This window comes from Hoplias malabaricus, chromosome 2, assembly GCF_029633855.1.
Source record: "Hoplias malabaricus isolate fHopMal1 chromosome 2, fHopMal1.hap1, whole genome shotgun sequence".
Taxonomy (NCBI): Eukaryota; Metazoa; Chordata; class Actinopteri; order Characiformes; family Erythrinidae; genus Hoplias; species Hoplias malabaricus.
Window position 1 is genome coordinate 37,821,436 of NC_089801.1, and position 72,089 is coordinate 37,893,524.

The 72,089-nt window shown below is 38.8% G+C and overlaps 4 protein-coding genes across 6 annotated transcripts in view; 1 reads left to right on the forward strand and 3 right to left on the reverse strand.

Moving 5' to 3' along the window:
* Window positions 1-218: 218 nt before the first annotated feature.
* Window positions 219-30,327, reverse strand: LOC136684183 (transmembrane protease serine 13-like). Its single transcript, XM_066659113.1, has 13 exons — window positions 30,192-30,327; window positions 25,889-26,075; window positions 25,516-25,632; window positions 25,160-25,276; window positions 24,826-24,952; window positions 23,490-23,585; window positions 19,863-19,906; window positions 4,977-5,139; window positions 4,090-4,268; window positions 1,990-2,088; window positions 1,457-1,599; window positions 952-1,107; window positions 219-770 (listed from the first exon to the last, which is right to left on the reverse strand). The coding sequence occupies exons 1-13, from the start codon at window positions 30,216-30,218 to the stop codon at window positions 756-758; spliced, it is 1,470 nt and encodes a 489-aa protein (XP_066515210.1). The 5' UTR covers window positions 30,219-30,327; the 3' UTR covers window positions 219-755.
* Window positions 30,328-38,208: 7,881 nt separating this feature from the next.
* Window positions 38,209-44,689, reverse strand: scn4bb (sodium channel, voltage-gated, type IV, beta b). Its single transcript, XM_066662342.1, has 5 exons — window positions 44,564-44,689; window positions 39,637-39,800; window positions 38,942-39,164; window positions 38,464-38,593; window positions 38,209-38,326 (listed from the first exon to the last, which is right to left on the reverse strand). The coding sequence occupies exons 1-5, from the start codon at window positions 44,634-44,636 to the stop codon at window positions 38,230-38,232; spliced, it is 687 nt and encodes a 228-aa protein (XP_066518439.1). The 5' UTR covers window positions 44,637-44,689; the 3' UTR covers window positions 38,209-38,229.
* Window positions 44,690-54,833: 10,144 nt separating this feature from the next.
* Window positions 54,834-68,886, reverse strand: mpzl2b (myelin protein zero-like 2b). 2 transcript variants are annotated; one of them, XM_066659790.1, is made up of 4 exons: window positions 68,629-68,881; window positions 62,993-63,174; window positions 61,610-61,820; window positions 54,834-57,806 (listed from the first exon to the last, which is right to left on the reverse strand). In XM_066659790.1, the coding sequence occupies exons 1-4, from the start codon at window positions 68,681-68,683 to the stop codon at window positions 57,640-57,642; spliced, it is 615 nt and encodes a 204-aa protein (XP_066515887.1). In that variant the 5' UTR covers window positions 68,684-68,881; the 3' UTR covers window positions 54,834-57,639. The 2 variants fall into 2 exon arrangements, with proteins under 2 accessions (XP_066515887.1, XP_066515888.1); XM_066659791.1 differs by lacking the exon at window positions 54,834-57,806 and adding an exon at window positions 59,086-59,251 and having other exon boundaries at window positions 68,629-68,886.
* A 1,226-nt stretch (window positions 68,887-70,112) lies between these two features.
* pafah1b2 (platelet-activating factor acetylhydrolase 1b, catalytic subunit 2) overlaps window positions 70,113-72,089 on the forward strand; it is a 4,458-nt gene continuing 2,481 nt past the window's right edge. Inside the window, exons 1-3 of one of the 2 annotated variants that reach the window (XM_066659125.1) lie at window positions 70,113-70,329; window positions 70,960-71,040; window positions 71,271-71,360. In XM_066659125.1, coding sequence (XP_066515222.1) covers window positions 70,963-71,040; window positions 71,271-71,360 — 168 coding nt within the window. In that variant the 5' untranslated portion in view covers window positions 70,113-70,329; window positions 70,960-70,962. The remainder of the gene's footprint in view (window positions 70,330-70,959; window positions 71,041-71,270; window positions 71,361-72,089) is intronic. The other variant, XM_066659121.1, reaches the window with a different exon arrangement.

Here is a 72,089-nt window from a genome sequence, read left to right on the forward strand (position 1 = left end):
GCTTACAAGTGGTAATGTTTAATTTTTCTGCATGAAATGTGTTCTACACATATGCATCACATGTTTATTTGGAGTTTTCTGTTAAGGATTTGTTGCTGTGCTAACATATGCTACATACATGCTGGTAAGCAAGTTGTCTTTTGCTCAATACTTATTGTTATGTACCTATTTAATGTCACCTAATATCCTGATGTATCACATGAAACATTTTTGGCAGGATACAAATTAGCTTTATTGGGGGTAGCACACACTGATGGTCAAAGCAGGGGTCAAAACACAGGCAGATGTATAAAATACATGTATGCCTTTTCAGAATACAGAAAAGGTGAGGTCAAATCTTAGGTCTGAATATAATAACACAGAGATTTTATACAAATCACAGAAACAGAGGGGCTTGGGCATAAATGAGTCCATGAGTCACTACAGGTGTGTGTGCTTATGTAGCAGCACCTTGTGCAACCTCAATGAGCAAATCTCAGTCAAGTGCATATTGCAAACTTAAAGGATATCTGATAAAATGAAAGAGCAAAAACAAATAACAACAAAAAAAATAAATACAAACATAGAAAGGTTTCCCACACTGGGACTAAAACAATGAGAGTTTGTAGGTGCTGCACAAATACATACTTAATTTTGTTAAACACCAAAGGAACTTTATCCAACACTGGCCAAATCAAATAGAAACTTTTTGTGATGCTGGCTGGCTTTGTGTTTCCCTTGAACATGCAGTAAAGTGTATACACACTGCTGTGTAGTCAGGGTCTCTCTTGCTATTAGGCATAAAAACAGGAGGAGTGGGTCAGGGGAGAAAACAGAGAAAAGAAACAAAAGAAAGTAGTTATTTAAACATTACTACGGTATAATTTTGATCTGCCCACGTGTGCCAGAGTGAGTGTTTGTCTGTTTTACAGTTGCTGAGTTTTTATGTATGTTTCTTTGGTGAGTGTTTACCTCCATTTTGCTGTGTATCCACGTTATCAGGTTCTGAACATTGGTGTAAACTCCAGGACTGTTCTCTTGACCACAGCCCTCCCCCCAGCTGGTCACTCCTGTTAGATACCAGAGTCCATCCTCTTCCTGACACACAAGCGGACCACCGCTGTCCCCCTAAAGAGAGAAGTTTACTGACTGGTTTTTAACTAGCAAATTTCAAAATGAATGTTCCAATTCCAGTATAAAAAATGAAAAAACAAACTTCAGACACAAAGCATGTCTTGGCTGCATTTGACCTATAAAGCTACTTTATTTGAGACTAGATATAAACTCCACAAAAAACTGTAATAGTATTTTCTACCAGCTGTGATTTGTAGATGTTGGAATGCATTGGTGAACAGATATGTTTAGTATATTTCAGTTCTTTTTTATTTAATTTGGCTAGTGTAAAAAAAAAAATTTGGCTTGTACTTAAAAATTATATATATATGTGTGTGTGTGTGTGTGTGTGTGTGTGTGTTACCTGGCAGGAGTCTTTCCCTCCATTTAAATCTCCAGCACAAAGCATGTTCTGAGTGACACGTCCATTATAAACGTTAGGACTGTTACACACTGAAGAGGCCATTATCTCTACAGCCACATCAATCAGCTGACTGGAACCAAACACTTGTCCACACACACACACACACACACACACACACACACACACACACAAACAATTAAAATTCCTAAGTCTTAGAAGCTTCAGTTGAGTGACATCCGGAAGATGAAGATCCCATATTTTCATGCTTTCCTAAGATATATGTGGTAATAAGAGTGTGGTAATAACTGTGAGTCCTAGTTCTATTGAGGGAGTTTAATTGAAGAACAAGTATGTCATTTTACCACCATAGAACAACAAATAATGTTTTAAAATGTATTTATTTTGCCTATTTTTCTGTAAAATACACTTGAAATTGAAAGAATCCAATTAACAGAGTGGGTCCCTTAATACATTATCTCTAATACATCCAGGATATTAGATGTCATTAGTAAACACAAAAATATAGAGTATACCTGCTCCTGCAAGTAAGCTGCCAAAGCCGGATGTCCAGCACAGAGTATCTTCTTGGATGATCTGGTTAAATGTTGGAAGACACACTGGATGGACAGCACCTAAAACAATATTACACACACACACACATGCACGCACACACAGTCAGTAGTGAACAGCAGTCTAAACACATAAATAACTCAGTATAATGCTGTAATAAAGTGTCTGTTATTTGAAGCCCTCGGTCAATAATGAGAAAACATCTTTCACTGAAAAGCAGAGTGCATCAAGTTATTGGCCCCTGGGCACAGCTGTTTGATGGGACCCTGTCTGTTTTGTGGTTGGGAATTTTAAACTGGAAATTTCAATTTGTCAGTATATGTATGTAAATAAATATGTAAACTGTGTTAAGGAGTACTAGCCAATGTTACAGTTTGTAGGGGTTATATTATGAAAAAATCACTTATTCAGTGTATCTTTACATTAACGTGGGAATCCAGAGCGTACCAACCCACACACTGTAAAACAAAGTAGTATTCTTTGGGCTGCCCATGTCAAACAAACATGGCATAAAATGAGTGATTCTGATTTTGTGCTGCATCATCTGAATCAGTCCAATCACAGAGCTGGATCCACAGTTATGTGAGAGCACAAAGACAAGGTTAAATACAGCAAAACAGACGTAATGAGGATGGAGAAATAATAGCACTGAGTAATTACAGAGAAGAAAGAGGACAGAGCTAAACTGGCTAAAACACAGAGCTTATGCTCCTCACTCCTTAATGCTGTACAGTCAGGTCGGGATGAACAGTGAGCCGATCAGTATCGTTTAAAGGAACAGCTTGTGTTTTGTAAAAAGGAGTTGACAGACAATTCATTAAGGCCCTGAACGGTTTTCCCTTGTTGAAAAGGTCAAGAATATGCCTCTTTAAAATCCTTCTGAGCACTCTAACGCATGAATTCTTAAATGAAAATCTCATCATGTTATTAATATTGTTTTTAGTGTCACATTATGTGGCCCTTTAACTAAAAATCTAAATCTTGTTACTTTCTAAATTTTGGATCACAATTTTAGAAAGGATATTTTCTGAATGCATCATATTTAGGCATTTACCATTTTTTTCATTCTTTCATTTAGTTCACTGCATCAGTTAAAACTGTTCTTCAGACTTTACAATTGTTCCTTAATTTTGATTGATTTTAATTAAACAATCGATAGCAAATGATCTCGGAGTCTCTGTTTTTCAGAACTTTTCAGGAAAACACAACATTGAGGTGATGATATACACTTGACCCTTGACTGATCCTTGACCCATGAGTACTTTTTTTCTCTCTGACATCTTCACATTTCATATACTAGTGGTAATTAAAACACCAAAATCACAAAGGCTCAATTTTGTTGATATGAACAGCAGTATTTTCATACTCAGAGGAACTACAGTTGTTTCTGTTACTGTCTGAACCTTGGCTTGAGGTATGAGGTCATTCAACATACCTCCCACATTCCTCTGTATCTTTCATCATCTTCCTCTGAATCTGTCTCACAAAATCTATGTCGAAAACTGAGCCAACACATTTTGCACGCAAAGACTTTTGGAAAACTAAAAATACATTTGGTTTCATACTTTGTCTAAAAGTGTTTTGCTGCTGTAAAGAGCAGACTGAATTATCTAAATGTTTATTATAATTGACAGGTAGAATACACTACATATATGAAATGGAATGAAAGTGCTTAGTTTTACTACTATATCATTCAAATCATACCTGGAATTGCTTCAGTTTAGTAAAAAAGTTAGTAAAAAAGTAACCTTGAAATGTTCTCCTGTGTTTTCATGATGATAGCAACTATTTTGTAATGGTTTGGTAAATGCATGGAAATGCTTCCACTTCATTCATAATTCAGTACAGAGAATATCCTTTATAGGGGTAAGAAGATATTCAGTGATATTGAGAATTTTTTCCTGAGGAGGTCAGTGCAGCAGTTTAGATTTCTGCAAATGGCTCACAGGGGCCCTTTAATGGCCCAGACCTATAAAATCCACCTGATGACCCTGGCCTGTTCATACATATTCTCTAGTGCAGTGTAATGATGAAATGATGTGTTTTTGTGAGAGTGGACTGACTGGACATGTTGACTGGTTGGCTGAGTTTGAGCAGAGCGATATCGTAGTCATTGGTTTGTGAGTTGTAAAGTTCGTGGATGGTGATCTCATCCACTGAATATGGCGAGGGCAGCAGGTTCAGAGACACTACACCCAAATACACTCTCCAGTTACTGGGAAACTGTGCAGAAGTGGAATCTCTGAAGAAACAAAAAGACAAACAGAGTGGACATCAGGCTATCCATTCTCTCATTCATCCATTACGTTCATTAACTCTCTGCGCTTTATGCATGCTTCCATTCATTCCTCTATTTATCCATTAGTCCCTTAACCAGTCAATTCATCCACACATTTATCATCCAACCTTTTATTATTTCCATATTCAAATATTATTCATCAATCCCCTTCAATCTCTGCATCATTCTGTCCATTCACCAGTCAATCCACCCATCCGTTCAACCCTTTATCAATGCATCCACTCAGGTATCCATTTCCATCTATCCATACATACATGCAACCCTCTATACATTCATTTGTCAACATATTCCTTTGTCCATCAGTACATCCCTCTGTACAGTCACTAATATCCATCCATTTCTCCATCAAACAATCAAATTTTTCCTTCGACAAATACTTCCCCATGTTTATACATAGCTTGTGGGTCATCTATCTCCTGCTAAGGACACCCATTCAACTGTTTATCGATTATTCCATTCATCCATCCATCATTCTGTTCATTATTTCCTCTATTCATTCATCCGTTCCTCTATCTTCATCCATTCAGCATTCCATCCATATATTAGAAATACATATACACATTTACACATCTAGAAATACATATATAATGATCTATCCCCATGCCCATTATTCATCCATCCATCTGTCTCCTCCTTTCTGAGTGTTAGTACCTGGGGAAGCAGTGGGCGGCAGTCAGTATGAAGTCCTGAGAGATCAGGGACCCTCCGCAGGTGTGAGAGCCCATGTAGTGCAGACTGGCCTGCCATGGCCACTGCCCTGGACTGGACAAATAACCCCCCAAAATCCGAGAGGTGCTCGAAGGATTGCCACAGTCTGGAAGAAAAGAGGAATAGAGAGAGAGAGACAGGTGGGGAGGAAGGGAGAAAGAGAGTGAGGTATATTTATCAGACAGCCTCATAAGACAGTATTAAGAAATGTTCAGTGTGTTTTTATGCTCAGCCATATGAACATAAGTATGTGCGTTACAGAGAGGGATGTTTAGGATAAGCTGTCAGTGAGGCAGGACACTATTAAATTTACACCCTCCCTTAAGTGCATGCAAATGTAAACTATTCTCTATGTTTGCCTTATTTGGAAAGGAGAGAACAATATAGGCGAAAGGATCCGAGCCAGCAGGGGAGAGGGACAAATAGACACGGGACAGAGATGATCGGAGCGCTCAATTGAACACTACTCTCTCACGGGATCCTTAAGAACCCGTAAGACACTGTTTTGGTAAATAAAGATGTATTTACACTTTTAACCGTGTCTGCGGAGATTCTTTTCCATCACCTGTCTTCACAACACAGCAAAAGTTAACAACAAAGTTTGGCGACGAGGATGGGATATGAGCTGTGACCTGTTTGCTTCAGATGACCCCTGCATCCGAACTACCGCTTAAAAGCCGGCAAATAGAAGGTGAGATTTTCACAAATTTGAGCGCTGGTTGGGTGTTTGGGCTGTCTGATGCAGAAAGGGTTGCACTCATAAATAGACTCAATAGTGTATGTAGTGTTGTGTTGATGGTGTTGGATAAAGTTCTCCGTTCTAAATTTTTAACTATAGTCATTGTAATAAAGAAAGGAAATAAAAGGAATAATTAATAAGAGTAAAAAGGAAAAATAAAAGGAAAGGAAATGTTGAAGTATAAGTGTAGAATAGCTTAATTAGTAACGATAAGGTGAGCTGAAGATGACATGCACGTTTGGGTAAACAGGGCCCTATTTTTGCTTGAAACTGTAAGACATGAATCACAGTCATTGCGTGAAAGTAAGCTTTGAGTTATTGTGGAATTGGATTATATTGAAATAGTGAGAAGCCCTGGGCCCAGTGGCATTTGGTTAAAATTTATTTAAGGTTAAATGGTATTTAAGGTTTTAAGGATAACGAGAAGGAATAAAAGAGAAATATATGGAAAATAGAGGAAAAGAGACTTAAATAAAGAAAGGAAGCCGCTGATTTGAATAAGCCCTCTTTTTAGAGGCGGGAATAGCCCGGCCGCAAATCCTGAAAAATTCACTAGGCGATTTTTTGGGTCAGTTTGATGAGAAACTGGAGGTGTGATGCAGAGATTTAATTAGGGGTGCCCACTCGAAACACTGTTGACGAACACTGTATTGATGCTGCCTCTTTTTGAATTATTACACCTCATAAGGTAGCATAAATTAAAAATAAGGAATAAAGGAATAAGGAAATAAGGTAAGGGCGGCAATAAAAAGCATGCTGTTAATGTGTGAATGGGTCGACTATGAGAAATTGTGTTGAAAATGATGAGTGTGTGTAAGCGCTGTTTGGAGGATGTTGGAGTATGTGTGTGTGCCTAGTGAGTTAAGAAAAAAAGAGTGTCTTGCTGTGCATGTGTGTGTGTGCCTCACCCCCTCCCTTTTCCCTTTTCAACGTTGTCCCTTATAAGTAACTATGTGTGTGTGTGTGTCAGCTGAAAGAATTTTTTGGGAGAAAAAGGGGGAGTGATCAACCCCCTCCCTTCTGTGGTTGCATATTGAGTGTGTGTGGGGGAAAACTAGTTTCTCCCTTGCGCTGTAAAAAGCCATGAATTTTCTGTGGGTGTTTTTTTTTTTTTAGAGAAAGGGGGAAATGTGATAAATGAGAGATTTAGAAATTAATAGGGAAAGAAAATTGTAATGGTAAAAATTATGAGCTTCGTTCAAGGACAGTTATTTAAATGAATATGAACCTCAATAAAATGAGGGGTTTGTTTATTTATGACAATGAGCCTGAACGGAAGACGTTTTAAAATAAAAATATATAAAGTAAAAATAAATGAGCTTTCTGGGAGACAGTAAATTAAGAAAAACAGTAGAAAATGAGCTCCAGAGAGACGATTTTATGAGCTTTCTTGGAGACTATACATTAAGAAAAAATAGACAATGAGCTCCAGAAAGACGTTTTTAGATGTTGAGAATAGGAGAAAGGAGAGCAAGGTGTAAAGCTGAGTAATTAATAGAGTACATTGGGGAAACTGTAAGGTTTAATTATGGGAACTAAAGGGAAAATTGTTATTGAAGAAAAAGGAGAAAAATTTTGAAATCTCCATATGATGGCTTTTATTGGGAGAAAAAATTGTTCATGGGTCTGGTTCCTCTTATTTTGTTGAATTTTTGAGATCTTATGCTTTGCGGAGGGGTCTCTTTCTGCAAGTGTGTAAGGCCTAGAATTCACTCTTGAAAAAGAGAAAAATGGCAGGACTTTGATTTGTGACGTACTGATAAAAGCCACGTTGATTTGATTTAAATAGAAACTAATAGTTACTGGGCAAATCAGAAAATATTGATGTATAGTGCTGTGCAGGGGTTTGGAGCTCCTGAGATTGGGTGCGTTTGAACTGAATTTTTTCTATGGGTGTGGTGCTTGTGTTGTGCTTATGATCTAAAATAAAAGGGAATAGAGGATTAATTTAACATATTGGGTGAGAGTGAATTGGGGGAGCAGTAATTTGTTTGTGTTCTCTTTGAATGCAATAGTTTGATGAAATTGAAATACATTGAATGGGGTAATTGTTTTAGGCCAGTGGAACTGAGGAATGGCCTTATATGGAGAGAGCTGCTACAAGATGGAAATTAGAATTGAATTAATAAAGTGTGTTGGAATGGTGTTATTTCAGTTGCTCAGAAAAAGGGGGTGAATTTTATAGTCTATGGTGTTGAGATCTCTGTGAAGCACTGTTACTTTATATGAGAAAAATAATAATTTTTAGCTGCCAACTGATAATTGAAAAATACTGCCAATGTGTGAATATTGGAAAACTCTGAGTGTTTGACATTGGTGCTTTCTGGGGTTTAAACATACCACTGCAATGTTTATATGTGAAGAGTACAACATAGTACATTAATCTTATCTTAGTATATAAGTTTGAAGAACCAAGATGCAGGGTTGGAAATTTACTATCATGTGGTCATAGAATAGTATGTGAAATGTTTATGTTAAACTGGTTAAGCCGAACCAGATGTTAAAGGGAGCTGCATTAAGGATGAACTTATTGCCATCAATCACTTTAGACCCTTTTTAGGGGGGTTGAGATTAAGGTCGTTTGGGCTTCAAGCCAATGAAGAGATTTGTTGGAGGTGTTTACAATATTGAATGAAGGGTAAAAATGTTATGAATGAACTAAATGTTGGTAAATAAAATACAAATAAGCATATTGAATGTTTAATTACTAAGAAGTAAGCTGAATGTATTAAATTTCTATTTGTCTTTTTATCCTGTGGGGTGTGTGTGTGTGTGAGTTCTCAAATTTTAAAGGAGACGGTGAGAAGAGGACCGAGAGGAAAAAAGGGGGGTCAAATTTGCCCAGAGCAGAGCAGACTGCACAAAGGCTAGTCGTTTTATCCACAAACTTCTTTCACAAACACCTGCATTGATACATTTAGATTAAATCATTAATAAGTCTCATTATTAAAAAGTAATAATTGGAAATTCATTGATTTGTTTATCTATTTGCATTTAGTTCATTAGAGGTGCTATAGTACATGACATAGACTTCTTCAAAGAAAGCTTGGCAACAGGTTGTTCACTTTTAAGGTAATAATTGGATTATAAAGAATTAACAACGTGGTTTATGAAGAAAAATTATTATTTAAAAAGGGATTTCTGATCTAAGCTTTGCTATAAGTGTATGGGGTTGCAAATATTTAGTGGTAATCATATTTAGAAGTGCTTGTTGAGTCTTATATAAGTTTGTATATTCTTTAATTACAAGGTAGTTACTGAATGTTTAATAAATCTAGGTTTATGGTGCACTTAGTAGTTATATCACTTAATAAAGGGGATTTAGTGGTGTGAATTGTATTGCATATTAAGGTTTGATTTCTCTGAAGTTGGCAAATTCAATTGGAGATTGATTTTTATTAATTGTGGTAATATAGTGGCATATAAACAGAAAAAAAAAAAAAAAGTGTAAGTTGGGAACATATTTAGTCATTATTATGCCAAAAATGGGCACTAATGTTTCAAAAGGGGTTACTCCTGTTGATATAGTTAAGAAAAATAATCCTCTAATAAAAGGCATTGCAAGAATATCAGAAAAATTTTATAAGCGATGGCCTGACATAGACCAACCATGGCCGGTAGAGGGGACACTTAACCCAGATGTAATTAAAACAATAGAGGTACTTGTAGCAACATATAAAGCAGGACAGAAGAAAGGGCGTCAAGGAGAAAAGCGAAAGGAAAAAAGAGAAATAGAGCTTGGCATTCTCCAGTTATTTGAACAAGAGAGTCAGAAACTGATGAAGGCAGCGAAGGACAAGAGGGAGAAGAGTGTAGACGCGATTAACCAACTTACGAAAAAAAACCGAAAGACAAATGGCCGAAGTTAATGTGTCTTTTTCACATGTGGACTCAGTTAAGACACCACCACCTTATGAGAAGGAAGTGAAAAGTGAAAAAGCCTATCCTCAGCTTCCAGTGATTAGTCAAGGAGGAAATTATCATATTGAAGATGAAGATGAATGCATCATTGAAACAGGACAAGCAGAGACAACGATAAAGCTGTATCCGAGTTCCAAAAGCAAGAAGAAAACTCGACGTCTGCAGACTAGAGGTGAACTGAGAATGAGAAGGAGGACCATTGGAGATGAGGATCTGAGTGACCAGGAGGAGGCCATGGGTGGATACGACCCAGCCATCAGACGAATGCTAGCTAAAGCAGAAAAAAGAGGAGATGTGAGTAGAAGGAAAGAGGACTCAAGAGATGGAAGTTCTGATGAAACAGAGAATGAAGAAAGTGATGATGGATGGAAGAGTAAGGGATCTTTCTCTGAAAGAGGACTATTTCCTGAAACATCCAGCACAAAAGGAGAAGACAGACGAAGAACTTTGAGAGAAGTAGAAAAAAGTATAGACCAATGTTTATTGAACTTAGATAATGCTTCTAGCTCACTGGAGACACAACTGAAAGAGTTGCAGACATATGAGGAGGATCTGAAAAATGAAGACACTAAAAAATCTGAAAGACAATACACTTTGCGTCCAAGGAAAGGGAAATCACTTGAAAAGATATGTCCAGTGATAGTCCGAGGACGGAATTTGGAATACAAGCCTTGGCAAAATACAGATATGTCAGATATCATGGAAAAGTTGCCTACTTTGCAAGAAGGAGCACATCCTTGGATTTCAAAATTAGAAGAGCTTCTGGTGGGAACGCAGCCAGCAATAGGTGACATAAAGAGACTTTTAGCAAATCTCCTGGGAGTTCCAGCCATGGAAGAAATTCTACAGAAAGCGGGCCTAGAACGATATGTAAGAACTGCTGTTAATGATCCAGAGCTGTTTGCTGCAATCAGAGGTCGAATGTGGAGAGCATTGAAAGATTCATTTCCAACCAATGTGCATCCTGACAATATCCTGATTGAGCCTTTGGGAGAAGATGAGAACCCAAGAGCCTATGTGTCAAGAGTCCATCAGGTATGGAGAAATGTCACAGGAAATGATCCAGATTTAAATCAGATGGAACAGTCAATTTTGCGAGCCAAATTACAGAAGGGACTACCCTTACCAGTGAGAAGTAAACTGGCAGAAGTAGTGGGTCTTGGAAGCATGGCAAAGAGTGTCTATACAGATCATATAGCCCATCAAGTGGAGCTATATAGAAAGAAGGAACATGATCAGAAAATACAGGATGAAGAGACCCTCAGAAAGCTGAACCAAATACAACTGGTGGACAACAAGAAAAAAGAAAAGAAACAAGCTGTAGTCATACAAAGTCAGCCTCCTAATCAGCCAGGACCACATCTGGATCAGACTCAACCTCAAGTGAGCCAGTCAGCATCAGTTGCTCCAGTGACTCCCTGGCCACAGCCAGTGTTTGGTCAGGTGCAGACATGGAGAGGAAGAAGTCAGGGAAATCTAGGAAGAGGAAGACCAGGAAGATTCAGTCTGAACTTTCAACAGCCTCCTGAAGTGTGCTATAATTGTGGACAGTTTGGTCATTTTGCTCGTGAATGCAACCGGCCAGGAGGAAACTTCAGGGGATACTTTAGAGGAAGATTCAGAGGAGGATTCAGAGGACAACAAAGGTCAATCAAGGGACCTGTGAACCCTTATAGGCGCCCGGAACCAGGATTCTAGGGATGCCCGGAGAACTCGTGTGGGAGGTGTCAGCTGGTAGCAATAGGGCCGGAGAGAGATCCAACAATAGAGGTGAAAATAAATAATCGACCATTGACAATGATGGCAGATAGTGGAGCTGCTTTCACCTGTATTCGGCCTGAAGATGCTATACACCTCCCCAGGTCTGGTCAGATGATTCGGACAATCGGGTTAGAGGGAGTAAAACAGCTGATTCCTCTCACAGAACCAATTGAGCTCTGCTATAAACATCTGAAGACTACAATACCCATACTGGTATCAGAACATACACCTATTGCACTTTTGGGAAGAGATGCTTTGTGCAGACTGAACTGTACAATAAAATGCACACCGGACGGCTGCCTGGTGGAAGTGCCGAGTGAAATGATTGATCAACTGATGATGAAAACAGAGACTGATGCTTCTTCAGTATTTTGGATTGGAAATCTTAGCGAAGAATTCTTGGAACCAGCCAAGATGTGGGAGAAGTTTATTGTAGCAAACATGCCTGATGCAAAGACTCCAGAGTATCCATTTCATTGTACACTGAAATACTTTAAGGATGCTGAACAATCAGATGGAGAACAATGGCTGAATCATCAACCAAAGCAAGTTGAATTACGTTCATGTTGCATAATTTTAGGACCACAAGGAGCTGCTATGAAGATAGACAAAAATGATTACTTGCATAAAGAGTTTGAGATGGGAAAAAGTGTACCACATGTGACTTTGCTGGTGTCTGAAGATTGTGAGCAGAAACAAATAGGTGAAATGATGGCAGAAGCAGAAGAAGTTGTCTTTAAACCGCTTAAAGAGAATCTTTCCATCTGGAGGAGTGAAGATCAGCGATTTATTAAGATTATGATTACTGCTCAAGGACAAGGACAGCCACAAGTCGTCAGGATGACACATGAATCACTTTACAATGAGAAGATGGATTCAAACTCTTTGAAAGAGGAAATGCTGCGATGTGTTCCAAAATGTTTATGGTCACAACATAGCACTGACATTGGATTTGTGAAGTCAGCTCAACCAGTGAAAGTTGAACTCCGACCAGGAACAAAACCTCCATGGAAGCCTCAGTATCCTTTGAATGAAGAAGCAATCAAAGAGATCGAACCACAAATTGAAGGTCTTGTGAAGGCAGATGTTCTGAAGATAACACAGAATCCGCAGAGTAATACACCTTTGTTGCCTGTGAAGAAGCCAGATAACTCTTATCCTTTAGTACATGATTTGAGAGCAGTAAATGAAGTAGTCGCAGACTTTCCAGCAGAAGTGCCAGATCCACATGTTTTGTTGGCCCAAATTCCTCCGGATGCAAAGTATTTCACAGTATTAGATTTATGTGGTGCATTTTTTAGCGTTCCACTAAGTGTAGAAAGTCAGGGTTTATTTGGGTTTACTTACAAGGGACAATTCTATGAGTATAAGAGATTACCACAGGGATATAAACATAGTCCTCACATTTTCAATAAAGTATTGAAAGATGATTTAGTTGGGGTAGATCAGAAGTTAAAAAGTACTGTCATTCAATACATGGATGATATTCTTCTCTGTGCACCAGATGAGGAAACATGTCATAAGGATTCAATTACTTTGTTACGGGTGCTGGCAGAGAAGGGGCACAAAGTCTCTCAGAAAAAATTGCAGTATTGTCAGGAAAGGGTAGTTTATTTAGGGCAGACCATAACACAGGGACACAGATGTATTTCTGATAAGCAGTTAGAAGCTATTTGCAAAGCTCCCAAACCCAGAACAGTTAGAGAAATGATGACGTTTTTGGGTATTGCAGGGTATTCCTCAGCATGGGTAGAGGACTATGCTAGTTTAACAAGACCTTTGAGAGCTATGATTAAAGAAACAGGGAATGCTCAACTTTATTGTAATCTTTCCTGGACACAGGATGGCCTTTTAGCGTTTGAGACAATAAAACAGAGGTTACAAGAGGCTCCAACATTAGCTCTGCCAGATTATTCTAAGAATTTTTTGTTATACGTGTCCACTTCTACTGGAGGAAAATATGCATGTGCAGTTCTTTGTCAGCCAACAGGTACGGGAACCAATCCCCAACCAATTGCTTATTATTCAACTGCTTTTTCAGAAGTGGAATTGGGGTTACCAAGTTGCTACAGAGCAATGGTGGGAGTGTATTTAATGTATGAGAAAGCATCATCTGTCACGATGGGTTATCCAGTGACAATTCTTACACATCATAGTCTTAGAAATCTTTTAAATTTTGGTAAATATACTCTAACTATGCCTAGAATTAGAGATTATCATAGGCTCTTAGAACAAGAAGATGTCACCCTAGCAAGGTGTGTAACAGTAAATCCAGCTGAGAACTTGCCAACTCCAGAGGATGGTGAACCACATGACTGTGTACGAGACGTAGAGAGGTATTCGAGACTTAGATCTGATTTGCAAGCTATTCCGTTGAGTGAGGCTGAAGTGGAGTATTGGACTGATGGGTCCTGTTATCGTGTAGGAGATAAATTGAGGGCTGGCTATGCAATAGTAAGAGCACAGGGGACCGAATTTATTGTTGAAAAGGCTGAAGTGATTCCACAGCCTGCATCTGCACAACTTGCTGAACTTGTGGGGTTAACAGAAGCATGTATGTTGGCTGAAGGTAAGCGAGTGAACATATACATAGATTCGGCGTATGCCCATAATGTGTGTCATTTGTTTGGATCAGTGTGGAAAAACAGGGGGTTTAAGAAAACTGATGGGTCACCAATACAGCATCATGCTCAAATAATGAAACTGTTGCATGCTATGATGAAACCTAAAGAAATAGCAATAGCTAAATGTGCAGCTCATAAAATGGATGCATCAAGGGTCTCTCAAGGGAATAGAGCAGCTGATGGAGCTGCCAAAGCCATTACAGGAGCGGACAAACTCGGGGAAGTGTTTTTGGTAACTCATGAAGTGGACTTCGAAGAGAAGGTGACACTTAATGATGTACTTTTAATGCAGGAAGCTGTTCCTGAAATAGATAAACAATTGTGGTTAGATCGAGGTGCCAGCAGGGATTCTACTGGTCTTTGGAGAAACCATGAGGGGCTGATAGTAGCACCCCCGGACTTGTTAGGTCTGATGATTCAAGAGGCACATGGGTTAGCTCATGTGGCTAGGGGAGAAGTTAGGAGGAAGATTACAAAGGAGTATGGTTTTTGGGCACCATATTTGCTTGAACAGATTGATTACGTAATTGGCAGATGTATAATTTGTTTGAAAAATAATGTTCGCAGGGGGTTGATGGTTCCGCCTGGTTACATTCCAACACCAAGGGGTCCTATGCGTGAGTTAGTTGTGGACTTTGTTGACATGATAAAACCAGTTGAAGGTAAGAGGTATATGCTGGTTGTTGTGGACAGGTTTTCACGATGGCCTGAGGCATGTCCAACCAAGCGTAAGGATGCTCAGTCGGTTGCCAAGTTTTTGTGTAGAGAAGTCATAAGCAGGTGAGGACTTCCAGATCGAATATCCTCCGATAATGGGAGAGAGTTTGTGGATAAAACGGTGAAATTAATTTTGCAAAAATTAGGAATTAAACAGCGTCTGGGAGCTGTGTACCATCCGCAAAGTCAAGGGATTTGTGAAAAAATGAATGGTGTCTTGAAAAATCGGATTGTTAAAATCTGTCAGCACACGGGGTTAAATTGGATAGCAGCACTTCCATTAGCATTAATGGTTTGTCGCTCAAGTGAGCTGCGTGATTTACACATGACTCCTCATGAGTTGATGACAGGCAGACGAATGCCAACGCCATGTTTGCGTACAAGTGGGAAAGGTCCAAGTTTAGCTCTTTTAGAAGATGACATGAGAGCATATGTTTCATACTTAGCTAATTTACATAAAAGAATATCCACATACGTTTCAGAAAAGCAAAGAAAAGAGGAGGAGCAGGAGAGACTGGATGAGCAAAGGAAGAATACAGTGCAGCCTGGAGACAAGGTGTTTGTAAAGGTATTTAGAAGAAAATGGTATAACGAACGCAGAGAAGGACCTTTTGAAGTTGTTCGCAGTACTGGAACGGCAGTTCAAGTCAAGGGGTCTCCAACGTGGTATCATTTATCTCACTGTGTTAAAGCACCAAGTGAAGAGGAGCCTTTCTCAAAGGGAGGAGAGGTTGCAGGTTCAGGAGAACCAAAAGAACATGAGAGAGAAGAGGTTGAAAATAACATGCAAGAAACAAATCAGAGTAGATCTCCTGGAGAGGAGATTGTCCCTGGTTTGGATGATGCTGATGACTCTGTGTATATTTCTAATGATGCCAGACATGACACAGCAGATTGTAAACGAGACAAAAGGTTTGGAGAAATTGAATTTCAATATGTCCCAGAAACAGCAGGTCCTATTCCAGAAAGCAGTAATTCCATTTCAAAACAGTTCAGAGACTTGGATCAAGAGAAGAGTCCAAGACCAGTTCGGAAAAAGGTTAGACCTAAACGGTATGAGAACTAAAGAGAATGAAACTTTAAAGAATTTTACTTTTTCAGTGTCGAAAGTTAGTGAGGGGGTAAATGGATCACATCTAACTACACTAGTGCCTTTGATAATTTCAACAACGTCATCACCTTTCAAGACAGTGGTTAAAGCTAAATTAGGTAAAGCAGTTCATCTTCCCTGTAAATGTGGAAGATTTAATACAGGGGGTAATAGTCCTCCTGAGTGGAAAAATAGTCGTGGTGAAAAAGTGGTGTTAACAGGACCTGAAGTTGATCATTTGCCTCATGACCAGAGAAAGTATCTTTTGTTTAATGCCTTTAGGTGGTTCAGAGTTAGAGATGATTGTTCAATTCTTTTACGTAATGTTACATGGGAAGATCAAGGGGAATACACTTGTACTTATTTGGAACCAGAGCTTAAGTTTGTGCCATTTCAAAATGTGTGGAGAGAAGGGTACATAACTCGTACAGTGATAGTGATGATAAAGGACCAGAGTCCTATTGAAGTTTTTACATCTATTAAAAGAGTTCAGGACCAAACCACTATGGCAATAACTTTAAAGGTTACTAAAGAACAAATTAAGCCAATTACTTTAGCTCCAGAAATAAGTAAAGGAAATAATGTAACTAATCGGTATACTACTTTAGATATGCCATTAAAGAAGATGAATAGCACTACACTGCCAATGATGACTTCTGCTTCGGGTACATCTGAATCTAGCACAACTGTTGAAAATGGAAAAATAACAAGATCACATAATGTTGTAAAAGTAACCCAGACTCCAGAACTAATGTCCTTTCCATTGCAGAAGGAAGTAAACATAACACAGGGTCCAGAGTTAAATATGGAGCATGAAGTGAATATCAGTCAAGTGACTTTTGAAGCTAGAAACCCAATGGAAGACATGGATTCAAAGGGTTTAGTAACCACTGAGAAAATCATTTTAGAAGGGCAGAGAGAGTTTTTTGATTCTGACTGGACATCTGAAGAAATGACTGACCATTACCATGCATTACAGAAAAGAGAAGCAAAATGGAAAGCATATGGATTTGATTCTTCAGTGTTACAAATCACAGACCCATGGGCATCTAGAAATTTATGGTTTCAGCAAATAACCCATTCCGTAAGAATGAGTACGATGTTGACTGGTCCATGTGTGGTGAAAGTTCCATCACCAAGCACATGGCCATCAATTTTAGAGACAATACCAGAACCACTGCATGCTATGTGTCAATCTTATGCTTTATCGTGGTTAATATATCAGCAAAACTCTGAAGAAGATATAATAATGGCTTTATCAGTGCATTTGTTTAGACCTAGATTAAATTGTACTTGGTTGATGAAGTTGCCATATGTGAATTTCCTTAATCAGCATGAAAATATACTGACAGCACGGCCTGATGCGATGGAAGTAAAATCTGTGAAGACTAAAGACTGTTTTTGTTCCAATGATACTCACAATGGACAGGGGATGTTTATGGGAATATCTGATTGTGCTCGTTATAAGATGAATTTTAAAGAGCCTAAACCTAAGGACGTTTTGTTTAAAGTGAATTTTCATACACCAGATAGCAAACAGAGTAGAACATTAATGGTGCAGTATGACATTTTGCCTGTAAATGTGACTATAGGAAATTTTAAGGATATTTGGTGGGTTTGTGGAGATAAAGCATACATATTTCTACCATATGGATGGACAGGCTGTTGTTATATGGCAACATTAAAGCTTCCTTATGAGGTTTATACTCTCCAAAAAGTTGAAGCAACTGATGAAGGGAATTCTGAAGGTAATTCTGTGAGAAGAAAGAAAAGGGAAATGGCTCAGTTTCATAACTTGGAAGCATATCATTGGAGAATCAGTATAGGAGAAAAAATGGGGTATAGGATTATTCCCATGGTATGGTGTGACATTTTTAGCAGATCATATAGATAATATTACGTACACTTTACAAGGGTTTGCTAATGAAACAATAAGAGGGTTTCAGTATTTGTCAAATACTCAAAAAAGTCACAGATTAACTTTGTTGAAACATGACATGGCTCTGGATTACATTTTAGCTAAGCAAGGGGGTTTATGTGTAGCTTTAAATCTGACAGGGGATGCCTGTTATACTTTGATTCCGGATAATTCTGATAATATGACTAGTGTTATAGAAGCATTGAAGCATATAAGGGAGGCGTTTGGTCCATCAAAAGGAGCTGGATGGTCTGTGAATGCTTGGTTATTGGAGAAATTAGGACCACTAGGAGCAATGTTGGCTCAAGTTTTTGGAGCAGCTCTTTTAGCAGTGTGTATAATGTTTTGTTTTTGTACACTGTTGTTAACTTGTGCAAAAGCTATGATTTTGAAATGGGTTGGAGTTGTAATGCCTGGAAATCAAGTACAGATACCATTATTAAGTAGAACCGACTCAGGCAAACATGAGGAGGAAATGTTGGAAAACAACCTGGTAGAAAGATATCCATTTTGAATATCCACTATTATATATTTTTCATTCACTTATGATATTATCTTTTATTTTGTTAGGTTTATTATTTAGTAATCAATTATAAAGATTGTAGGATGAAGTATACACTGTAGCTTATAAAACGTATTAATCCATTAATGTTACTATTATTAAAGTTTAATTTGATGTTTATTTGCATATGTCATTTTTGCAAAAGATACTGGCTGTTGTTTCTTTCTTCCAGAAAGAAAAAGGGGGGAAGATCACTGTAAGGGAGGATGGTTGTTCGAGATTCCTGAAATGCTACAGGGATCCAAAAACTCAAAAGAGGACAATAAAACAGAAGGACTTTGAAAAGAATGGTGAAGACTTGCTGAAGCTCAATATGTCATCAACATCACATCAGAAGACAAAAGTTGCTGAAAAGACAATATTATGTCATATGTTTCTATTGAATTGTTTATTATTAGTAATCTTTGATAGTGATAAACCATTATATGAGTGATATTAAAAATTGTATCAACTGTGTATTATGAAGATTTATAGACTGATGAAATGTAATCTGTGTAAGTGTATTGAAATCTCAGAGTTTTTGTTTGTTTTATCGATATTAGGGCCAAGGGGTATGTCAGGTAGGGACAGGTCCACTGGAAGGTCCGATGGGTCGACCAGCCTGAATTTGGACATTGGTTTGATTTTATTTTCTGAGATTTTTATATACATATACTTAAGTCAACTCCCTACACATATAGAATAAATTTAATTGGATTGGAGTACAATTTTTTGTGATCGCCGGGCAGAGGGATCGTTGAGGGAATTTTTCCTGTCTAAAATGTTTGAAGGATTTTCAAGAAAGATTGCTGCCGGACAGGTTTTTTCGCCCTCACACTCCATGAAATTTTGTTACATCATAATGCAAGTGATGTTAAAATTGTGTGTAGGAAGGTATCACTTATTTGTTATGACATTTACATGTATGGGTTGCTTAAATTTTTACGAGACTTTAACAGTCTCGAAGGGAGGAAATTATGAGGTATATTTATCAGACAGCCTCATAAGACAGTATTAAGAAATGTTCAGTGTGTTTTTATGCTCAGCCATATGAACATAAGTATGTGCGTTACAGAGAGGGATGTTTAGGATAAGCTGTCAGTGAGGCAGGACACTATTAAATTTACACCCTCCCTTAAGTGCATGCAAATGTAAACTATTCTCTATGTTTGCCTTATTTGGAAAGGAGAGAACAATATAGGCGAAAGGATCCGAGCCAGCAGGGGAGAGGGACAAATAGACACGGGACAGAGATGATCGGAGCGCTCAATTGAACACTACTCTCTCACGGGATCCTTAAGAACCCGTAAGACACTGTTTTGGTAAATAAAGATGTATTTACACTTTTAACCGTGTCTGCGGAGATTCTTTTCCATCACCTGTCTTCACAACACAGCAAAAGTTAACAACAAGAGCGTATGAGAAAAGGAGACGGGTTGAGAAGGGAAAGAGATTTTAAAGATGCAGTTTTTTTAATCACAGACACATTAAATCTGGAGTGAAGTAGACGACCCTCACCACTGCAAAGAAGAGATGCTGTCTTCTCACCAGGACATGATGAACTGCAAACACACAATCACTATGAAACTTTTAAAGTAAAAACATAATACTGAACCCACAGCTTTTGCAATGACCTTAAGCCTCATGCTAAATATCTACAGTTTCCAATCACTACAGTTTTTCTCAGTAGCTTTGGAGCATTTCTTGAATCATTATTTATATTTGCATTATGTACATATCTCAAAACATTTCGTCAGCACCCTAGCAGCAGAGTACTGCACATACTGCAGCCTGCTCAAAGCCCAAGCAGGGAGGCCACACAACAGAGCATTGCAGTAGTCGACTCTGGAAGTTACAAATGCATGGGCTATGGTCTCAGCAGCATTGAATGATGTCTAATGATGTCACCAAGAGGAAGGATGTACAAAATAAAAAGCAGGGGCCCAAGAACAGAGCCCTGGAGGACACCATGTGACAAGGAGCATGTGTCAGATCGAAAACTTCCCATTGAAACAAACTGCTGCCTACCAGAAAGATAAGATTGAAACTAAGCTAATGCAGTAGCAGTTATGCCAAACATATTTTTGAGCTGAGTTAGTAAAAGGCTATGACACACTGTATCAAATGCTGCAGTAAGTTCCAATAGAACAAGCAGACTCATCAGTCCTTGATCAGCTGACATCAGTAAATTATTGACAACAAGAGCAGTTTCAGTGCTGTGATTCCTCCTAAATCCTGATTGGAAGACTTCAAACAGATCACATGATTCAATATGTTCTGTTAACTGAGCAGCTACTATTCGCTCCAACAGTTTGGCAAGGAAAGGGAGATTAGAGATGAGCCTATCTCAGGATCTAAACCAGGCTTCTTGAGAACTGGAGTAATAGCTGCCAGTTTCAAAGAAACTGGGACCAATCCTGAGCTAAGTGAAGCATTGATAACCTTGGTAATAAGAGGACAGATATATAGAGAACAGGCTTTCACCTGTTGTGTTGGAAAAGGGTCTAATTGACATGAAGTTGCCCTTGAGAAATTAATAATCTGTGAAACATACTGTTGGTTTACAGTATTGAAGATAGAAAAATAGCTGCTGCTGAACTGAAAACAGTTGTGGAATGTTTAGGCTAGTTGCAGTAGGCTGAAACTCTGAGTAAATTGTATGTATTTTATGATTGAAAAAGTTCATGAACCGAGAGCAGAGTTCAGCCGACTGAACCATAGGGAAACTTTTCCCAGGGCTCAATAGCTTATTGACAGTTGAAAAGAGAGCTCTAGGGTTACCGTGGGCACCATGAATAACATCAGAATAACAGAGCGTTTTAGCTAATTTTTTCCTTATAAACCAAGACATGATCACTGTAAGCAAGGGCATGCACATTCAGGCCAGTTCTGTTTGAAAGACATTCAAGCTGACGACCAAAAGCTTTCAGCTTGCACAGCTCAGCAGTATACCAGGGAGCAGGCTGAGAAAATGTAGCCAAGCGTGTTCTTAGAGGTGCCAGGTGGTTTAAAATATGTGACAATGTTTCATCATAGTGGGTCATTAGCAAATCAGGATCTAAACAATCAGGTACCGGACTGATATTTTTAAGGCTCCGGAATGTAAACTGACGTGATTGATGCTGCCCTCGCTGTTGACATGTTGTTGACAACAAAAGGATGTGCTGTTTGTACAACCCCAATTCCAATAAAGTTGGTTCGTGTAAAACATGAATAAAAACAATACGATGAATTGCAAATCTTTTTCAAACTATATTCAACTGAATACACTACAAAGACAACATATTTAATGTTCAAATGGATAAACTTTATTATTTTTTGTTAATTTTCATTCATTTTTTAATTGATGCCTGCAACACATTCCAAAAGAGTTGGGACAGGGTCAACAAAAGACAGGGAAAGTTGAGGAATGCTCAAAAAACACCTGTTTGGAACATTCCACAGATGAACAGGTTTTGGGAACAGGTGAGTGTCATGATTGGGTATAAAGGGAGCATCCCCGAATGGCTTAATCATTCGCAAGCAAAGATGGGGAGCGTTTCAGCACTTTGCGAACAACTGCCTGAGCAATCATACAACAATTTAAGAACAACATTTCTTAACGTACAATTGCAAGGAATTTAGGGATTTTATCATCTACAGTCCATAATATCTTCAAAAGATTCAGAAAATCTGGAGAAATCTCTGTAACTACGCGGCGAGGCCGAAAACCAACATTGAATGACCTTCGACCCCTCAGACGGCACTGCATTAAAAACCGACATCATTCTGTAACGGATATTACCACATGGGCTCAGTTTGAACACAGTTTGTTGCTCCATCTACAAGTGCAAGTTAAAACTCTACCATGTAAAGCTAAAGTCATATATCAACAACACCCAGAAACACCACCGGCTTCTCAGGGCTTGAGCTCTTCTGAGATGGACTGTTTTTGGAAATCATGGGGCCTGCCTGCAGTCCAGACCTGCCTCTCATTGAAAATGTGTGGCACATTATGAAGCACAATATACAACAGCGTAGATCCTGGACTGTTGAGCAACTGAAGTTGTACATCGACCAAGAATGGGAAAGAATTCAACCTACAAAGCTTCAACAATTGGTGTCCTCAGTTCCCAAATGCTTACTGACTGTTGTTAAAAGGAAAGGTGATGTAACGCAGTAGTAAACGTGTCCCTGTCCCAAATTTTGGAACGTGCTGCAGGCCTCAAATTCAAAATGAGTGAATATTGGCAAAAAAACAAAGTTTATCCATTTGAACATTAAATAGCTTGTCTTTGTAGTGTATTCAATTGAATATAGGTTAAAAAGGATTTGAAAATCATCGTATTCTGTTTTTATTAATGTTTTGTACAATGTCCCAACTTCATTGGAATTGGGGTTGTACAAAATGAAAGAGAAATGGCTTTTATGAGATGCACAAGTTTGAACCAGTAATTTTGAAAAATTAATTTCTGCTCTGAGGAATGCTCCAAAGCAACATTAGAAATATTGTAATAAAAGAAAAGGTTGTAAATGCTTAATGAAATATGTTTTGGAGAAAACATTGTGTGGCCTAATTTCGCTCCTTGTGCTATAATTTGCCCACATGGGGGTGATGTACAACTTACATGGATGAAAGTGTTAGCAACAAATTTATATGGTACTAAATATGGCTTCTAACCAACTCCATATATATTCACTCACACACGGTTAGGAATTGAAACACAAGTGTATTATTTCTCACTTACTAACTCACATTTCATGACTCCTCCACATGGGGGAGCTGTTACGCTTTGAATCAGTGACACGCGTACGTGTTTTATCCATGAGGCTAAATGCTGATAAGACAAACTAATATATTCACTGTTTAAGAGTCCAAGCAGCCTTCAGGAATGGGAATTATGATTACATCTGATTTACAGAGCTACAGTTTATCCTTTGTTAAATACCTTTCTTTTTTCCCCCCCTTTTTTTAATAAAACTGGTTTGCTAATTTCAATACAGCTGGATAAAACTTGTAAAATTATGGTACATGATAAAACTGGTTTAGACTGGTATGAGCTGGTTTATGCTGGTGTGAGCTAGTTTTAGATAGTTTAAGCTGGTTTGTGGGGATTTTAATTGATTCAAGCTGGTTGCAGCTATTGTTATGTCTGTATTCCTCACCTGACTTGAAGTCTCCCCTGGATGTAATCTGCAGACTGGTCACTCACGAAGAGAAACAAAGGCGAACTCGATACAATGGTTTTGTACGGATAACTCCTGAACAACAGACACATTTACTGTAAATATCCATCATTATTTAAAAGTAATAATAACCAATATATGGATATTAAGAACCCAAAATATAATAAGCACACAATGCCCCTGATAGCAAGGAGACAGCGGATGGTCCACTGAGGGCAAAGTTGAAGGTCCACTGGCAATTTGCATAGCATTTTCTGGGCACACCACTGGTGATTAAATGGAATTTTAGACAAAATGCCACATTTTAGCAATTCTCCATTCACAGTCCTATTTATTAATTTTCCTTCATTTTGTTCTTTTGTTATTCTTTATAAATTAGATTAGTAAATAATTTGAATTAGCATAGTGTCAACAGTTTCAGCATAATCATTTTATATCAGGCTTATACTCATTATCTCTCATAGTTGTTGGTAATATTTGTATTAGTTTTTCAGAGTAAAAGTCTCTGAATTTAAAATCTGGTTGAAGAGCTTAAAAATTATTTATGTGCTGTACAGGACAGCGTGGTCCGATGGTGGACGAGCAGTGGTGTCTCAACTTTTTTTTTATTGTGTTTAAGTGTTTTCCTCAAGGGCGGTGGCGCAGCAGGTAGCGTCGCAGTCACACAGCTCCAGGGACCTGGAGGTTGTGGGTTCAATTCCCACTCCGGGTGACTGTCTGTGAGGAGTTAGTGTGTTCTCCCTGTGTCTGCGTGGGTTTCCTCCGGGTGCTCTGGTTTCCTCCCACAGTCCAAAAACACACGTTGGTAGGTGGATTGGTGACTCAAAAGTGTCCGTAGGTGTGAGTGAATGTGTCTGTGTTGCCCTGTGAAGGACTGGCGCCCCCTCCAGGGTGTATTCTTGCCTTGCGCCCAGTGATTCCAGGTAGGCTCTGGACCCCCGTGACCCTGAATTGGATAAGCGGTTACAGATAATGAATGAATGTTTTCCTCAAAGCATGCTGAGATACAATGACATTGTGTTAGGGGCAGTTTGAAACGACACAGTTGATTTTCTCATATCAAGGAGGAAGCATGTGCCTAGCAGACTTTGATCAGGGCTTTAGCCTGGTAGCATGATGTGACCGGGGAGAACCAGCAAGAATTGGCAAATTGGAGATCATGGTGTATTTCTTGTAGTGATTAAATTCATTCATTATCTGTAACAGCTTGTCTAGTTTAGGGGCATATTTTCATGTATCCTAAAACAGTTTAGAAGGTCTATCATGTAGAGGGACTTGATCTTTGCAATTTAATGTGTGATAGTCACTCACTCACCCTCTGAATCCGAGCTGTTGGCAGGTTTGATCTGACAGGCTCTGGCTCCATCCAGCAACACACACAGGAAGAAAGTGACTGGTGTTAGAGGTCAGGACTTGCAGTTCATTTCCTGTCCCAAACCTTACTGCAGAGGAAAGCAGGGGTCATTAGTGCATGTCTGCACCTGGTCTCACAGTGTCAAATATTACTCCAGAGCACACATATAACAACAAAGACAACACACATCTCTGTTTATTAGGGCTCACACGTTCACACAGTTTGAAAGAAATTGTAAAGTGCTGTGATTGTGAAGGTTTTAATTAGTTAGATGATTGTGTTTCTTGTCACTGACCACAGTTATACTCATCACTTCCACTCATGCAGTCCACCTGTCCATCACAGAAAACTGCTGAGGTGGGGCAACTGTCCAACTGCGAACCTTTGGACAATTTTGACATCCCATAACGCACTAAACAGAGATCAGAGGTCAGAATAAAATCACTCACAAAAAGAGAATTGAATTTTCAACTGAAGGCTCTGGCCATTCCCAATGTAAGTGGATGCAGCTGTGGGCAATATAATAGGCAAAGCTAGGGATATTTCATTTTTTTTATGCAATACTCCACAGCCTAACAACTCCTCTAGGTCAAAATATAGCTAATGATGAGGGTTATGTTAATGTATAAACATAAGGAAACATTCTCCCACCTCCCAACCACACGGCAATTGCAATGAGAACCAGGATGAGGACACAACCTCCTGAGCCTCCATAGCAGCGTGCTCTGTGCCTCTGTGTCACCACTAGTCTGGTCTGGGAAGAATCAGCTGAAGCACAGTTGAGATTTTAGTCAGTCTGTCAAAGTGTTTAAAGCAATATTCATGTGACTGAGTGTTTTTTCATTACTTTTAGATTTGTTTCTGTGGGGTGCAACTTACATGAGATGATGAATCACAATAGTGTTGTGTGTTGCCCAGTTGTGTGTAGAATATAGAGCACATGTGTTTGTGTGTAGCACTTGTGTATGGAAGGTGGAGCAGATATGCGTGTGTGTGTGTGTGTGTGTGTGTGTGTGTGTAGTACCTGCTTGGACCTGGTTGTGTATTGAAGGTAGAGTAGGTGTGTGTGGGGCAGGTGTTGGAGGTAGAGGGTGGTGAATGTAGAAGGGGACAAAGGCTGGAGTGCTGGGCATTGTCTGAGCAAAGACATAAGGAGGAGGAGGTTCATTTGGCTTCACCACAGAATAATACGGAGGGGGCCTTTCTTCCCACTGAAATAAACACATACACACTTTAAATGTCTAAAAGTGAATAATGGTGTCTCATTGTACACAAAAAGCTTGTGTAACATTCATAGAAGATCCCAAAATAATGTGGGACAACTGCACAAGTCAAGCAGCAGTTAGTGGTCACAAAACACACGTGGGCCACTTCTGGCAGAGGTATGCCTGTGTAGGCTGTGGCAACCACAGTATGAGACAAACATGGCACAAATCCTGACCTTTGATGACATGTGGCCCTCAATTTGGGTATTTGTGGCCCTTGTGGCAAGCAGGAGTGAGCTGCCCCAGTACTGTCCTTTCATATTGAAAGTGAGCCATGAAAATATGGGATGTGGGCTAGACCAGGCTTAGATTCATTTTATTTGGAGTTTTATTGGTTGAATACCATCAAATAATTACAGCAATGAACTAATTTATAATGCAAAGTATTCGACTAGGGGCTGCTACTACATCAGATGGGTTGGCAGATTCCATCTACATCAGTACAAGCACTGGATTAGAATTTTTAGAATCACTTTATTATCCATAAAGACAAGGATGAAGAGATTAAGAACAGGGACACAGCTTCCCTTGCCTGGAGTAGGGTTACTGGGGCCTCACCCTGGAGCCAGGCCTGGGGGAGGGGCTCCTTGGCGGTTGTCGGTGCCTGTTGTGGTAGCAATCCCCGCACTCGGTGGTGGAGCCCCGGGTGAGGGAGGCTGTCAAGCTGAAGAAAGAGTCCTATCGAGCCTGGTTGGCACGGGGGACTCTGGAGGCAGCTGACAGGTACAGAGGAGCCAAGTGGCTTGCGGCTTCGAGAAGTTTCTGGCAAACTCTGAGAAGTTTCAGGCGACTCAGAAGGGGTGTGATAAAGCTCAGGGATGTAATGGTGGGAGGTGTTCTCTATGGGTAGAGTCAGGCGAGAGGCCTGAGACGACGTAGGGTCGACTCAAAATAATAGAGGGGTTCGATATTTGGTTCCCTTCTTTATTTACACACCAGACTTTACATCACTATTTACAATATATACAAGCGCACTCCATGAATACAGAAATTAGCAAAAAAAACTCTATTAGCAGAGACAAAAAGATATAAAGACGAGAAAGTCAATTGAGTCTTATTATACACTTAAAGTTATGTTATATGTTATATCGCTACGGTCTAGCAGAGTGTTCTCCATCTTTTACCCTTGTGTGGTATATATATATATATATATATATATATATATATATATATATATATATATATATATATATATATATATATATATATATATATAGGTAGCCCTGCTCCCTAGAATATACCATTCCCTAAAGAGGTAAAAGTTATTGTATCTTGGATACACAAGTTTCATAAGCAATAAATATAACAATGAACTAACAACATTCCCAACATCGATTCATTTAGAGCCATGGCATGTTTTACATTTATTAATAATATCAATATTTATTAGTTAATATATTTTCCTTCTTCTAGATGCTAATTCTCCCTTCTCTCTATGGAGAATGGATTCAACCAAGTAAAACTCAGCATCAAGAGATAGTACTCTTTTCCCTCTCACATGACCCATCTGCAGGTGAGTAAGTACAGGTAAGTATACATATAAGGATTTCTCTTGGTGATGTGTCAGAGGTACTGTACATCATCACAAGGGGAAAGCGGCTTTCCACCAACACTGTATATGGTGGTAGTTGTTGACCTCGACTGGGGACGTCACTAGGCAGTGGAAGCAATACTTCGAGGATCTTTTCAATCCCACCAGCATGTCTTCCGCAGAGGAAGTAGAGTTTGGGGACCCCATGGGGGGCTCATCTATCACTGGGGCTGAGGTGGCCGAGGTGGTAGGAAAACTCCTTGGCGCTAGGGGGTGGAGGAAGTTCGCCCTGGGTTCCTCAAGGCTCTGGATGTTGTGGGGCTGTCCTGGTTGACACGTCTTTGCAACATCACGTGGACATCGGGGGCAGTGCCTCTGGACTGGCAGACTGGGGTGGTGGTTCCCCTTTTTAAAAAGGGGCATCGGAGGGTGTGTTCCAACTATAGGGGGATCACACTCCTCAGCCTCCCCAGTAAGGTCCATGCGGGGGTACTGGAGAAGAGAGTCCGACTGATAGTTGAACCTTGGATACAGGAGGAACAATGCAGATTCCGCCCCGGTCATGGAACACAGGACCAGCACTTTACCCTTGCTAGGATCCTGGAGGGTGCGTGGGAGTTTGCTCAACCAGTCTACATGTGTTTTGTGAATCTGGAGAAGGCATTCGACCGTGTCCCTTGGGATATTCTGTGGGGGTGCTCGGGGAGTATGGGGTACTGGACTCTTTGGTACAAGCCATCCAGTCCCTTTATAAACAGAGCAGGAGTCTGGTTCGTATGGCTGGCAGTAAGAGTTGGACTCTGTCAAGGCTGCCCATTGTCATCGGTTCTCTTCATAATTTTTATGGACAGAATTTCTCGGCGTAGCCAAGTAGCGGAAGGTGTCCGGTTTGGTGGTCTCAGGATTCCATGTCTGCTTGTTGGGGATTATGTGGTCTTGTTGGCTTCATCGAGCCAGGACCTCTTGCTGGACCAGTTTGCAGTCGAGTGTGAAGCGGTAGGGATGAGAATCAGCATCTCCAAGTCCGAGCCCATGGTACTCAGTCGGAAAAGCGTGGAGTGCTCTCTCCAGGTTGGAAGTGAGATTCTACCTCAAGTGGAGGAGTTTAAATACCTCGGGGTCTTGTTCACGAGTGAAAGAAAGATGGAGCGGGAGATTGACAGACAGATCTGTGCACCGTCAACAGTAATGCAGGCTCTGTACCGGTTTGTTGTGGTGAAGAGAGAGCTGAGCAGAAAAGCAAAGCTCTCGATTTACCGTTCGATCAACGTCCCAACCCTCACCTATGGCCACAAGCTTTGGGTAGTGACCGAAAGAACAAGATCGCGGGTACAAGCGGCTGAAATGAGTTTTCTCCGCAGGGTGTCTGGACTCTCCCTTAGAGACAGGGTTAGGAACTCGGACATCCGGGAGAGACTGCTCCTCCACGTCTAGAGGAGCCAGTTGAGGTGATTCGGGCATCTGGTCCAGATGCCTCCTGGATGCCTCCCTGGTGAGGTGTTCCCAGCATGTCCAACGGGGAGGAGGCCCGGGGCAGACCAAGAACACGCTGGAGAGACTACATGTCTCGACTGGCCTGGTAACGCCTCGGTATACCCCCGGAGGAGGTGGAGAAGGTGGCTGGGGAGAGGGAGGTCTGGGTTTCTTTGCTCAGACTGCTTCCCCTGCGACTCGGACCCAGATAAGCGGTGGATAATGGATGGATGGATGGATGGATGGATGGACTTTATTGGCCACTGTGTTTGCACACAGGAATTTGTTCTCCACATTTAACCCAATCCGTGCATTGAAACACACATTTACACACACACTAGTTAACACTAGGGGGCAGTGAGCAGTTCTAGCCACAGCGCCCAGAGAGCAGTTGAGGGTTAGGGCACTTCAGTCATGATCTGCTGGTTCTAGGGATCGAACTGTCAACCCTCCGGTTACAAGCTTTTTCACAAGTTTGTAACGCATTCTTAATGTGAAACAGATGTATTTCATCATCTGTAAGCACTTCATCCTTCAATGTGGTTCAAAGTTTCCCCAGTGCAAGGCATAAACACATTTTATCAGGACACATCACACATGCACCCAGACATGCCTGTGGATAATTTTACACACTCACACAGTCACTCACACCTGTAGACACTTTCACACAGTGTATCCACGTACTATGTGTTTGTTGGAACTGATAAAAAAAGGGACCAGAACCATCACATTTATGAAGTAAAAAAAAATTGCAGTGAATCTGTATTTTAAAACTACTAACTACTACAACTAAACTACTATTTTAAACAACCGAAAGTTCTTTTAAAGGAAATATCCACATTACATCCAGAAAAGCATGTTGTGAAATAACTGATGATGATATTGAAAAATTCGTATTGTCCATCTCCATGTCTATGGTAAAGTTTGACACTCAGAGTACAGTAATTTCCCCTGATTTCCAGTGTATAGTTACAGGGTGAATAATTCACAATCTGTAAGCTTTAAACTCTCAATCATTATATAAATGCAGAAAAATAGTAACTCGGAGTGAGCTGTACCTGTATGTTGGTCTGTGTGTCCTCCATCACAAAGTGGGATGATTAGAAATAAAAAATTAAATTTGTGCCGAATGTTTACTGCTTTCTCTCTCTGTTACTTTGCAATGTCACCCAACGCCGTTATCATAACAGCAGACCCACAGCCAACACTTCCTTAATGAGCTTCGTCACCCAGGCTCCTTTTGTGTCGAAGCATCTCTGTGTCCCAGTACTTCTTGTTTGACTGGTTTAACAGCCAGCACTTTGTGATTAATTTGCTTCACTGTGCAAAATAAAAAAAAAAAAAAAAAACAAGAACAACCCACTTTAGGCTGATATTATTTCTGTTATAATATTGCAGGTGATTGTTTAAATAAAACACACTTCAATAAATGATTTATTAATATGAGCAACAAAAAACTCTGAGTTTCTTTTACAATTTAATACATTTCAAAAGTGTGATTAGTAAAAGCAGCAGAAGTCATCACGGCTTTTCTGGTCTAACCCAATTTGGAAAAGTGTCTTAACACTACTTGTTTCCAAACAGAAATCATATAAACAGGTGTAACCTGGGGGCAACAAAACAGTTTAAATGCATCTTAATAACTAATATCTAATAATCTTAATATCTATTATGAGGTGATTAGAGTACATTAAAAAGCAAATACTTAAGCAAATGTACTGCATTTTCTTTGATAATGAATGAACCAATATGTAACATATAAGAAATAATACAAACTCACAATAATGATCTTTTAAAAATTGATATACAACAGTGCGTTTACAATACAGACCTTCAAAATAGATATTTCCAATTTGGCAAAAGTTTATGCTTTGGGACCATGTCTGCATTTTACCTTTTAATACCCTTTTGTTACACATTAATTCTTACATTAAAAGCCAAAACCAAAGGCCCTCCATCTCTTTAAATGAGATATGAAATTTTCTTATATATAAAAAAGTAATAGTTCTTTTCAATGTACAGAAAGCATTTTTGGAAGGCATTTATGTTTTATAATAACAGTGACGTACTTCAAATAAAATATGTAGTTAATCCTTAGCTGCTTTAACCTCATGTAAAATAATCAGCTGACAGAGAAGGAGGCCCAGAATGAGAAAGGGCCCATGAGAGACCTGCATGGATGTGTCGCTCACAAGGCGGCAGATCAGCGATGAAGGAAAATTCCCACAGAGACCTTCAGAATGCCACCAGCTCCGACGGAGTGGTCGCCGTGTCTCCGAAAAGGGGGAGAAAAGGAATGCCAGCGGCTGCAGTGCTACAAGGCCCATTGCTGTAAACAATTTCATTATATGAATGTGTAATCAATATTCATTATTTGATATTGTTTTTTAATAAACCAGTGTGTGATAAAACTAATCCTTGGTTATTTGTTTGTGTGTGCACCTTTCTTGTATAGAATTGTTACTTCTAGTTCAGATTCAATTTCGGAGCCAAAAACCTACAGCGGGTCAATGAGCATAATTAATTAATAATAGTTAATTCTAGCTAATTCTGCTATATAATATGTAAAGTCATCTAACATGATGACCTACTTGTCCAAGCTAAAATTGGACAGGTAAAGACACTACATATTATTTAATGGCTCCCAAACATGGAGCTTAACAAAATTAATTAAATAATTAATTATTAATCAAATAATAATTAATTATCACTGACTTGTAGTATTTATGCCGCCGCAACGTGGGGCATAATTATTTTCACTACACCCGTGTTGTGGTGTTTCATAGGAAAGGTTTGTGGAGTCAAAGCACTGTACTTTATCAAATAGGATTTAAAATAGAAAAAAAAATGTATTCGTCAGCTACACAACTAAATTATAAAATTAATTATAATTGAATAAAATGGTAGGAGAATTAAAAAAATAACTTTTTAAAACAAAATAAACAAAGAAATCAACAGAACAAAGTCATTTGTTATCCAAAACTTTATTCCATATAATTTTTTTCTTTTTACAGTAAATAAAGAATCTTGTTCATAGGCATGACATTACAGATTAAGAGCCAGAACTGGAGGCTGCACATTCACTTAAGGCGACAGGAGGGGACCAACCATGTCTACAGCAAAACATATTACCTTTTATGTGTGTGTTGTTGGTTTACATTCATTTATATCAACTGTGTGGAAGCCGAGAAGAATGTGGAGTCTGTATCTGTGCTAGTACTAATGTTTATTTAGAAAAATGTAATAATATTCATTCTTATTTAGAGCTTCACCTAAATATGCTAACATGGCTAGTCAGCAAGCTGAAGCTTTTAGCAATTTTTGACTTCTGAGGCAAAAAGGCAAAAAAAAAAAAAAACTCAACTGGGAATACTTGGAAAGTTAGTAGATGTTTTAAAATTTTTCGTTGAATATCAAAAATCTGCTCTAAATAACCATTTCTCTACTTTTAAATGTTTTTAAATGTCTGCTTTAGATTTATAAACCTAAGCACACAGTAGACCGTAATATGGGCTACAATTTCTCTATTTTATAAATGCTTGATTTACCCCATAGCATATTAGCTTATTGCTAATACTGGCTCATAGAGGTTCAGAACTTTTTTCTGTCTCACACTCAAGGTCAGAACAGACTCAGTCTAAATGTGAGCTCCTATTTATCTTTTCATGTGTATAACAGGGCATTGCTTATATCCTCAAAGTTTTATTATTGGTTTGCAAAGTCAGCATTGTGATGTACTTCTAAGAAGCTCTAATTGGGTCAAACACTGTGCCCTACCACTGGACCATAAGCTAATTTCATGTAATAGGCTAATTTTTAGTATATTTTTGGAACTGTAAATCCTCATTTCAGAATATCTCCACACACATCAGCAACATTCAAATCCTTAAGTGTTCACTCAATTTACACACAATTTGTCAGTGAAATACAATCATTTCAAGGCAAATAATCAAATGATTGATGGTAGAAGCTCCTCTGCAGTTTTTGGAAATTCTCGCAAAGTAAAGATGTCTTCTACTTGGCATTTATCACCTCTAGCCTTGATAGTTTGCATAGTTCTGAACCTGAACAAAGGTATTTAAGCCAAGCTCTGAAGAACTTTTGAGGACTTCTGTTATATAAAATCCAGATCATTGCTCATAATCATAATAATCAGTGGGGGTAGAATTAGACAACTGATATACTTAACTAATTTTTTTTTGAGAATATTTGTTTTCAATAGCTTTGTAAGGTTCCTCAATTATACACTATACAATGTAATGTATATATGTATATCTATCTATATCTATCTATCTATCTATCTATCTATCTATCTATCTATCTATCTATATGTGAGTATTTATTTAAGCTACTTTACTCAAATCAGACCTTATTAATAGCTAGATAAATACGGACATATTTAAAGTCTCCAGAAAGTGGAATGAATACTTCAGTTCTGAAACTGTCTGATTGCCCTAAATGCCAGGATGTTGAGCCCTTGAATCCACCATTATAGATAAACAGCCAATAAGCAGCTGATTCAGCTGATGTGTGTTGTTGAACTCTTTACATGCCCATCAGTTTCTTACACAACATTAAGCAATTCTGACATATTACAAACAACCAGAAATCAAATGAAATACAGTTTAAGGCAAAATAATGAATTCCTCCCCACAGTGCAGACAATAATTTAAAAAAATATGCAGTTCATCACTCATACAGCTCACATAAAATACACTTGAACATCAGGTTTATATACAATGTGCAATAATATATATATATAATAGTAGCTTCACTATTTTATGGAGCATCCGAGGTGATAGATTTGTTTTAGAACAATGTAAACTGCTTTCATGTGTCTCAGATTTCCATTTGCCAAAATATTATTACAGATACACAATGTCTTTCAATATTTCAAGTCAGGTTATTATTTCACACATAAAGTATAATTTCTACCCTCTTCTCAATCACACTGACAATTTCACAGGCCTACACATTCTTCCTAGAGGTATATTGAACTGCATTTCCTAAAATGCATTTGGTTCAAAGCTACAGTACTGTAGGTTATTGCTAAAATGTTGTCACAGTATGAGCTTATTCTGGAGGCCACATTTGTTTAACATTTGAGAACCGACACCTCCCCTTAACTAGAGCAGACCAAACCAGATAAAAGTTATATGTCTAAAAACTCTCAGATCAATAAAGTCAAGACTAAATTAAAGTGCTGGAGTTGATTACATTTCATCTAAAATAGCATTTTAACACTTTTCTGAAATCAGAAGGCATGAAAGACATTAATGGCTAAGAACCAACTAACACTGAAGCATGTTAAAAGAAATCCCTGAAATTATTTAGATTTTAGGTTAGAAGTATTTGTTGTTCTGAAGTGAGCTCAGTAAGAAAGAGTGATTTCAGAGCAAGCAATTTGCCATAACGATATTTCCTCTGTCACTGTAACTGCATTCAAACACTATGTTAATTGTGGTTGCCTATTATAATGGGCTGGCAGAGGCAACATGCAAAAATGTTTACCTTTACTTTAATTAGCAAATACCAAATAACTGTGTACTCCCTGCGTAGTATACTATTTAGGAAATGAAATAGTTTCTCAGGGAGAAGGGATTCATTTGAAATTCAGGTCTAGTCCACATGTAGACGGGTCTTTTAAAAAAATAGGTGATTTTCTTACTTGTTTTTAAAATCATCCTCTTCACACAAGCACTGTTTTTAAAATATCTGTGTCCACATAAAAACATACAAACAAGGGTTTTCAACAGTATGCCAAAACTAGCAGGTGACAATATATCATTAACCAGAAAGCCATGCTGTCCAATCTGAAACCTTATGAAAACAGCACTAATTTTGTAGCGCCTGCTGTGCACATAATGGTTTACACTACAAGCTCATAACTCAGTTTCTCCCATCTGCTTAACAACACTGAATATCTTAAGAGTTTCTTAATATCCAATAAGTCAGAAGCACACATTGCTACATTTAAAAAAATACCCGTGTACATGTGAACAAAGCCACTGATGTATATTTTGGCTATAGATACATGTGTACATGTAAACAAATGTAGTGGGTTTACTGGGGCATGGTAATTGGCTAATGGAGCATTACACCACCAAACATCCCTATTGTCCCTGTCTTGACTTTCCTTAATCCTAACTAACTTAATGTATAACCTTAATTCTCTCCTTATGAAGCTCCAGACTTGGGTGCAGTAACATTAAAAAAGATTTTTAACATTTGAAAGATTTCCTTCTGAATCTCAAGATGTATAAGGATTGTAAATTTCTATTTCAAATTATTATTACAAATTTTACTATTCCCATGCCATTCTCAGTTAAACTCTGCAAATGTTATGGCCCTCTTTACTTGGCTTTGTTCCTTAAAGGCAGAACCACTGCAATGCTCTTGAAATGGATCCCTGCCAAGAGTCTACAGAAACTGCATTGGGTCCAGACTGAACTGTCACAATCTTGCTGAGAGAGCAAAGGAGAATCAGCTCTCTGCCTCCATCACTGCACCAGTGAATATAAAGCACACAACTTAAAAGGTAGAATTGATTTTAAAATCCGGATGTTGACAGTATAATGAGGCTCCATTGTCCCAGGACAGCCTTGCATACTTGCTTACATCCAACAATCTGCTTTAACCACAAGTGCCCTTAAAAAGTTATACGGTAATGCTGACACTAGGAACTAGTATCATGGATATGGATTAGATCTCGTCTTAGACTGAGGCACAACATCAATCATCTTTCACCAATAAAAATAAAACTTAATCTAGGTTTATAATGTGGCTCAGGGAAACCAGACATAAATGCAATCAACAGTTCTTTAATATAATTCTATATGTTTGTATCTCTGTATATACTATTTTGGAGATATTGTCTGTTAGTTATTTGTAATAAGTTTGAATTTAATATCACTTAAGTGGTGGATCTCTGTGCTTAGTTGTATAAAATCTTTGCTAACGTTTACAAGTTAATCATTCCATTGTTAAAACATTTCATCTTGTGGTCCAAAAACAAAGATGTATGAATTGTTCTTGACCATAAACAGACATTAAACTGACCCTGGGAAGTGTGGAAGTGCAGTGCTATTATAAACTGGTCTCATGCCTACTTGTGTTATAGTCACGTTAAATAGAAGACTGCATTCACAAATCTTTGTTATATTACATGACAGTATCATAATTATTCACTCATGGGAAAAATGTAGGGGTCACTAGTATTAACTAGTATTAAAATGTCACAGTATGATTTACATATTGTAGTTTGTTATTCCAACACAAGTTAGATGTAGACTAATTTATTAATTCATTACATTTGTTGTACCTTAGCTAATGTTAACATTCTGAGCAGCCTAATTGACACTCATTCCCATAAGTGCAAAGTAAGACAACTGGAAAGGATGTTGCTGTAGCCTTTATTAGCTTTGTTAGTTCAGCAATTAAAAAATTAGCTAGGCTAAAGTATCTTAATTTTCTGAAGAATATTTAAGAAGATGATGATATAGATGCCATGAAGGTCACAAAACACAGGGAAAGCAATGATTTCAAGGCTGTGTATGTTAATATCCAATGAGTAAAAAATTGTGATACTGTTGCATTATATAACAAAGATATGTGACAATGCCATGAATTGCACGCTCCTATTTATGTTACTATATCACAAACAGGAGTGAGATTTCAGAATTGATAGCAAATGTTCAAGTGTTAATCTGGACAAAAATTAAATGACAACTTTTTTTTTGTTTTGTTTTTTGTTTGTTTGTTTGTTTTTTTGTTAGTAAGCCTCTGCTGACATCATGCTAATGGGACTAACGTGTGCTTATTGCCTGAATTGCGTTTGCATCAAGTCGAGTGTTTGAAGATACATTCAGTGAGGTGATTACAAAAGACACTTCATTTTTAGCTGTGTATAGTATTCTGTATAAAAACAGTATATGTTCTACTCTTACAGTAAGCATTTCTAAAACTTCAGCTGTTAGCATGCTAACAATGCATCGCTTAATAAGTAGAAGCAGCATTTTCAGAGTTTCATTCAGGGTTTAGGTTGTTTTTCTACAGGAAACTGGTTTCTAGGGATTGTCAAGTATTCATTCAGCAACTTATTATATATATATATATATATATATATATATATATATATATATATATATATATATATGTGTGTGTGTGTGTGAGTGTGTGTGTGTGTGGGTTTATATTTTTTCCATTTTTGCAGACCTTTTCGATTTGCATTATATTGTTTTGTATTTGCTTAGTCTTCCCCACCAGTAGGTGGTGATAGAAGCGTTTACAGGCACCTGTGTTTCATCTCAAGCAAAAAAAAAAAAATATATATATATATATATATATATATATATATATAAGATTTATCCTGAGCTGGACTCAAAATTGTTTTACCATGAGCCTAGAGATACAGCTAAAAGTGAACACACATACATTATTAGTTCTTCTGCTTAATGCAAGGTTCATATGAACCGAGTTATTATTTCTGAAAATATCAGCCCATAACTCCTGAACTAACAAACAAACAAACAAAATTTGTGTTGGTATTGACATCTTTTTAAAATTCTCTTTGCCTAATATTTAGTTCATTTGGCAATGTTTGAGTCCAGCTCAGTCACGTTTATCCATGTCACAAGCATCATTTGACTAAAATAGATATAGATATATTTTTTTTTATCAGATTTTATATCTTTTTCTTCATGTCCACTAAAACAGTCCGATTTTGGCATTTTTAAATGTTGATAAATGTGAGTGTGCAGGAGATGAAAGCATGTGTAAATATGCGCATAAAAATAAATAAGGCCTGTCCAGTTTATTCACATCTCTGCTTACAAACAGAATAAATTGATAACATGAGGATTAAAAATAGAATAGAAAATCATCCGCTAACACAACGTCATTGGAGCTCAGGATGCTTGGAGGAGAACACTAACTACTCAGTTCTGTTAGCTAAAAGATATCATGAATAATAGCTTGCATGAATAATAAATATGGAAATTAATTTTTTTTTTTTTTTTTTTTGTAAACAGAGATGTGAAATTTAAGTGTGGCACAGCATGGAGTCTGATGAGTGTGTGTGTGTGTATTATACTAATCTCATGCTTTCTTTGGTGTGGCTTTAGGTGTAGTCTTGGTGCCTGACAGACCATTCTCTGTGTTGTCAATCCCTGAGGACGAGACAAGGCACTCCTTACTGTGAGGTAGACAGAAGGGAGAGAGAGAGAGAGAGAGAGAGAGAGAGAGAGAGAGAAAGAAAGAGAACACTTATATCATCGGCCTATTTTGCCAGAACTGCAGAGTCAGATAGATATGTAAATACTTTAATCTCACTTTTTCTCTTCTAGTTTGGCGAGGACGAAGAGGGTGAAGTTCTTGAGCAGCATGAAGATGACCAGCAGAGCAATGAACCCTCCCACACATGACACTATGATGATGGTCAGGGTGTTGTCCACCACCCTCACTGGGGGGAGAGAGAGAGAGAGAGAGAGAGAGAGAGAGAGAGAGAGAGAGAGAGAGAGAGAGAGAGAGAGAGAGAGAAAGAGATGTGTTTACTGTGCATATATGGCAGAAGCAAAAGACAAATACATAGAAATCTAGGAAATAAGAAAGAAAGGACAGAAGGAGAAAGAGAAACGGAAGAAAAGAAAAAGGAAAAAAGAGAAGAAAATGCAAAATGAAAGCACAAACTGGGAAAAAATGAGCAAAGGACAAGCAGCAAAATAAAAAATACATAAATAAATATAAACTTTTACATAACTGTAGTGTTGTTATTCAGTGAAATCGTTCTGACCAGGCCCCTGTGACTCACATTCATCCACTACGTACAGAGTAAAGATGGCGCTATGGTTTTTGCCCTTCTCTTTGGGGTTTTTTCCAAAGCAGGTGTATTCTCCTGCATCTTCAAACGTCACATTCCAGATCATCATGGACAAGTTGTTGGTTTTACTTAAGCCCACAAAATCCACACGGTCTCGGTAGATGACCGTATTCACCGGGTCCACATTGTCAGTAGGAATTGTGCCATCGATTACCTGCTTAGACAAGGCAGCAGTTAGAAAGAAAACACTGGGACATGGTCACATACATTGCTGTTAAAGATTACAGAGTGAAGCATTGAGAAAGAAGCCTGTATTACTAAGCAGTTATTCACATATTACTTCACTTCTCTTCAGTCCCATATTTTTTACAGGGCACTTATACAACTGGATTTGTCACAAAATAGTTTTACAGAACAACAGAAAATATACTAAAGGAACCAATATTAACCAATTTAAATAAATTAAATTAATAAGTTTATAAATTAACCAATTTAAAAACCTGAGAAGAAACAAGGCACAACAACAGTGAGAACACACAAATTTATAAAAACATCATAAGACACCAAGACTCAAAAGAGCAACTGAGTGGAACAAGGATTCAAAAGCAGAGCCTGTCCTTTGCTGGTCAACTGGCAAGAAAAATGATAACATGTAAATAAAGAGTTATGGATTTACCGAGACTGACCTTCTGCATGGTGCCGTTATTGTTGAATTCCCATTTGAAATATAGATCTTTGATTCCAATGCAGCTGACGTAGGTGCACAGCACCAAAACATCACTTCCATTGACTGCCTCTACAAACGGGATCTTACCTGTGGACATCTCCAGTGCCCAAACTCCAGACACAGCTGTGAGTAAGAGAGAGAGAGAATTATTTATTTTATTTTGGTTTTCTTGCTTAATTCAACATGCTCCATTTTGAAAACAAATTTCAACTATGAATGAAGCAAAACTCTTTTCTAATTGGTACACTAGAGACTCAAGACTAAGAAGAGAGTCATATCCCGAAGACTTGACACAGAGATTCTGGTCTCATTCTTACATCCCAGTAATGCTGTAATGCAGTAATTTTTTCACTGTCGCAGACAAATTTCCAACATCTGAATAATATCACATGAGTCTTGCTAGAGTTGCAGCACACTCCTGTTGCCTTGATTGTTTGGTGTGAAGTGGTCAGGAGAGTTGTCTTAACTTTAGATTTCATCTCTTTGGCAGTCTGATAAAATCAAGTGTCAAATATTACCACAAGTTTTTAGTCTGTGATTATTGCACCGCAAGATTCACAGTATTTTCATTCACATGTATTTCATATACAGTGACTGATCGTCTTTAGATGTCTTGGTGTTAGACTCTGTTGGTGTTAGTTAGTCTTTTTTGAGTCTTTTCAAAGTCTTCTTTTATATTGTTAGCATGAGTCAACACTTTGGACTTTCCTTAGACTCACACTTCACAGCTGTGGAAACACAGGAATGAACTTGGACTTTAAACCTAAGAGTTGAGAACTGACTCACATCACAGAGACACAAAATCTGAACCTGGCTCAGACTCTAAAGACCCAAGATGATGGTTCAAAGCTCTACCTGGACCCACACCCCAGAGAACACTGGTAACTGAATCAGAAACTTAACTCAGACTCACTACCCAGAGTTTCAAGACTAGGACTTGACTTAGGACTTGATCCACATGCCCCTACTGTTTTATACTAGACTCGGAAAAAAAAAAAGATTTAATTCATACATGAAAATAAAAGGTAAAGCCACATAAACATACCTTTCACCATATAACCTAGCAAGTGCACACATTACAAAGAACTATCACTGTGTTGTTCCACTTAATGCTCTTCAATGTTCAGCCTTTATATTTTTTCTCTCACTTTTCTCTCCCTTTCTTTCTCTCCTTCTTGCCCCTCCCTCACTCTCTTGCAGCAATGATGCTGCAAAAAAAAAACTCATTCACAAAAAGAGCCTCACTGCTGCTCTTTCTCTCTCTCTGCAGTCTGAAAGGACATTGATTACTTCAAGTTCCATCTGCAGGGCTCTAACTCCATTAGAGTTATGAAGTGTTAAAGTACTAAACAATGGTAATACTGCCCTAAGATTACAATTTTTAAGCTGTAAATGGGATCCCTGATTCTTACAGACATTTCAGCCTCATGGTGGTGTACATAGGTTTGGGCAGTATGACTTTACGTGTCGTTATTCTGATAAATTACATCAAAAGTTTAATGACAGGCACAAGAGACAGTGCCGCTGTCAAACAGCTCCAGGGGCCTGGAGGTTGTGGGTTCGAGCCCCGCTCCGGGTGACTGTCTGTGAGGAGTTTGGTGTGTTCTCCCACAAAGAGTTTGGTTGCATCCCACAGTCCACAAACACACGTTGGTAGGTGGATGGGCGACTCAAAAGTGTCCCTAGAGGTGAATGTGAGAGTGAATATGTGAGTGTGTGTCACCCTGCGAAGGACTGGTACCCCCACCAGGGTGTATTCCTGCCTTGCACACAATGACTCTGGGTAGGCTCCGGACCCAACGTGACCCTGAACTGGATAAGCGCTTACAGAAAATAAATGATTAATTTACTTTTTGTGTCAAATCATGTATAGTGATGTCTTGTATAAATATTGTGATAATTTATTTTCACTGTATCACATACCAGACTTAACATGGTTTCAATATGAAAATGCACCGCTGTCACAAAACATACATCAAAATGAAAACACCCACATGCTACATTATACAAACCAGTGCAAACTCAAGCACATTTATTATGCCTATTTATTTTTACATTTACCAAATTCAGAAAGCATGTAAGTGTTATGGAATGACTAAAGTTTGTGCTGTGCTCTGATGCTGTAGTTACTGTAACATGGCCAAGTAAAGTGTTCCACCCCTTTTGGTGTTCCCTGGAAACAACACCTCTGTTGTGTTTTCTCTCACTTCTTTTGTGTGGTAGCCTCAGCCACAGACACTCTGCCCACTGAAAGTGTCTGAAATTTTGAGTGCACAAACCTGGCCTCACTGTCAGGATTCTGCCAGTTGCATTCTGATTTGTTTTCTGTACATCCGCGTATATGCACTTCCATGTATCTTTTTGTACTGGTATTAGTCCAAAGTTAATTGCCTCCTTCTACATGTTATGTCAAAATAGCAGACTTGTGATTGGTCCTTTTGCCTGTCAGTAAGATTTCCTGCTGTAGAGGCAGTTGTTGGCCACATTAAATGGTGAAAGGCATCAGACTCTCCCTAGATAGTTTCGGAATATTCAGCACATTTGTAAAACGTTGCCTCTTCTGTTATTTCGGTAAATATACTTTGTGATTGTGCAGTGCTTTGGCTTTTTTGGGTTTTCTCGGCCACCGTTTATAGTTGTGCATGTCCAGTTTGGTCACTTAATCTGCATTTTCTTTTTCATAAAAATGTTATGATGCTTTGTCATCATTTTGACCATGCAGTAGCCTTAGGATTTTTGGTCTTTAAAATTTTATAACAGATTTCTTGAATCATATTTAAATATTAATGAGCTAATTTAATTCATGCACACATCAGCATTCAGAGCACCATGTAAAGTAGCTGTGAACAAGAGTCATAATGAAATCTAAATGCAGAAAAAAGCAGGTCACTGGCTTATAACAATAAACTGCCAGAGGATTTGAACCCTGGTGGGGTCAACTCAGTGCACAGCTCTGTTCTACACATCTGGTAGGTCCTGAAGAGAGAGAGAGGAAGAATCTTTTCTTCCACAGAAAGGTCCTGAAGAGGCTGTAATTTCATACAGCAGGTCAGGAACTTTGATATTCCCTGTATCAGCACTGTTGATAGAATGAGTTTGAGAAAAAAAATTTTCTTAATGGAATTTTAATGAATGAGAGATACTGAAGAAGATAAGTGTTTCCTTTTACATAACCTAGAGCTAACAGTGTCAGTAATCTGAGGTCCGGTATATAATAATACAACACATTCATAATTCTAAGGCTACTTCTTGAGGCTGCAGAGACCGTACAGAAAAATATGGGGTCAAGGAAGAAGTACACAGGGCTCATAGTTATGTAAAAGGAAACATAATTGATTCAATCCCATAGGGCTCAGTAGAGGAGCAAATATCACGTGTAAGATTCAGCAGACCTCTGAATATTTTTAATAATAATACCAGTAACATGAGGTTGAGTGCTCATATTGATTAGTTCAGGATCACAACACCACTGCGACTCAGCCTTGTGGGATTGGATGAAGCTTTATAACTCATGAAAACAGATTTAGAGGCTTTATACACCTCTACCTGTTTCTAGGCATTGAGCTTGGCGACCTTAGGCTCAGGTGCAGCTGCAGTCATCCTAGGACAGAACCTCTGGACATATGTTGTGTGTGTTGGACCATCTTACGAAGCAGGGTCACCTGCCCCCAGCAACTGGAGCTGAGGTGCACCTGCCCCGCACTGAAGTCACATGGCCAGTTGGTCGTCTGGCATTAAGTGTAAGAGCAAGGCAAGATGAGCAGGTGTGAAAGTGCTGCGTTTACACAGCTGTTGGAATCATCAGGCCTCTGCCTCATCGGCTCTGATGATGACCACCCTCAATGACCTGGACCCTTCTTTCGGGTGATACTTTATACCCAGAGTTCCGCCTGGACACTGTGTACTGGGCATCAATCACAAACAAGCTCGGGTTTCCCAGCACTTCCGCACAGGGGATACACACACAGCCACTGAGCCAAGGAGCTCGACCCCAGGATGTGGTGTAGAGCTGATCTTGCAGCTGAACAGCGTCAAAAATCCAGGCCAGACGTTCTAAAATCCCAAAGAAAGCTGCATCCAAGACCAAGAAATCAAGCTCTGTAAGCATGAGCATGGTCATTTATTAGCGGAAGTTGGTAAACCCAGCATTTCTGTATTTAACCACACTTTTAACATTTTAAATCCATATATAATAACTTTATTGCTTTTCTGGAAATTTTCCTCAGCTCTGGGTCTCTCTCCAATAAAAGCTCTGAGATCCAAAAAGCTATCTCCATATTAGAGCTGGAAGATTTGGCCAAAATTTATATCTCAGTGTATTTCTTAATTTCGGTCAATACGATATAATTCCAAAACTAATATATGAACAATGAACAATAAAATAGTCACAGAAAACCTGCCAAGATCTGAAAGCAACATGAAATCACCATTAAACAACAACTTCTTGGCTTTGTCAATAGTAATATTTTTGCACTAACTTTAAAATCGAATGGAATGGACTGATGGCAGCGCCCTGTAATGACGTTCAATCAGTGACAGATGGTGTAAATATATATTGAAATATTTAAAACATGAAACATTTTATATTGCGATATACTTTGATATTGAATTATTCTCCAGCCCTAATCCATACTAAGAAAGAATAAATGAATGATCATTTCCTAGACCTCCAAAGCGCTTTACATTTTTAGGACATTAGTGATTCACCTCAACCTCCACCCATCCACCCGCAGCATTTTGAACCAGTCCCTTCTCCACAGATCAGCCAAGCCAAAAGTGACTGCAGTGACATCTCTATGAGTTTTTGTTTAGTTTTAAAATCTTCTCACTCGTTTTGGCCCGAATTTAAGAATTGAGAAGAGAAGAGAAAAGAGAAGGGAACTTACTGAAGATGATGATCAATAGAAAGCAGGTGCAGCGTAATTCTAGCAGAAACTTTCGTCCTGGTTGTGTTTCCATCTCTCCGTCTCTGTCCTATTACTTCAGACACAAAGATCCGCTCTGTCTCTACTTCTTCGCTCCTCCAGTATTCTCTCTCTCCACTTTGGCTGAGGTTTGGTTTAGAACCAGATTAATAAATCACTCTTTCAGATGACCCAGCTGAGGGCTGTTTGGCTAAGAATACTGACTGACCCTTCAGATCTTTCCAGCTCCTTCTCACTCAAAGTTCCGTCTGGCCCAAAGTTCTGTCTGGCTCAGTGCTCCCTTTGGTTGGATATTCCATATATGCAGAGGGTTCGTCTGGCTCAAAGTTCTGTCTGGTGTCTGATGTAATCAACAAAGGAAAGAAATCAAAAGTGTGTAAAAATCAAGAGAAAGATACAGTGTAATATCTCATGTCTGAGTCAGATGTATCGGCTGACTATTCCAGGAGTTTTGTGCTTCGTGTCATGGTATTGACACTCCCAATTTCTAGGATGACCAATGCAGTGCGTTGGTATTTCACTGCTTCAGAAGACAGGATTAAAACCTGGAACACTTTGACTACTGACCCACTCCTCTTCCAATCCTCATTGCTCACTAGCAACTCCACACAGAATCAAAGTATTTCCCACACAGGACACTCTCCTTATTTTGATAACGGGGTTATATTATGTTTATGTTTATATTATGTTTGATTATACTGATTAAAGTATCATTCAGTGTGTATGGTCACTAGGGCACCTGCAGGGGTCACTAAATTTGGACTAAACTAAACTTTGGGTACTGCAGTTTATATCAATCCCAACACTCAGCGAGGAACTGCAGGTGAAATGCAGAAATACACACACACATAAAAATTCTGGCTGATCTGCTCACCCAGAGACTATCTCAGAGAGGCTGGAGATATCTAAACCTGACAGGACCGTGGTGTAAAAAGGGAATGAAATGATGCATGCGGTAATGTTAATGTAAACCAAGTAAATGTTTCATTACTATTCCTGAAGAAAACAAACAGTTCAACTAAGTGACCTCTGAAATGGAAAGAAAGAGAATTATATGGCTGTTTTTAAGGTTAATACCTGAATAATCCTAAAATAATAAGCCTTCAATATAAAGAGTGGATGTTTATAAACTGAATGCACCAAACAAGGGAAATCACAGTCTTTGTGTGTGTGTGTGTGTGTGTGTGTGTATGTGTGTGTGCGTGTGTGTGTGTGTGTGCATGTCTGTCCTACCTCCTCTGTTGCGCAGGTAACTCTGTGTGTGTCCGATAGGGAGAATTCCAGAGGGCAATACAGTCCAACGTGTCCACAGGATACACACAATAATACACTCTCTTTCTATTTGTGTGTGTGCATGTGTGATATGTTCTGGTCCTGATGCTGCTCCAACTATATCTTCACTCACAGAACACACACACTCTCCATCCTGGGACAGCCCACAGACTCCTCTCTCTCGTTCTCTCACTGCAGACGACTGACTCTCTCTCGCTCTCTCTCTCCCCCTCTCTGCTGAAAAGAATCTGGCTCTGGCTCAACTTTTCTTGGGCTGCTGACTTTGTCCCCCTGTCTCTTTCTCCTCCGCCCTCCCTCCCTCACTTTCTACCTACCTACCTTTCACTCTTTCTCTCTCTTCTTCTGACAGAAACAAAGATGAAAAGAAGAATCATGTGAACTCAGTTACTGCTCATTTTCAAATTGTCTCTAACACGTTGTCATTGGAGAGCTCAACACACTTGGAGGAGATGGCTAACTGCCCAGTTCTGTTAACAGATTCACACTGGACAATAGGCGTGCTGAATTTCCCAAAGGTCAGTATACAGGGGTCCAGAATTGTTGATATCTTTGGGGCTTTTTTGTTTTCCAGGCAATTATAAATCAAAAACTGAGAGTTGTGTTCTGATGTTTGGCTGGAAACTGCCCCAAATCCAGAACACACCCAAATCTGAGTGTGTCAGTGCATGTGTTAGAGTGTGCATGTTTAAATGTGGTGGTAACTTTCAACTCATTTCCTGTGATTGACAGAGCTGTTTTTTAGGACTGCACACAGACACACACACACACACACACACATCAGTGTCCATTTCTCTGCTCTCAGGACGGTCATTTGACTCTGTAAATGTGTGTGAAGGTCACACCCTGAAATACTGTACATATGACAGCAGTGTATAACACACAGCACCATATGATACTTTCAGAAAATTTATGTGTGTGTTTGTTTCACACATTTTTAAGACAACAAATCCTGACTATTTAAAGTGTATTCGATTATTTAGTATATCGTTTAGGTTCCTGGGGTTAAAAGAAGTGCCAGGTTTATAATTTAAACATAAAATGTATAACATTACTTATACATGCATTTATATATTATTAAAGTATAAATATTCTTGCATATGAAATAGATATGGGACACATATGTGTATGCGTATATATGGGTCTATATATAAAGACTAGATCTCAGCATCACTGAATATGCCTGGGAATGCTCGGATCATCAGAAGCAACTTCTAAGACTGAACTTTGGTGGTGTGTAAAGTGGACTTTTAGTTTGTTTTTATAGATGACAGAAATTAAATCAATGAATGTGGTTTGTTTACAGGGCTGGGGGTAAATGTGCAGACAAGAGCTGAGTTGTTAGTTGTTGCACCCTAGCTATTCTGGATTTGGTTATTCCTTTTTTCTGTCTGTGCCCATTTCAGTTGCATTTAAGCAGTAATTGTGTGACATAGCCACATCCCATGTGTTGTTTTCTTTTCTAAAGACCCTTGGCTACTCAAACATGTAGTCACTTGAGGTTTAAATGCTAATTGATATTTGATATTAGAAATCTTGAAATTGGCCATGTTTTGACCAAAATTTCATCAAGTATCTATTGTGCTTTTCATATTTTTCAATTCAATTTTTCAAATCATATTCTCACATCAGAAATCATTTCAGGAATTGTTAGACTAGGGTGTCTGTAAGTTAAAAACATAAGCATTTTTGATGATAATTTATCACATGGCATATTACTGTGACAAAATAAATGAGTAGCATCAGACAGACTTATTTTTCTTGATTTTCTCAGCTCTAGGATCCATGAACAAACTATGACAGTCACAGCAGGCCCAGCCTTTGAGCATTTTGCTCAGGGCCAATATGGACAATATCCCAACTAATAAAAACAGTTTTGGTACACTGGATATTTACTTAGCTGCTTAGCAACGATTATTATTATCATTGTTATTATTATTAGAATCTTTCCAAAATATGATGAAATAAACATTTGTTCATTTAGAATATAGTCAATGAAAAGATATTTAAGCTTTTCAATTTATATTTGGTGATCTATACATTCATTCATTCATTATCTGTAACCACTTATCCAGTTCAGGGTCGCGGTGGGTCCAGAGCCTACCTGGAATCATTGGGCTCAAGACGGGAATACACCCTGGAGGGGGCGCCAGTCCTTCACAGGGCAACACACACACACATTTACGGACACTTTTGAGTTGCCAATCCATCTACCAACGTGTGGTATTTTTTTTGGACTGTGGGAGGAAACCAGAGGAAACCCACACAGAAACGGGGAGAACATAAACTCCTCACAGACAGGCACCCGGAGCGGGAATCGAACCCACAACCTCCAGGCCCCTGGAGCTGTGTGACTATGACACTACCTGCTGCGCCACTGTTCTGCTTATTCGGTGATTTAATGAATCATACAAATATATTAGAAATACTATAAATAAATAATAGTAGTAGAAATAAAGAGAATTGTATTTTATTTGCTGAATGACCCGGACTTTTCTTCAGCACAGGGAAATGAGTGTGTGACATCAGATTTACTCAAAATGAAACAAATAATAGCAAATTTTTTACTTTGCTCTAACACATAAAATAAATAAATAAAAATGGTTATTATAGCAGAATAAAAATGTGTTTTTAAGTGTTTTTTCACACTGGATTTCTCCCAGAGGCAATATGCAGATTATACCAATGCGTTCAGGTATTTATAAAGGAGTTATAAAGCTGGGAAGGATACTGGTTCTTAGGGAAGAGCTCAGACATGCAGCAATAATATATATATATATATATATATATATATATATATATATATATATATATATATATATATATATATAAACAAACATCTGAGAAGGATTTGAAGACATTGATTCAGAGCCTAATAATAAATAATAATTTGAGCATAAATTTAATCTTGTACACTATTATTACGAATTACAGATTCAATGTCCTTCCTGTAAAGTGTGAGCTGTAGAGAACACTCCCAGTATGCAACACTGATCTAAAGTTCAGGGTGGTAGCTTTTACTCTTTCCCTCTCCCTCTTCTCTTTCTCTCTCTCTCTCTCTCTCTCTCTCTCTCTCTCTCTCTCTCTCTCTCTCTCTCTCTCTCTCTCTCTCTCTCTCTCTGCAGTTTGGACTGATGTGAAGTCTTTATTAATAGCCACAGCTGCTTCCTGTTGGTGGCGCTATTTATGGAGTTGCTGTTGCAGGAGTTTAAGACTAATCACATGCGCAGGTGGATAACGCTGAGTCAGGGGGTGAGTTGAGGATGAGGAAAAATCGCTTAGTTTTTCTTTGTTTCACATATTTCATGCTTATTTGTTATTCACACTTATTTATTTTTCAATAACAGCAGCAAGGGATGAAAAAGGAAAAACAAGAAGGAAAATAATACATTCATATTTCCAACATATTTCATTAAATGCATAAACATAGAGCAAATGCCTTTTTCTCTTCTTTAAAAACCGCTTTCATGTTTCAGCAATTTTCACCAGATTTCATTGAAATTGTCCTTAAAGATTTGATTTTCTTCTTTTTGATGCTCTTCTTCTTTGATGTTCTTCTTTTTGCTCATGGGCTCCCCCTACAGCTGCAGACTGTAATTCATTTACAGCACTGTCCTGAAATCAAGGGTGGGAGTTTTCTAACCTCTTCCAAAAGTGACATACAGCAGTTTCTGCAGTCCTAAGCCCAGAGTAGCAACATCAGAGATTCTCTTCTCCCTATTACAGCTCAATGGAGCATCAAAATGATGTAATGCTTCTTGAAATGTGGTCCATCTTAGCCCTCATGTGGGTGAGGGATATATTATTATTATTATAGACAGTCTTTATGCTTATTCTCAGAAATGCTTCCTGCCTTTCTGCAAGCTCATTATCTTTTTAGAAAGCAAAGGAGTGCATGGTGGGAGCCATTGACCACTCATTGTGCCACAGGCTGTGTAAACTAGTTAAGATAATACGAGTAGTTTTGTTTGTTTTGTATGTATGTTTATTGTAATTAAAGTCCCACTGGGGAATCACACCACCTTCATCCTGCCTACTACCTTAAAATGGCCTACTCAAGAGATATTACCACATAGCGTCATCACTCTTTTACACAGCGGGTTGGACACAATATGTTATCTTCAAACTGGTCACTTTACAGGAGAAAGAATCCTTTTCCAAACCTGAATTAAAGAAAATGGATTGTGTCCATTTCTTCCCCCAATGTGAAATTTAAAGACAAAGAAAAATAGCTGGAGGTTTTAGAATATGAACAACAAAATGGGTACAGAAGGGTGTTTTTTTTCCAACAGCAACACTATCTATGGATCTATGTACGTTATCTATTTCTGGTCTTTCTTGCAGCCTGAGTCATGGCTTTATTTTGGAAATAGGCCAAATGTCCTGCTCTTCCATACCTGACTGACCTGACGCAGCTCAGCAGATAATAATCACACTCCTCATGAGCTAGGGCCGAGGTCAAGACACAGCATCGAAACTGCAGACATTTCTTTTGTCAGTGAATATGAAACAAAGGCTGTTCATGGGGAGTTCACCCCCCCCCCCCCCCACACACACACACACACACACACCCTTTAACTGCTGTAACATCTTCTACACTTCAGGGCCGATTTTACAATAAATCCTGGAACATTTCTGTGAGAAACTGATGGCAATTCAAGACAGTGTCAGTAAGTTCTGATGACGATTTTTCTGCACCACAAACCCCACTCTAACTCATGTTAACAGTCCCATTCAAACAGATGTTACACTCTCAGGCTGACACATGTCATTGGGTGGGCTGACCCTAGACTCATGTGCAGCTTCTTCAGAGCACTGCATACTCTTTCATATTTTAATGGCATTGAGAGTGCAAAACTGTAATTAATATGTTATAATCTTCACATCAGCATCAGGAACAACTACAATGTGTGTCCCAGTTTGTGAATGTGAAAATCTGGACATTCTCTCCTGACGTCCTCATCGGGACAGGACGAGGTGGAGCTTGAGTCTGTGTGTGTGTGTGTGTGTGTGTGTGTGTGTGTGCTTGTGCGAGTTTGGTGTGGGGCGGGGGTGCTGTTGGGGAAACTGCAGTGTTGCAGTTACAGCCAGAGGTTTGGGGCTTCTGAGTTCATCTGCAGCAAACATCCTCACTCTCTCTCTCTCTCTCTCTCTCTCTCTCTCTCTCTCTCTCACACACACACACACACACACACACACACACACACACACACACACACATTATCTCTCTCCTTCTCATTCTCTTTGTCTTCTTCTCTCTTTCTCCTTCTCTTTTTCTCTCCCTTTCCCTCCTCTTTCCCTCAGCTGCACTGAGAAGACCTGCTTTGCTGGATCAGTTCCAGTCAATGCTGCATTTCTTTCACCAACACACACACACACACACATAGAATGCTGGTGTCCTCTGCTGGTGCAGCAGTGTCTGGCAGGGGACGAGCCTCCCTCAGCATTACCGGGTATACTGCAGTGAGACACACACACACACACACACACACACACACACACACCTTTGAGCAGCTGTCAGTTCATATAAATATTTGCTCTGAATTCTATGTGGAAAGCTCTCGCTTTCATCACATTTTCACACCACACACACATTACTCTATTCCTCACAGCTGCTCTTTAACGCACACACAGAAGATTTACACAATACCATTAACATATTTTATTAGGACAAGTAAATCATTGGAAAAAAACAATGTTAATTTAACAATGTGAAACTTCAAGAGAAACAAACCAAGAGCAATGGTGTTATATTCACGTACATTTACAGTTACAAATGTTTCTTTCATCTAAAAGCTGCAGTTTTGGAGGAAAATGAGGCTCTGATTTGAGAATGACATAATGAATAAACAGGGACGGGCATCATCCCAGTGAAGGACACGGGTCAAAATCACTGCACTTTTTAGGCTCAATGGAAGAGTCTACACTTCACTAAATAAAAACTAAAGATTCAAATTAAACACCAGCTGCAGCAAACAATGCATCTTCGATTTTGTCTCCGCTCCACTGACACTGTTTAGCTGCAGACAGAGCAAGGTCTGTCTAGAGCCCTGCATTTCGCCTTACTTGAGAGTCTTAACCACCAGAGGGCGCCATTCAACTGCAACTGAAGACAATTTTTATATATTCTAACGTGACAGAAATAAAACTTTAAAAATGTGGCCTATGCACAACAATATAGCACACATGCATTTAATATTTCATTATATATATATATATATATATATATATATATATATATATATATATATATAATAAAATAAAAATGTATAAATAAATATAAAATAATGCTAATAATTTGCCGGAAAAGGTCATAAATACATGTGTTAGTAATTAGCGAATAATAATTAGGAAGTTAATTTAGTTAAAGTTAACATTAATATTATATTAGCTAATATTAAAGGAATAGGCCACTCTGTGAATCAGTTCAATAAAGCAGTCATATGTTAATACTGTACACAGTTAATAATGTTTATCTACCCTCACAGTAATAATAAAAAATAAAAATCTGTATTTTAGTTATTTACTGTGTTTAAACCAATATGAAACCAACTTCAAATGTGGTTTACAGTGTATGGCTGTTATATCAATGTAAAAATATTGTATAAATTCAGCAACTCTCTATCATCAGTCATCATTTTTCTGAAATCTACATTTTAATTATGTTTTGTATGTATCTTTAAGTTTTCAACCTATAATTATTTAGTGAATCACATTAAGTGATTTTTTTAAAGCATTTTAACCAATGTGCACCATGTACTTTAAGTTTATACATCAATGTATTGATTCACTGAAGTAATATTTGTGTTTACTGTACCTCACTACTACAGCCACCAGATGGTTTTAAGGTTCTTGTTCATATTTTCCTTTCCACCTTAAAATGGTGCATACATTACATTGAGTTTGTGGTAGATGTTGAGTTCTTAATAGGTTTTATACTTCCTGCTTCTTATGTCAACATTTTATTCCACCTTAAAAGCCAAAGAAGTCATGTTCAAAAATGAAAAAGCATGTCACACTCAGGGCAGCATGGTGGTGCAGCAGGTAGTGTCGCAGTCACACAGCTCCAGGGGCCTGGAGGTTGTGGGTTCAATTCCCACTCTGGGTGACTGTCTGTGAGGAGTTGGTGTGTTCTCAGACTGATGTATTTCAAGTGTTTATTTCTTTTAATTTAATGATTATAAATGACAATTAATGAAAACCCCAAATTCAGTATCTCAGAAAATTAGAATATTGTGAAAAGGTTCAATATTGAAAACACCTGGTGCCACACTCTAATCAGCGAATTAACTCAAAACACCTGCAAAGGCCTTTAAATGGTCTCAGTCTAGTTCTGTAGGCTCCACAATCATGGGGAAGACTGCTGACTTGACAGTTGTCCAAAAGATGACCATTGACACCTTACACAATCAGGCCCAGACACAAAAGATCATTGCTAAAGAAGCTGGCTATTCACAGAGCTCTGTGTCCAAGCACATTTAATATAGAGGCGAAGGGAAGGAAAAGATGTGGTAGAAAAATGTACAATCAATAGGGCTAACCACACCCTGGAGAGGATTGTGAAACAAAACCCATTCAAAAATGTGGGGGAGGTTCACAAAGACTGGACTGCAGCTCGAGTCAGTGCTTCAAGAACCACCACCACACAGACGTCTGCAAGACATGGGTTTCAGCGTCGCATTCCTTGTGTCAAGTCACTCTTCAACAAGACACAGAAGCGTCTCGCTTCCAAAAAAGACTAGGCTGCTGCTGATTGGTCCAAAGTTATGTTCTCTGATGAAAGTAAATTTTGCATTTCCTTTGGAAATGAAGGTTCCAGAGTCTGGAGGAAGAGAGGAGAGGCACAGAATCCACGTTGCTTGAGGTCCAGTGTAAAGTTTCCACAGTCAGTGATGGTTTGGGGTGCCATGTCATCTGTTGGTGTTGGTCCACTGTGTTTTCTGAGGTCCAAGATCAACGCAGCCATCTACCAGGAAGTTTTAGAGCACTTCATGCTTCCTGCTGCTGACCAACTTTATGGAGATGCAGATTTAATTTTCCAACAGGATTTGGCACCTGCACACGGTGCCAAAGCTACCAGTACCTGGTTTAAGGACCATGGTATCCCTGTTCTTAATTGGCCAGCAAACTCACCTGACCTTAACCCAGACCCAACGGTGCAGAAGAGCTGAAGGCCACTATCAGAGCAACCTGAGCTCTCATACAACACCTGAGCAGTGCCACAGACTGATAGACTCCATGCCACGCCGCGTTGCTGCAGTAATTCAGGCAAAAGGAGACCCTACTAAGTATTGAGTTCTGTACATGCTCATACTTTTCATGTTCGTACTTTTCAGTTGGCCAGCATTTCTAAAGATCCTCTTTTTTTTGTATTGGTCTTAAGTAATATTCAAATTTTCTGAGAAACTGAGTATGGGGTTTTCATTAGTTGTCAGTTATAATCAAATTAAAAGAAATAAACACTTGAAATACATCAGTCTGTGTGTAATGAATGAGTATAATATACAAGTTTCACTTTTTTAATGGAATTACTGAAATAAACCAACTTTATCATGATATTCTAATTTTTATGCCCAGCTCCTGTACACATCTTCAGTCTGAAACCTGTGTCGCGCCATTGCAGCATTTAAGTTGGACAGTAAAATTGCACAATCTAACATCTTAATGTGAGTTATTTACTTAAGACAATAAAGTGTTTTCAAAAAGCTAGATAGCTAATGCCTTCTGTGGCTTGTGCAGGTGCTACCAGGCACCCCACCCCAACATGTGAACCCTGAGTGCATCTCCAAGCATGTCCAGACCTGCGTGTGTTAGAAGATTCATATTTTTAACATAAGTGTCCTGACAAGTAAAGCTTGTTATTATTAATTATACACCCAGGATCTTTTAAACTCAACACACATATAAACACACACACATACTTATTAAATAAAATGTATCAATTATTTATTTATTATTTTATAAAGCAATCTATAAAAAATCTGGAAAAGTCGTAAACAGCATGAGAAATTGCTTGATACTTTCCAAATACACTTGGTAACCCTAAACCACTTTGCAGAGTCTGTCTTATAACAGTGATATAAGTATAGAAATTTTTAAAAGAAAAGCAGACTCTCTCAAACACATTGTAAAAGCTTGTGGTGTCTGTCACTGTGGCCTGGAGCAGACGCAGACAGTAAATACGCCCTTCATTAATTTCTTTTCCAGTCTAAACAGCCATGAAGTACAAGATATTCATTCAGGAGCTAATTCTGAGGTGGAATGAGAAGGTCAGTGGAAATTAAGTGAAAACTTCCCAACATGGAGTTGATTTAAATTAAAATTTGAAAAAAAAAAAAAAAGGGATCCATAGCAACTGTGAAAGACCTGGTGTTGCAACAAAACTTCCCATCAGATAAACAGCTCCTCTAGTTTTCATCTTTGAGAGAGAGAGAGAGAGAGAGAGAGAGAACAACATCCAGCTCCACACTGTCTTCAGATTTGAACACATCCACAGCTGTGTCTATGCTTAAACCATGAGAACAGCAACACAGCACTACGAGTCTGAAAGAACGCAAGCTCTTATCTCTGTATTATTGTACTGTATTATAGTTACATTGATTGTTTGTTGGTATTTATGTATTTAATCCTTTGTTTTAAATTAACATTAAAATGTTTATTATTATTTATTCATTCATTCATTCATTCATTATCTGTAACCGCTTATCCAATTCAGGGTCGCGGTGGGTCCAGAGTCTACCTGGAATCATTGGGCGCAAGGCGGGAATACACCCTGGAGTGGGCGCCAGTCCTTCACAGGGCAACACACACACTCACACCTACGGACACTTTTGAGTCACCAATCCACCTACTGACGTGTTTTTGGACTGTGGGAGGAAACCGGAGCACCCAGTGGAAACCCATGCGGACACAGGGAGAACACTATTATTATTTATTGACTTATATTATTACAAAACAAGTTAAATTAAAAAAGAATTCAAATCGCTGACAGTCTCTGTATGGACCAGTTAGCCTAACAATTTTCTCAGGAGGTACATTTTCTTTTTTCCCCACACAGTTGGTTGAGAGCTAAAATGTGAAAATAAATGTTATATTTGTTTATGTTAATCCAGGCTATCTAATTTTTCTGCATTTTATAAATATATATCGGCATCAGAAGATATGTACACGTATATAATATCAGATATCAGCATCAGCCCAAAATTACCATATCACTACTACACCAGCAATACAGGTCCGGGATGTGGAGTATGGATTTATAGATGGATAAGTTTGTATCTGTTGTTTCATTTTCCGAGGAAAAGGAAATAAGACTGAAGACTGAAATTTTGAAGTGTGGTAAAATAACCCCCGCAGGTTTTCAAAAAAATATATAAATAAAAATAAAATAATAATAATAAATGAAAAACAATGTAAAATTAAAAACATTAATAAATAAAAAGATAAAAAATCTGAAAAGTTATAATAAAAGGCAAATTTGGATACAATTGAATATCTTGTACTTCACAGCCATAAAACAAACATGTCTTTGTGTCCAGCACTAAATGGCACCTGTGGAGCAGTTCCTAAATTTGATTGAATGATTAGGTGAGTTACTGAATGAGTTACATGCCAACTCTGAGGAACTTCTCCGTCAAAATGTGTCATCTGGGTGATAAGACTCTGTGTGGGCCACAACACACTTGAAAGGTTTCATCCTCTTTCCAATGAGCATATGATTCATTAACCCCTCAAACTCAAGGCCACACAGAACACAAGCTCTTATCTTCAAAAATCTTGGTTTCGGTTTGAATTTTACTCCAGAACTGGGTTCAGTCTGAAACAGGAAAATCAACCTTGAGACTGATGATTACATGTGTTAAAACTCTCAAGGACACCAGACTGTTAAACACTTATTAAATATGTGATTAACCAGGTAGCATTGGAAAATGCCCATGGTAATATTTATGCATGTGAGAAACCATTCAATTCTATAATTACCCTGTGGGGTTTGTAGGTGTAACCAGGCATTAAAAAAATCCTAGTCAACAAAATAGGATCTGAAGTGTTTGGCAACAAACCACTGACATGAATTAACAAGTTTATTCTTAGTATAAAATGTGGAATCCATCAAACAAGCTATTGTTTGACAACATCTGAGGAAATAGAAATTCTATAAAAACAGGACAAGGACTTTTAAAAATAAGAATCTTAATATAATTTACACTAAATTTTCCAGCTTTTTGTAGAAATCATAAAATAAAAAAACTTTAAAAAAGACATTATTTCAGACTGGCCTCTGCCTTCAGTTTAAAACCAGTTTCTGTCCTTTGTTTTTCAGTTGCCTCACATAATGAGTCATTACTTTTTTAAAGAAACTTGAGGAGGATACACGACTTATGAAGTTGTGAATCTATCTGTTGTGGTTGTCACGCCCATAAAAAACAAAGTTAAGAAAGCCTGTTTTCACTATGAGAAAAATGAAGGGGACATTTGTACACTCCATCACCAGCCGTCACTAGTGATATCTGAGCAAACTTACACAGCCACCAGGGCCTGCCTTGGGACACTTCTGCGCATTGTAGTGATGTGTTGCTCATTTAAAAAAAAGAAAGAAAAAAAAAACACATCTGGAGTTACTAATATGGGCATGACAGAACAAGATGATTCAACAGGTCTTTAAAACTTAAGACCATATAAGGCACGGCCCCTTCTGAAAACATGAAGCAGACACGCCCACTACAAGCGATGCACCGCCTCTTCCTCTCTCACAAAACGCCTGGCTGTTTCCAATTGTTTTTATCCAGCTCAATGCCCATGTCTTCATGTTTTGCTCGACAGTATCTGACACAGAGGAAGATGGCGAGGATAACAAGGACCAAGAGGATGGCTCCGCCCACAGCTGCTGCCAGAATTCCCAACTCTGAGAGTTTTACTGAGAACAAAAAACAACATGAGAACACTTGCTGGGTAATGTGAAAACACTGGAAAACATGTTATACCTTCATTTTCCTGTGTTTACAAAACTACTTATTTCGTATTTGGTTATTAGAGTCAAAGTAAAGACCTAAAATGGCCGCTGGCTTCTAACAATGTTAATAACAAATGTCAAAAATCACAGGGTGCTTTTATCAAACATCAAATAAATAAACACCACTTATCAATGCTCTCTAGAGGTGTTAAATAACATCAAATAATCAAACCCTGCTTGCCACAATCCTAATTTAGCAACATTGTAAATAAATAATGATTTAAAAACATATCACCCTTGTGTTTCTGCTTTCTTTTATTAACATGTACTTGCCCCAATCCAACAATCATCATCATCATCTTTGCCACTTAATCAATTTCAGAGTTGTGGTGACCCAACAATCAAAGGCTCTCAATTACCATTTCCAATTCTCAATTTTTTGTGATAGTAAAGCAACAATTGGTAGGATTTTTATCTTATAATTACAGTTTCAAAACCATTGTGATGCTCCACTGAGCTGTAATAGAGAGAATTAAGCCTCTGTTTTTGCTAATCTGGGTTTAGCATACTGCAGAACCTGCATTATGTAAATTTGGAGGAGGGTAGAAAATCATTAGTGCTGTAAGTAATAGTGCTGTAAAAGTGAACGTGTACACTCTGCAACTGTAGAGGGAGCCCAGGAGCAAAATACTAAATCTTGCCTAGTGTTCCTTTAAATTTAAGAACTGTTGAAACTATTTTAGCTGGATTATTAGAAATCCTCTGAAATAATTTATAAAAAATTAAATCGGCAGTAAAGTTTTGTGTTTTTTCAGTGTGACAAAACTAACCTCCTCAGCTATCCAAGGACAGAACTATCTAATGTCTCAGGGCACCCGACAATCTAAACTATAGCAGATGAGTTGGTTTGTGTGACCTTCTCCTCCACTGTATCAGTGCTGGGAGGAGACAAGGACAGGGCCAGGACAGGGACAAAAATAATCTGTGCTTTATACATGGACCTGTTTAAAGAGATGAGAGAAAACCTGAGCACTGAGCTGAAGATACGAGCCACAGTTCCTCACCAGATTATTCCAAGCATAAAAGAATAAGTGTGATTTAGTATCAGCTTGTATTTATGAATGTAAGTTTATTTTTATAAAAATATTAATGACTGCCAGGGGAAATTAGGTTACTCATATTGTTTTATTTGCAGATACATTTTCTTTTAATATCAAGTTATTATTTAATATTTTTAACAGATTCCATCAATATGAGGAACAAAGATTTAGCAAAACCATTGCCTCTCCTGATTGGTTGGTAAATCAAAGTGTCTGTGTGTGTGTGTAAGGTCACGTCCCCAGCAGGCTTATCTCAGTGGTTTCATTTCCTCTTTCTGGACATACATCTGTAAGACAAGCTGACCCCAACTGAAACATAAGTAAATATGCTTTAGGTCATGTCTGAAATCGTTCTGATTACTAATGGGAAAATATAATCTGTCCAGTAACAACGTGTCAACAAGTAAAGTTGTTTACATGTGCACACAAATGCTTATGTAATAAGCATGTGTGTGTGTGTGTGTGTACAGGGGTTGGACAATGAAACTGAAACACCTGGCTTTAGACCACAATAATTTATTAGTATGGTGCATGGCCTCCTTTTGCGGCCAATACAGCGTCAATTCGTCTTGGGAATGACATATACAAGTCCTGCACAGTGGTCAGAGGGATTTTAAGCCGTTCTTCTTGCAGGATAGTGGCCAGGTCACTACGTGATGCTGGTGGAGGAAAATGTTTCCTGACTCGCTCCTCCAAAACACCCCAAAATGGCTCAATAATATTTAGATCTGGTGACTGTGCAGGCCATGGGAGATGTTCAACTTCACTTTCATGTTCATCAAACCAATCTTTCACCAGTCTTGCTGTGTGTATTGGTGCATTGTCATCCTGATACTTGGCACCGCCTTCAGGATACAGTGTTTGAACCATTGAATGCACATGGTCCTCCAGAATGATTCAGTAGTCTTTGGCAGTGGCGCACCCATCTAGCACAAGTATTGAGCCAAGGGAATACCATGATATGGCAGCCCAAACCATCACTGATCCACCCCCATGCTTCACTCTGGGCATGCAAGAGTCTGGGTGGTACGCTTCTTTGGGGCTTCTCCACACTGTAACTCTCCCGGATGTGGGGAAAACAGTAAAGGTGGACTCATTAGAGAACAATACATGTTTCACATTGTCCACAGCCCAAGATTTGCACCATTGAAACCGACGTTTGGCATTGGCATGAGTGACCAAAGGTTTGGCTATAGCAGCCCGGCCGTGTATACTACACCTGTGGAGCTCCCGACGAACAGTTCTGGTGGAAACAGGAGAGTTGAGGTGCACATTTAACTCTGCCGTGATTTGGGCAGCCGCGGTTTTATGTTTTTTGGATACAATCACAAAGACTTGCTGTCTTGGTCACAGATGCGCCAGCAAGACGTGCACCAACAATTTGTCCTCTTTTGAACTCTGGTATGTCATCCATAATGTTGTGTGCATTGGAGTATTTTGAGCAAAACTGTGAACCTTCACACTCTGCTCTTACTGGTGCAATGTGCAATTAATGAAGATTGGCCACCAGGCTGGTCCAATTTAGCCATGAAACCTCCTACTCTAAAATGACAAGTGTTTCAGTTTCCTTGTCCAACCCCTACAGAGTACCTTTGGGAGACACTAAACCCAATTTAAAGGATTTAAATGGACATGTGCCCCAGGAAAATGTTGCTGTGCCCCTCTAAAATCATGGTGGTAAAAAGTACAGAATATGATGACAGAATAACTGGATCTACAGCACATATTCAAATACACAGTACACAGCCCCAATGCCTTTCCAAAATTTCAAGTAGCTAATGCTTTCATTCAGAGCCAAGTTCAGAGCCAGAGTCAGCTGCTCAACAGGTAGACAATAATAGCACATAGAGATATATTTATATATAGTTATACCAGACATACCCAATACATCACTAAAGCAAACAGTCTGAAATTCTCTGCCTCACAAAATAAATGTAGGAGCATGTAACACCACCCAGCATAAACATCTCATGAGCATATTCTTTTTAAAAACTGTTGTTTATAAACAGTTCAATTCTAGACAATCTCATATTAAATTAGGGACTGCAGAAGGCTAGTGAAAATATTATCTCTCAGGTTCTGTATACACTATGTTTATGTCAGGAAATGTGGATGCAGTTTTCAGCAAATGGTACAAAACTGAAGAGATGTATACTGTTTTTATTTTTATTAGTTCATGAAAGTGCACATAAACAGAATAAATGCAAATCATAATAATTTATTTTGTGTTTATTTGTTCTTTATTTCTCATCCATGACAGAATAACACAAACTTTAGCATTAAATTACTTCAACTATCTGTTGGGTTTAGTGTTTAACAAGAATTTTACTAGAGGTACATTTGTGTCCCTACAAATGACTGGCAAGCAGGGGCTGCAGCTGTGCTCTTCTAAATTGTGTGTTCAAAATAAGTAGTGTAGAAAAACCCCTGGCTGACTCTCTTTCTGAGCTCTGAAAATTGCCCCAACAGTTGGCAGGTTTGGTGGTTGATGTCATTTGTTAGTGAGCTGGGCTCAGATGATTGGCCAGTAACAGAGCTAACCTCTGCTAAATGGACAGTGTGGAAGATGGTCTCATTTGATAAGTCAGTTTGAATGGCTGGGCTCACCTGATTGACCCATGTAGGATTTTATCCCCCCTGATTGGCCCATGAGGATGTTATTCTTACCTGACTGGACAACCTGGAGGCTGATCTCACCAGTGTAGCCATGGACATCCGGTGGGTTTTGGACCTGGCAGCGATAAGTTCCGTTAAATGTGAACTGAACATCCAGGAGAGTGATGGATGCATCATTCTTCATCACATTTCCTGACCACGTCACATGATCCTTAAACATGCCATCAGTGGGAGGATAGGACTTCTGTTGATAGTAGAAGACCTACAGAGACAGAGAGAGAGAGAGAGAGAGACAGAGAGAGAGAGAGAGAGAGAGAAGGCAAGAAGATAGTAAATGAACCACAAGAAGATGTAAGGACACGAAAATATAAAATGAGAAAAGAAGAACAGAAAGAGTAAAAGTATCAAGTTGAAATCTGTGAAAACGTATAATGTTTTAACTAAGCATTAATGAGTATAAAGCATTAATTAGGGATAAAAATCATAATGAAATTAAGTAAACACTACCACCTAGTGGTTAAAAGTAGCACCTGTTTAAAATCAACCATTTTCTTCAAAGGAAAATTACATTAAAGGCAACTTCTACAATTGTGGGGAACTGCTGTAGTCTCTGGTCGCTTTCTGTTCAGAAGCTCTGCGTGTTTTAAGGTGGAACGGTATGTTTGATTGAAAAAAACTACTGTTGCTTGTACATGGCTTAAGTTTGCCTTTAAGTTTTTATTCACTGTTTGAATTACCACAGATGTTTAATTTGTTAAGTTCTGTAGCAAGTACAGTCTTTGTTTACTTTCATGCTGTTAGCGCTCTCCCAAAATTAGATTCAGTTCCATGTACCTACGGAGCAGGAGTAAATCATCCTCTCCTCTGATCATGTTTTTGAACAGTTGGAGTCTCTTACTTGTCTAAAAACCTCCAGATGCCTTTTCTCTGCTATGAGCAGAGAGAGAAAGCCTAGCTGAAAGACTTTTTTTTTCTTTTCTTTTTTTTTTTACCCATTTCCAGACACTGGGTCTTTGTAAACATATTAAACCAGTGTTGAGTGTAAACGGACTAGAGAACAGCAAATGGTGAAGAAATATCCTCAGAATTTTATTCAATTATATTTTTTAAATAAATTTGTGAATGTCACCTTTAAGAAGAAGATATTTTACTGATACCTAGTAGCCTGGAAGCTATAGAAATACTGTATTAAAACTATTTTAAACATTGGCACTTCTTCAAGGAACCCACTCCATGTAGCATAACTAGTTTTGATCAGTGATTGTAAAACAATATGATTTTTCATGCAATGTTTATATTAAAAAAACTCACAAAAAACTAAATATAAAAATACTGACAATAAAAATGTGTGTTGTTTGTTGGTAAAAAAATGACTTTAATGTTCCTTTAATTCCAAAGTGAAGAACAGAACAGCCTCATCAAATTTCCACTCACAGAAATCTCTTTGGGCTGACTGGAGGTCTGTCCGAGGGGTCTGAACATCCAGTTGACAGCCACCAAGTTCTCTGAGACGGGTTGAGTTGACTTAAAGCTGCATTTCAGCTTAACATCTGTCCCATTCACAGCTGTCACCTCACTGGGAGTGGACACCTCAATTGCTGTCACTTGATCCAAACCTGGTTGCAATGGAAACAGGCCAGTCAGGACACACACACACACACTCTCTCTCTCTACTGGTCAAATGTTTATAAACAATGGCTTCAATAAGCACAATTAAAAAGAGGATGGGATTTATAACCAGCTGGGTTATGTGTGGGAATGTGTGCATGTGTTAAAACAGCCAGAATAAACGACTGTGTGTATTGATTGCAGTAAAACCACTGTGTATTAAACAGATAGAGAAAGAGATAGAGATTTTGTATATTTTTATCATATCTATTACCCAACACGATTGGCAGCCTTCCCAGTAGCATAGTCTGTAATGTGTGTTTTTTTTTAACATTTTTATCTTGTTTTGGTATCTTTCATTTCCCTCTGGGATCAATAAAATGTCTATTTATTATTAATATTTCAATCAAAAAACAACTTTATTTCCTCAAAAAAAGGTTTGAACATTTTAATAAATACAGTAGAAGAAAAATCAAAGCTTTTACAGCCTTAATCCAAATATTTACACACACACACACGATAGGGATGAAGGTAGACAAACAGGTGAGAGGAGAGAGAGAGAGAGAGAGAGAGAGAGAGAGAGTAAAAGAAATAAACAGAGTGAAAGAGGGAGAGGGACAGAGAGAGACAGACAAAGGGGAAACTAAAAGAATGAATAGCATTTGAAAATTTTCAGACTTTAGGCCACACCCTGAAAGTTTATCATTTTTGTTTTTTAATAAAGATAAAAACAAAAACAAATGCAGACGTCCCTTTCCTTCAGAACTGTGAAAAAAAATCATGCAAAACATCTGAAAAAAGCAGCAGAATATAAAAAAGTATATGTTCCAGACCTTAGTGTATACAAGGTATGTACTTCTACAGGGGTTAGACAATGAAACTGAAACACCTGTCATTTTAGTGTGGGAGGTTTCATGGCTAAATTGGAGCAGCCTGGTGGCCAATCTTCATTAATTGCACATTGCACCAGTAAGACCATGTGCATCCAATGGTTCAAACATTGTATCCTGAAGGCAGTGCCGTGTATCAGGACGACAACCCACCAATACACACAGCAAGACTGGTGAAAGATTGGTTTGATGAACATGAAAGTGAAGTTGACCATGGCCTGCACAGTCACCAGATCTAAATATTTTTGAGCCACTTTGGGGTGTTTTGGAGGAGCGAGTCAGGAAACGTTTTCCTCCACCAGCATCACGTAGTGACCTGGCCACTATCCTGCAAGAAGAATGGCTTAAAATCCCTCTGACCACTGTGCAGGACTTGTATATGTCATTCCCAAGACGAATTGAAGCTCTATTGGCCGCAAAAGGAGGCCCTACACCATACTAATAAATTATGGTGGTCTAAAATCAGGTGTTTCACTTTCATTGTCCAACCCCTGTTCTTACAAAACGCATTCAAAATAATAATAATAATTGCAGTTTTTGAAATCTTGACAGCTGCAATGACAGTGTATGAACTTTGAGAAGAGGTCATAACTGTGCTTATTAGGTGATAATAAAATTGTGATTAATGATTGATAACGGTCGAGGGGTGGGGGGTGGGGCTGTAATCCTAACCGATGTAAAGGGTGTTTTCTGTCAGCGCTGAACTCTGTAAAAACATCTACACACTGTGTTTAATTCACCTGCTGAAAACAAGCTGCTGCACGTTCAACAGCGAACAACAATAACAGCACCAGCACAACTAGCACCCCTCCCACTTAGATTCATCCTCAATCCTCTTTTCATCTGTACTGTGCTCTAGGTTTTATTTCTTGTGTAGGATTTTATCTTTTAGGATAGGACAATTTATATATATATATATATAAATAGGACAATTTATTTAGAGTATGTGTTACTTATAATATTTATGGATCTCCTTTATTCATTATCTGTAACTGCTTGTCCAGTTCGCTGTGGGTCCGGAGCCTACCTGGAATCATTGGGCGCAAGGCAAGAATGCACCCTGGAGGTGGGCGCCAGTCCTTCACAGGGCAACACACACTCACACATTCATTCACACACTCAGACACATTTGAGTCGCCAATCCACCTAACAACATGTGTTTTTGGACCATGGGAGGAAACCCACACAGACACAGGGAGAACACACCAAACTCCTCACTGACAGTCACCCAGCACGGGACTTGAATCCACAACCTCCAGATTCCTGGAGCTGTGTGACTGCAACACTACCTGTGATACCACCGTGCCGGCCACTAATAAGTCTTCTTGTATATTCAAATTTTATTTTAAATTCCTTTGTTAACTACATAAAATTTTGCCATATCTGGGAAATGAAATCATTAAATCACCACTTTTGTAGTGGTAAATCTCAGTCTAGGAATTCACACACATACACACTCATTCACTCACACAGATTATCTAACACCCAGAGGCAGCCCACGCAGACACACTCCTCACAGACAGACACCCGAGGAGAACTACAAAACCCTGGAGTTTGGGGCAGTGATATTAACTGCATCACCTCTGTGCTGCCTGGATTAGAAATACAGTAAAATTACATGAAGAAAATGTTTTTACTACAGACTAGCGCAACCTTAACATTCTGCTCTTACATAATCATTTGTAGAACTGCGCCACTACGGGACGGAGTGGCTGTCTTGGTTGCTGTGGTAGACTGGTGAAACTGTTTAGGGCACCTTTAAAGGAAATATCTTTACCAGGACCAACATGACTCCAATGTCATTGTGCATCCCTAGAAATGTTCATATTGTACAATCCGTGTTTTACATTCATGTCTGTACTGTTTACGGTCTAACACAGAAATTCAGACCTAGACTTTTTGGTGTGAATCCCACTACTGCATCTCTTTTCCTGTTCTTGATGTTGCTGTGTGACAGATACATAACACTTCAGCATTTCTGTTTTGTTCCTCCTTCAGAGACCTCTACATACTTTCCACTGCAGGCCTTCAAAACCTCCTGTTCAGAAATACGTCAGCAGTTTTAGATTTGTAAACTCAGCCTTGGGAACGTGTGAGATAACGACGATGGAAAGGGTCTCCCACCAACTTCTTCCCATCATGCAGCTCTGCACAAAAGATCACAGCACCACTCTTACTCATTTCATACCCAGGGCTGATGTCTCTGAGCAGATTAGAGCTCTATCATAAGGAAAGCAAAAGTCAAAAAGAAATATGAGAAACTATTAAGACTCCCAACAACCTAGCATCTCCTCAGAACTGCACTCAGACAGCTTTACTGTGGGGCTGCCTAGAAGCTTGTACTGAGAAAAGCAAACAGACAAAAACATTTGATTATGTTCAAGAAAGTACTATTGCACTATTAAGTTTTAAATATAAATACAACAGGTTCGATAATTAAGTAGGAACAAAAATTAAAGCTGCAAATATTTGCTTATTGTGTGAACAGTAAGCTACCAAAATTCTGCTCGGCTGTTACAGGCTTTTGCGAATCTAAATTTTTCTATGGTTTGTTGTACATTTCACATTTTTTAAGCAAACCACCTCCACATGACTGAAGTCGTTCCCCTTTCTCAAGCAAACTCCTCCACTGCAAGGACACCTTCTGCTATATTTGTTATATCTGTGTCTCAGTTATGTGGCTGATTAAGCATCAAGAACACAGTCTCCATTGTGTTTCAGTTAGGACACTGGGTCAGAAAGGTTAATAAAGTTCAAACCATTTCATTTTTTGCCGCAATGGATTCTGACATGTAGGCATATCAACTAATAGAAACAAGGATGGGCAGACACAGATAGAAAAGGGATGAAAACCAAAGATAAAGGAGAAGCTAATTGGTGTTGTGTATAATTTCTCGCTTCTGTATGTTGCCAGATATACACAATATAAAGATTCACTTTGTTGTGTAACAGCCTGGCACAGTGTGTCTTGTTTGTGAGGTTACCACAATAATTAGCCTAAAGTCTTAAAGGTGCTGTAAACAGTTTTAATCCAATACACTTTTAGTAAAATTATGAATGTTTCCCTACAGTTCACAGGCTATGTAAATGGGAAACAAACAAAGCGGCTCGGACAGGGAAACACATCACTATTTGCAGGGCACCTGAAAGAGCACAGAAAATATTTTCAGACAGTTTTACAAAATGGAACCCCAACACTAAAAATTATCAGACTAATCACACTCAGCCAATCAGATCTGTGTATTATGATGGGTGCTGTGACTCCAGTGAGTGACACACACAGCGCAGGTCTCCAGACAAATAAAAACAGCCCAAGGGACATGATAAAAGCTCTTTTGGGACATTTTCAGGACGACAGTGTTGTGTGAGGTGAAACCAGAAATTTTAAAAATAAGGGAACAATTACGAATTGAAATTCTCATAACATGGATTAAGTATAAACAGCCAATCAGCTTGTTTTAACAGCTAAAGTCCAGCCATTGTTTTTATTTGTAAATTTTTCTTGAAATGAAAATAGGACAATTTATTTAGAGTATGTGTTACTTATAATATTTATGGATCTCCTTTATTCATTATCTGTAACTGCTTGTCCAGTTCGCTGTGGGTCCGGAGCCTACCTGGAATCATTGGGCGCAAGGCAAGAATGCACCCTGGAGGTGGGCGCCAGTCCTTCACAGGGCAACACACACTCACACATTCATTCACACACTCAGACACATTTGAGTCGCCAATCCACCTAACAACATGTGTTTTTGGACCATGGGAGGAAACCCACACAGACACAGGGAGAACACACCAAACTCCTCACTGACAGTCACCCAGCACGGGACTTGAATCCACAACCTCCAGATTCCTGGAGCTGTGTGACTGCAACACTACCTGTGATACCACCGTGCCGGCCACTAATAAGTCTTCTTGTATATTCAAATTTTATTTTAAATTCCTTTGTTAACTACATAAAATTTTGCCATAACTACAAGGCTACTTTAATATGCAGGATGTGGCACTGATCACAATGCAGGTTATACTATAGGTTCCAGACATTGGCTTGAGAATATTTTCTCTAACTGGACCTTAATAAAATGTAAATAATTACCTCTGCTTTAGAGCATGAAGCAAATGTCCTTAAAGGAATGAGCTATGACAAAGACAAAGACTGTCTACAGCTGTTGAAAGGTGATTATAATCCTACATTTTTATTATTTTCGTTGTCTTTACTGCTTTATTTTTTTCCCCCTAACACTTAAAACAATGAATGACTTGAGAAACAATGAAAGAGAGTTTTGACTGGATATTAGTTACGTGAAAGGCAGTCTCTGATTTCACAATGTCTGGAGTCATTACAGCTGCAGTCAAATACTACAACATGACAGTGACGTTACAAGTATTACGAAGGCTAAAGAGGAGTCACAGGAATCATAAAAGTTCAGAAATCATAAACAAAGCGTTTTACGGCTTGTTATTCGAAAGAAGAGTCACAATCTGAAAGCAAAGCCCTTGCGGCTGAAACTGTAAAATGTCACCTGTGAGTGAAGGTGGTAAGGAAGTTATGGTCTCCATGTTGTTACTCACCTAGTGTGAACAGCACACCTATAGCACTGAGGAATAGCAGCTTTATTCCACACATTACAGAGCTCTAATCCCACCTGAAGCCGAATAAAGTAAAGTCAGACGTTGGGAAAGTCTGTTTTGTTCCGAGTTTGGCGTTTGTAGATAGACTCTGAACCTGCTCTCAACACAACACCGGCCGAAAAACACAGCAACAGCGCCATTCCAGACAGAATCCGGAATTACTTTGGAGTTATTCGCAGGTGAGAGGGTGGAGGTGGAGTTGCCAGATAAACTGTTTTCATCCCTATTTGTCGTTCCCTTAGACCCCCCGATTATAAATATAACTGTTAAGATTGAAATACAGATCACTTAATTCGCTCTTTTATGTCCACTCCTTGTATGTACTTTGCTGATTAGCAGCCTAAAATAAATAGATTTTTTGAGGAGGTCATGGGAAAATCAAATGTTTTTTTGTTTGTTTGTTTTTGTTTTGTTTTGTTTTGTATTTTTTGTGCGCGCAGGTCACAGTCAAGATTCACTTGAATGCCACTTGAGTGACATCGTGATTTTTGACCGCGGTGCTGCTGCCCTCTCGTGGCAACGTGGCGTCACTGCAAGAGTAGGTCCTGCGTCAGTAAATACATTACGTCACTGAAAAGACACCTCGCTCTCTCACACAAAACGAATGAATGATGCAGGAACAAAACATTGGAATTTCTTCATTGGAAGTCCAAGTTTGCACCACAGTGGTACAAACAAGAGAACGTGTGCGTGAGTTGGAACACAGCATTGGAATATATCACATGTTTAACTACAATGAACAGGGGAATACAATGAAAATTATATTCTGAATATGTATGATATCATAACCATGTTATTAATATGATTGGTTGGGTTTAGTATTGCCACATAAGGCGTGAAATATCACTGTTACTCTAACTGCAGGTGTGTTTCGTGTACAGTCTTCTGCTGTTTTTGTTCTATGGCCTCTTGATGCTGGCCCCTCCCCCCTTGTTAAACATTATTTGCATATCGTCTGATTATTAGCCCATAAAGAACAGAAATACGTGTAAATGCATTTATGAATTCTTGAAAATGTATACAAGCATTACTATTAATGTTCTTTATTGTTTGGAAATTGAATTTTTTATTTAAAAAACATCACATAAAAAAATAATTGCATTTCCATGTTTTTTGGCATGTTTTAAAACTTCTTGACGATCGGACAAATATAAACGCACCAGAAAGAACTTTGAAAAATTCTGGTTACTTTGATTTTCATCGACAGAAAGGAAGGGTTTTCCCCTGTCCTGTAAATCTCAATTCTTTGATGTATGTGGATGGTTCTGATAACAATTATATAAAATAAACATGCCCTGATATATTCTATGGTGTATATATTTATCCGATTACATAAAGTGTCCCAGTTTGTGATGGATGATTAGCATTAAAAAGGGGCGGAGTCACGCTTTAACGGAAAACGCGTGACGAGCGCAGCGGACGGAAGTGCGCTTCCATAGAGGAGAAGGGGAGACAGACGCAGATGGTGTAGGATTCGGGGAGGGAAAAGCGGAACGTAACTCTGACTGAACCGTGTGGATATCGCTTTAAGCGAAAGATCTCGAGGCGTGGAGGAGGGAGTCGGAGTCCGTGCTGGTTTCTGGGCTGAACGGGATCGCGCGGAGGGAGCGGCAGCATCAGAGCCGTTAGCAGGTAGACAGAGTATGTGATGTGAATGAAGTGTGGGGTGGAGGCCTAGTGCAGCACTGCGTTACACACACACACACACACACTGAGCACATCTCGATAACATGACTACCATTCTGGTAAATGCACAGCTCTTGTATCTGCATTCTCTAAGGTGGGAGGTTGTTAAGGAGGGAGAGGAGAGTGAGGATGAATAGGAAGAGGAGGAAGGGTGAAAGAGGCTGGATGAAGGTTTAAGGTAGTTTAACCCAGGAGAAGATTAAAGCTAAAAACCAAGACATTCCCTTGCTTTTAGAAAGCAGGCTGACCAAAGTACGGAGTGAATGTGTCTGAATTAAAGACTGGCTTTTTTTTTGGAGACTGCCCAATGAATGGGATGCTCTGGAGCAGCTGCACAGGAAGCTCATATCAATATATACCCAGTGACAAGCATGGGCTAGGAGTATATAAGCCCCAGCTTTGCACTGGGGAGTGATATTGCTCTGTCCCATACCTATGTGTTGATATTATCTAGAAGTAATCATTCAACTTCAGCACCTCATCTCACTAATGCTCTTGTGGCTGAATGTCATTAAATCCTCACAGCAATGTTCTAGTATCTAGCCATGGTTATTTTAACAAAAGCTATTGTTTGTTTGTGAGTAGAGGATGAGTGAAGAGGAGAACCCTGCCGCTGAGGCTGTCCCAGTGCAGGATGTCCAGGGAGATGGACGATGGATATCACAGGTTTGTCTCTCTCCCTGTCTGTCTTTTCTGGCTCCCTGTCTTTATCTGTCTCTTTCTAACTGCCTCCCTGTCTGTCTCTGCCTCTCTCCAACTGCCTCCCTGTCTGTCTCTCTCCATGTGTACCCAGAGTAAGATGCAAAAGTTTGGGCAACCTGGTCAAGTTCTGTTGATTTGTCAAAGTGTGTATGTGTTGTTAAATGTGTTACCTGCTTGTGTGTGCGTGTATACAGCATAACCGCTTCGTGCAGGAGTGTAAGGATGCAGAGCCGGACGTGTTGTTTGTGGGTGACTCTATGGTGCAGCTGATGCAGCAGTATGAGGTAAGTTTCAAGTTACTGCTGAGTTTTTTCGGCTCAGTTTGTTGAACCTCCATGACCCCCAGCTACAGTCGCACTTAACACCAGCAGCGCTGGGGCGGCACTGGAAACTGTCTTTCACTTTTCACTCTCCTAAACCAGGCAGGAGAGACGCAGCAGCACCAGGAAAAATATCAGCCATGTGCAGCTATATCCCTGTTTCTGTGAGGGACATTAGGGAAGATATGTACAAGTGGAGAGAGTAAGTCCCTGTTAGCTCCATCTGTTGGCACAGTTTTTGAAAGTCCTACAAGGAGCAGGGTATAACTGTGAAATGACCACCAGTCATATTCTGTAGGCCACGACAGATGTCTGATTATTTGGATTTTACTAGTGTTTTTATTTAATATAAACGGTTATTTGTTCTCAACAATTTAGTTAGGTTTTTTATTATTATTATTTTAATAGTGGTTTCCACGGGGAATATAAACTGGGTCAGAAGTCTCAGTGCTGGTAGCACCCACTGAACATCAACCTGCAGTGAAGTGCAGAACAGAAAGCTCTATTGTGAAGTGTGTGTGTAACTAAGCTGTTTTGTAATGGGATTTTGGGTCAGAATGGGCTGGAAGCTGTAGGGCTGTTTGGTAATTTAAGATTATATGTTTGATGGATTTGTGATATGAGTGGGTTCATAAGGGTCTTATTAGGTATTGAGTTTATGATTTGATGGGTGGCTCTGTCTGGATGGATGTT

Bases quoted from the DNA above. Each gene is read 5' to 3' on its own strand.
- LOC136684183 (XM_066659113.1), bottom strand. From the start codon at position 30,218: ATGGAGGACACACAGACCAACATACAG. The intron at 25,277-25,515 runs GTGGGAGAATGT...ATCTCTGTTTAG, and splicing joins AATTGCCGTGTGGTTGGGAG to TGCGTTATGGGATGTCAAAA. The intron at 19,907-23,489 runs GTGAGGAATACA...GTGTGTTTGCAG, and splicing joins CAGGGGAGACTTCAAGTCAG to TTCATCATGTCCTGGTGAGA.
- scn4bb (XM_066662342.1), bottom strand. From the start codon at position 44,636: ATGGAAACACAACCAGGACGAAAGTTTCTGCTAGAATTACGCTGCACC. The intron at 39,801-44,563 runs GTAAGTTCCCTT...TCTTACTCACAG, and splicing joins TCTATTGATCATCATCTTCA to CTGTGTCTGGAGTTTGGGCA. The intron at 38,594-38,941 runs GTGAGTCACAGG...CTCTCCCCCCAG, and splicing joins TCTGTACGTAGTGGATGAAT to TGAGGGTGGTGGACAACACC.
- mpzl2b (XM_066659790.1), bottom strand. From the start codon at position 68,683: ATGTGTGGAATAAAGCTGCTATTCCTCAGTGCTATAGGTGTGCTGTTC. The intron at 63,175-68,628 runs GTGAGTAACAAC...CATTGCAACCAG, and splicing joins AGGTGTGCTGTTCACACTAG to GTTTGGATCAAGTGACAGCA. The intron at 57,807-61,609 runs GTAAGAATAACA...TTTTGTTCTCAG, and splicing joins CCTCCAGGTTGTCCAGTCAG to TAAAACTCTCAGAGTTGGGA.